The sequence below is a fragment of the Cynocephalus volans genome, chromosome 11 (assembly GCF_027409185.1).
Source record: "Cynocephalus volans isolate mCynVol1 chromosome 11, mCynVol1.pri, whole genome shotgun sequence".
Lineage (NCBI taxonomy): Eukaryota > Metazoa > Chordata > Mammalia > Dermoptera > Cynocephalidae > Cynocephalus > Cynocephalus volans.
This window is the reverse complement of record NC_084470.1, coordinates 25,708,827-25,780,915: the sequence shown is the minus strand read 5'-3', so window position 1 is coordinate 25,780,915 and position 72,089 is coordinate 25,708,827. Positions and strand designations below refer to the sequence as shown.

Genomic DNA, 72,089 nt, shown 5'->3' with positions numbered 1-72,089 from the left:
AGTATTTCATTAAACCACATTTTGTTTGTCCATTTACTGACTGACAGACATTTAGGCTGTTGCTAATTTTTGGCTATTAGTACTAATTTGTCTAAGAACATTAATCTGCAAGTCTTTGTGTGGATATACATTTTCATTTCTCTTAAGTAGATATCTAAAAATGGAATTGCTTTCATTTCTTTTGAGTAGATATCTAAAAGTGAAATTGCAGGGTGATGTGGTAAATGTATGGTTAATTTTTTTTTAAACTGCCAAACTGTTTTCCAAAGAGGCTGCACTGTTTTATATCCCCCCCAACAATGAATGAGAATTCAGTTTCTCCATATACTCACCAACATTTGCCATTGTCTGTCTTTTTTATCATAGCCATTCTAGTGGGTGTGAAATAGCATGTGGTGGTTTAAATTTGCATTTCCCTAATGACTAATGATGTTGAACATCTTTTCATATGCTTATTAGCCATTGATATAGGTTTTTTGGTGAAACGTCTATTCAAATCATGTACCCATTTTTTCATCAGGTTGTTTGCTTTTTATTATTGAGGAGTAAGTATCCTTTGTATATTCTAACCAAAATAGATTATGTAGTTCTAAATCCGTGTCTCAATGTGTTCTGGAAAGACCATACAGAGTACAATCTCTGTGCACCTCAAAAACATTGAAGCTGCACTATATCATTTCTGCGGTGATGAGCAGATTCAGTAGAATTGAAGTTTGAGAGATCTGCAATCATTGTATCTTTGTGTGTGTGTGAGGACTTATTCCTCACAGCTGGAATTAGTGAACACAGACTGCCTTTTAAAAGAAGCCTGTTGTTATCACATTTTGGTGGTTTTAAACATGGCATCATATTCTTTCACTCTCCTCCTGTCAAGAGTAGGGTCTAGCTATTCTGCACTGGCTTGTAAGTGCTTCGAGGAATTCATACAGGACAGTGGAAATGATGCTGCGTGACTCCCAGACTAGGCTGTAAAAGGCCACGCGTGTTCTGTCTCATTTGTTGGAGCACTTGCTCTTGAAGCCCTGAACGGCCATGAAAAATGTCCAACTATTCTAAGGTTGCTGTGCTGTGGAGAAGCCCAAGGCACATGGATAGATTACGTGTAGGCAGTCCAGTGGACAGTCCCAACCCAGGCACCATGTATGTGAGTGAAGAAGTTTCCGGGTGATTCTAGACTCCAGCCATTCAGATCTTCCCAGCTAAGGCCCAAGACATCATGGACCATGAAAAAGAGTCAAGTTATTCCTGCTGACCCACAGAATCTGTGGACATAATAACATTGTCGTTGTTTCACACCACCGCATGGAAGCTAACTGTTCATTCAGCAGTCTTATGACCACGAGGGACAGGAGCCCCAGCAGGATTAGTCAAATAAAGTGAGGTTTATAAGAAGGATCTTCTCATGAACTCAGAGAACGTTAGAAAACCTCTAGGAACTGCAGTCACACTTTCCACCTTCCAGGGAGATCTCCCTGTTCCCATATACGTTCCCGCCCCATTCCCTCTCACAGCAGATGGGATTTCTTAGTGTAGTCATCAGTCAGTACAGGACCCCATTGGCTTCCTCACCCTGGTCCCCAGCGACATCATCCTGCTACTTCCCAGCTTTATGTCCCACTGCCAATGGATAGCCAGTCTGATGTCTCTCTGTTCAAATTCTCAAGTGAGAAAATCTGATTAGTTGAGTTTATTTATTTGAACCAGACCACTCAAGCTATGGGTAAGCCAGTAGTGGCTACCTTTGGATGACGGATGCAATCCTGGTGAGGGGATGTTGGGAAAATATAGAAAAATGGTCACGGCCTCTCAGATGTTCCTTGCTAATGTAATTGCATGTGGAACCAGGTATTTTGGGTTATGAACTTAAGTATAAGAGACTAATGGCTCTGATAGGCGGCGCTTCTTAGGACGCTCCAGGAAGCCACGAGGGCGGCTGCTCCTAGCTCTGAATAAAGCCTATTAATTTTTCACCCACAGCTCCCAGGACCTTTTCCTATTGCCTAGCTTGTAGGCCTGCGTGTGGAGGGTTTGTGACTCAGTCTGTACAACGGGCTCGAGGGGTCTGTAAGCCCTAGCCCTAGCTTTACAGAGGACATGGGCCAAGGACATATAACACATAGGGATGCTCCTTTAGGAACTGTGAGCAAGGAAGGAACATGAAATCTATGTATTTCATGAATACGAAAAATCACCATATGGTAATGTAATGAAGACTATAGGAGAAATGTATACAACATATGAGGGTACTTCAAAAAGCTTATGGAAAGATTCATACTGTCTTTCAATTCTGTTCCCCACAAACTTTGTGTAGTACCCTCGTACCATGAAATGGGAAAAGGAGAGCTATTGATTTTGCTGGAGAAGTCAGAAAAGCCATCCTAGAGTTGATGGCATTTAAACTTAGTCTTAAAGGATAAGTAGGACTTATCAATTTTTCAGGCAAAGGTGATAATCAAGGCACAGAACTGCCTGGCATATTGAGGAAGTGGCAAGTGCTATCACGGGACCAGGTTGCCAGAGGGCTTGGGGACGTGAGAGTAAAAAGTTAGGATGACATGCTGGGAATGCCCCTGTTCATGGTAATACTATCAGAGGAGGAGAAAACTTTGAGTGAATCAATGTGAAAAGTTAGGCAAGATTTAGATTTATTTTCTAAGTTAGTAGCTCTCAAATTTCAGTGTGCATCAGCATCACCCGAATGGTTTGTTACAAAAGAGACTGCTGGGTCCCACCTGAGCTTCTGATTTAGTGGTCTAAAGCAGACCCCGAGAATCTGCATTTCTGACAATTCCCCGGTGATGCTGCTGCCACACTTCCAGAGCACTGCTCACTGGAGTTATCCTTTACAGCTCATGCTAGCCTGAGGCCAGGATTTAGAACCCACAAATTGATGTCTAGTTCTGACGTAGGTTCACATCTCCTAAAGGCCTGGAATTTTCCTCCACTTCTACATCAGTAGCTTGCCTAATATAAGTTGATGAATGGCCAGGCTGTGAATGTTTAACAGCAAGTGAATAGTTGCCATAGTGATTCTGTCTTATTCTAGGGACATATTTATACAAGACTTGGGATTAGAATTGAAAATGGAATCTATCACTTGTTGACTAAAATGAGTGATCACGATGGTCTCTCCTGATCTGGCTGCCATGGTGAGGGCTTGCCTGTTGACTGGATTTTAATTAGTGGGTAATATACCAATTTTAAATCCACCACAGGTCAGAGGAAGTTGTCCATCAACTACATGGTGGACCATAGGTCAGCGGTGGTGATTTTCCTTTATGCTCTGACAGGTTGAATGTGTTCACCATTTGCAGTCCTCCCTACACCTGACAACTCCATTTGCCACCATTCCTAAATGGAGACCTCGAGAGGCCATATGTGTCACTGAAGTAGCCCTGGAAAATTATACTTCTGTGCACAATTTGAGGTTTGAGCAGGCACTGCTGAAGAGAGTCTTGGGAATTGTTTCAGTCCACAGCTGGCTTTTCCCAAACAGGCAGATTAAAGTATAAAGGCCCATTATTGCTACCTGTTCAGAGGCAGGTCATCACAGGTGCTGCATGGCAAGGGGAGGGAGTTTCACTGGACGTGGAGTCACAAGTCTTAGATTCTAGTCCTCGTTGTATATTGACAGTGTGACATCAAGTAAGTCACTTCATTTTTCTGAACCTCAGTTTTTTCATCTCAAAAATATCAATCTTAGTACTCACGTAAGAGTCCCAAAGTTGGGAATGATCTAGATAATATATATGAAAGTACTTTTTAAACTGTAAAACTCCATACAATTTTAAGGTATTTTGAATATATTTGAATGTTAGCCACCTGCATCCTGTTTGAAATAAAGTGAGGGCTGGAGAAATCAATTAATATTAGACAGACAGATAGATAGATAGATAGATAGACAGACAGATAGATAGACAGATGATAGATAGTTAAATAAATGTCCCAGATCAATAGCAGGATTCTGTGTGTGCTAATGCCAGGCACTTACTAGGTCAAGGTCTCATAGCTAGTTGCATATAGTCGGCATTTGTTAAGACTGACATCATGTGCTATTTTAAAAAGAATTCAATGCTTTTCTACTAAGCACATGATGAAAATGTTAAGTACATAGACTGTAAGTGGCAATGCCTTTACTAATTTATTTGCTTATTAAACATTTCATAGACATCTATTATGTATGAGCCAGACACCATGATCAGCCCCATGGATACAGAAATGTCACCTCCTGTTATTCTCGTCACTGCAGTATATTTGTTCCTTCTTGACACTCACTACATTTTGTAATAATTTAATTTTTTTGTTTGCTCACTTATTTCCTGGCTCTACTACTAGACTATAAGCTCCATAAAGACCGGGATCAAGTGAGCCTTGTTATACTTTTGTCCCCAGGCCAACTATGATTGAATAAATTAATGTTTGATAAGAAAGATACATCCTTGCCCTCAAAGACCTCTAGTCTGGAAAACATGTGATTACATTACAATGTGATAAGTGGTTTAGCAGCTGAATGTTGAAGGAGTTGTAGGATACAGAAGAAAGAGAATGTGGCTAATTCTGCCAGTTGGAGTCAGAGGAGATTTCACTGAAGAGCAGATATTTGAGATGGAGCTTGCAGGATAATTAGGAGTTGAGAAGTAGACAGGGGTGTCATGGGCTGACATTCCAGACAGAGGAAATGTGGTATGTTGAAGCCATGGCTGTATGATAGAACATGGCATGTGGGAGGAACCACGAGTAGTTGAAATGATAGGGCAGAAGAGCCACTAGAAGGGGTGGCTTAAGATGGGGCTGGAAAAGTACACTGGGACCAGAGTGCAAAGGGCCTGGAATTCTGTGCCATGAGTTTGAACCTCACCCAACATTGATCGAGAGCCATTAGAAGCATGAGAACAACATCATTAGACCATAGAACAATGTCCCCAGTGGCCAGTAGAAGGAGAAGAGGGTGTCAAAGACCAGTGAGAAGAGAATTGCAGTCATCCAGGCAAGAAATGATGAGGTCTAAGACCAAAGCATGAACCTGGGAATTAGGAGAAGGGGACAGATTTGAGAGGTATTTAGAAAGCAAAATCAATGAGACCTGATGACTGATAGAATATGATGGGCTTGTGTGAGAAGACTGAGGATTTACTTTATTATGTACCACATAAGTATTTGTTAAATATGGTTCTAAGTACTTTACAGGCATTGATTCATTTAACCTTAGCAGCCCCATGAGCCTTACTATTAGCCCAACTTTATATATGGGGAAATCAAGGTACAAAGATGCTAAGTATATTACTTGCTCAACATTACACAGCTATTATGTGGTAGGGCAAGGATTTGAACACAGATAGTCTGGCTCCAGGGTCCATGGTCCTAAACACCAAATAAGCAATCTCACAATGGCCTTGTCTCCAAGGACACAGTTATCCAGGAGCAATTGCACGTACTCACAGGAATAGTTCAGTTCCTAAAAGCCTTGAATGATTTTGTCCTTCCTTTGTCTTCCAAACACTAAAAAAATACTCTCCTTTTCCCAATATTAATGATTTCCATGACAATCTGAATGGAATCAAATGGGTCTGAAAAGAGAGACCATTAAAAACAGAAACCAAAGGACAGAGTTGGAGCCTATTAACACAGCTCCGTGATGTGTGGTGATAATGATGAAAGCCTGTAATACCATCTTCTTTGCTTTCCAGAAACCTACTTAACATATACAGTGAGCTATTGTTTTCCTGTAGTTCTCAGGAGAAGCTTCTTATAAAATTCAATGTACGTTATGCATCTTGATGAATCTAAAAGTTAAGCCAAATAGACATGGAGCCAGCCTTCAAATCTATATGCTACTGGAAGAGAAAAGACAACTTTCTAAGGAAGAACCTAAAAATGACTTTTTCAGTCTCTTATCCATGTAGTTCCCTTTAAACCTTGCCCAATTCCTCTAAGCCAGGAGCAGGGGTTATGGCCCTGAACAAGGGGGATAGAGGCAAAGCCACCAGAAAGTACAACAGTCAGGGGAGATGGTTCCCATGTGGGTGGTGGCAGCAGCGTCATTGAAGAAATTTTGGAGTCCTCATTGGGTGCCTTCAGAGTACTGTCCCACTGATAGAACCTGGATCTTGGTGCATTCTCTGTTCTGTGGTGCTGGCAGAATTTTAAAGTAAATCTTAAAATCTTTAAAGTAAATTTTAAGTGAATAGAAATTATGTATCAGCCCTTTTGGGAACTACTAGTACAACAACTGCTTATGTTGGGCAATTCTAAAAATGAAAATTCATAATTATCTTATAAAAACATGAATGCTTTAGTTGAAAATTAATTTTTGTTTGCTAATGAGAGTAAAGCAGAATTTGGCAAAATGTAGTTTGACATGCCATTAAGCAACAACCACAACATACTCTCTACAGCTTGGAGTCACTTTTGTTCAATTATGTTGGGAAGGACTGACTTGACTTTGTAAAATTTGCATTTGCTGATATCACTGACAAGGGATGACAAATGTATTTCACCCACATTTTTCTAGGACCTGTTATTTTTCATGCTCAGTGTAATTGACAAATGATTATATTTTTCCACGTAAAACACATTTTGTGCTTTTGTGATGGAGAGCCCTTGCCTTATTGTCAATTTTGTTCTAATTGAATGTCAAAGGCAACACATGCAGTTCAGAAAGGAAAAAATGAATATTAATTTTTCTAGTTGTGATGAAATACACGTTTACTCAAAACTTACTATGACAACCATTTTTAAGTGTACAGTTCAGTGGTATTAAGTATATTCACATTGTATAACCATCATCATCTTTAGAACTTTGACTTTTAAATATACAAACATCAATAAACAAGTCATATATATTACTATCCACCCATCTATATTAAAAGGGCCCTCAGGGAAGAATGTAAGTTGTTCAGCAGCCTCCCTATATTAGAAGGCCTCACCAACCCCATTCTGGCACAGAGTAGGCAGGTTATAAATTTATTGAATGAATGAATGAAGAAATGAATACATTCTTATTGACATCTTAATCCCTTCCTGCTGGGAAAGTAAAGATGATTCCCCTAGAAAGTGTCCGGTCCTATTTGGTCCTAGTGAAAGTCTCCCTAGTCTTTAGCACTCAGAGTCCTCTGGGACAGACCACCTGAGGTCTCAGTCACCTATCAACATGCAACTTTGGGTCCCTTGTTAATGGAGGTCTTGCATATTTTTTTCCATGCTTGCTTTGGTCTGTGGTCCATAGAAATAAAAATATCAGAAATAGAAAGAGACTTGTATTTCCTCTCTGTCGGCCTGAGATCTCTGCTATTTTTAGCCAGAACCGGCCCTGCTTCATTTATCAGTTAACTCTGGTTTTGAAATTGGCCTTCTGTATTCCCCTGGGCAGTAGCTCAGCCTGCCTACTTCCAGATGAGCGAGGATGTAAGAACTCAGTGAAAATAACAATCATCATGCCATATATTGAGCACTCACTGTGTGCCAGGCATTGTGATACATCTTACATGCGTTATTTCAAATAATCCCCCCAATCACCCTCCAAGACAAGGGTGAGGTTTCTATTTACAACTGTTATGTGTCTGCCTGTGCCATACATGCCATCTCACTTTATCATTAAAGCCACCTTGTTATATTTCTCTTTTCACTAATGAAGAGACTGAGATTCAAAGAGGTTGGAAATCTTTGCTGGTTACTTAACTATAAGTAACAAAGCGGGATTCAAATTCAGGCCTGCCTGACTCCAAAGTCTATATTATTTCTCCCAACCCTCTTTAGGCTTCCCCTTTGCTTCACAGTATTTGATTCCTGCTTGTACAGCTGATCTTTTGCAGGCTTGGTTTTTTATGTTTTTATATATCTTGACTCTTTCTTGCCATCCACAGTCATGAAGACGATGAATCAGATATTTAGAGTTCTGGGTCTTTGATTTGCTTCTGGGACACACAATCTTGTCAAGACTTGTAGCTATTAAAAAAAAAAACTATAATTACAAGAAGCCTTCTATCAAGACCAGGTATTGGCCAAATGGACTTGAACATATAAATCGACCTTCACTGACACCATCTGAGGTGAGTTGGGGAAGGCTGACAGCAAGAAGGCTGACTGCAAGGTAGATTGATACTCAGACTCTCCCTGAAGCATTCTTTCATCCTATATGAGAAAAAGGAGACCAAACAGCGCATAGCTGTGGTTGTTTCATCACATTAAAAAATTAGTATTAATTTTTAGTAACTGGCTTTTGCAAGCCTTTATATTTGAGGTTTTAATACTTTACCAAAATAATTCCACTCTGTTTTTCCTTGATTTTCCCCCCTCATTACAAAAGTAATGTGCTTTCATTGTAGAAAAATTGTAAAACATGGGAGAACAAAGAAAGAAAATAAAAATGCCCCTTTATTGATCTACTTTCTTGATGTCCTAGGAGAAAAGACCCTGAACTCACCATTCCATTATGTAATGTACTACACACTAGCTCTCTCCTTCTGGTTTGAGCATAACATATAGATTTCTGAAAATTCAAGCCAAGAATGTGTTGCTTTGTATTGCTTCACCCCCCACGGATTTGTCACCCCTCTTCTCCTGGGTGATGGAAATGCAAAGGGTTACTCAAAGCCCATCTCTTCAGAGCAGTGAGAAGCCCCGAAGTGGTTAACTTCCCTGGGACCCTCCAGCAAGAAGGATCCCTTCCTTGGGAAATTAACACTAAATTGGGGTTCTCTTCCTGCATTTATTTTCCAGACCACGAAGTTACAGGAAGAGAACAAGGTGGGGTTATAGTTTAACAATATAGGCTGGTAACTTTCAGTGAAACAAGCCAGATGACATTCCAGTAGACAATTAAGTGATCTTATAGCAATGTCTCAGTATCTTTACATAACAATCAGTAACTAGTCTGTCCTTGAGCCAGCAACCTTGCTGTGCCACAAATCTTTATTTCACACCAAAGACTTATAGCCTGAGGAAAATTTCCTGTCCTTGCAAGGTCAGTATTTGAAACTGCAAGGCTTTGGAAAACCAGGCCCTGTGAAGTACATATGCTTTATAGCATATTCCACAAGAATGAACTCATGTTAAACAAAGACCTGAATATACTTGTTAATATACTTGTCTTAGGAAAGCTAAGACCTCTTGAGACTTTGCAACTAATTTCTAGTTTCTGATTTTCTTTCTCTGTGTCTTAAGGACAATTGATCACAGACAGCATTAGTAGGCCTCTTGTTAAAGTTTTGTATTTGTATTCATCTTTAAAACCTGATTTTGAAATTACATTGAATTTCATAGACTAGAATGTGTCAGTTCTGGTTAATTTGCAGAATACACATTTCTGCCCTAGTAGAATAGAGCTACCTGCATGGCATGTTTTCAATTATTTCTAGGATTGAAATGCTTCACTTTTGGGAGAATGAGATGGCATGTATGAAAGCATCCAGCAGAAAATCTTGCCCCTCGTAGGTGCTAAGCACATATCAAATGCTGATAATATGGGAAAATATTTGCAAACCATACATCTGACAAGGAATTAATACCCAGAATATTCAAGGAAGTCAAACACTTCACAGTAAAAAACCAAAGAATCCAACTTAAAAATGGGCAAAGGAGCTGAATAGACATTTTTCAGAGGAAGACATACAAATGGCCATAGGTACATGAAAAAATGCTCAACATCATTAATCATCAGGGAAATGGAAATCAAAACCACATTGAGATATCATTTCACCCCAGCTAGACTGGCCATTATCAAAAAGACTGAGAATAACAAATGCTGGTGAAGATATGGAGAAAGGAGAACGCTCTTACACTGTTGGTGGGACTGTAAATTAGTGCAGCCATTATGGAAAACAGTATGGAGTTTTCTCAAAGAACTACAGATAGAACTTCCATATGACCCAGCAATCCCACTTCTAGGTATGTACCCAAAGGAATGGAAATCATCATGTCAAAGAGATACCAGCACTCCCATGTTCAATGCAGCTCTATTTACAATAACCAAGATGTGGAACCAACCTAAATGTCCACCAACAGATGACTGGATAAGGAAAATGTGGTATATATACACAATGGAATACTACTCACCCGTAAAAAAAGAATGAAATTCTGCCATTTGCAGCAATATGGATCAGCCTGGAGAAAATGGTGTTAAGTGAAATAAGCCAGGAACAGAGAGAGAAATACTGCATGTCCTCATTCATAAGTGAGAGCTAAGAAACAAAGAAAGAAAGACTATAGGAGTCCCTAGGAGCCAGATCTTGTACTTACTAGTGTCTCCTGCATACTGGAATGGAGACCCAAAGAATTTGTGAAACCATGAAGGATGGACTACCTTGATCACCCTTCTCCAAAGTAAGTACATAGCACTCCAGCTCTGTGGGATAGAGCAGGTATTAGAAAAAAAGGCACATGGCAAAAATAAGTTTGGGAAATTTGGAGTGAGACAATATTAAGCCAAGAATTTCTTACAATTTTTCATTCACTTATATTGAATTGTGAAAGCATAAGCGGCAGTGATGTTACATACATTTCCCAAACTTACTTGACAATGCAGCCCCTTTCCCTCCCACTCAGTCAAGAAGACCCACAAGGGCGAGAGCGTGGCCTACTCAAGACACTGAAAGAAGTTCAGTACGTCCGAGTGTAGACTGCAGAGATCAGCCTGAATACAGAAGTGAGGCTGAGCAGGAGACCAAGTCAGCTCTTGGGAAGCCTTGTAAAATGTGTTGTGAAATTGAGGCTTCATCTTAAAGTCAGGGAGAAGCCACTGAAAAACCAGACTGTGTGACCCTCAAATAACACAGCTATTGAAGAAAGAGAAAATCACATTTGGGAGAGAAATGGTGGAGAGCGTTGATATTGCAAAAAAGTAGATCAGCAGACAGAACCACTAAAAACCTTACGTTTTATTTTACTATGAAACTCATTTCACTGATTATAATTCTATTATAATTTATGCCATTATATCATAATCAATATTTTACTCTACAAGAAATGTATGCAGAAAAGTAACAAGTACTGTTTATATATCCTTATAATAATTATTTTGTACTGTAATAAAATCAGTATCTTAAAAAGTCCTGTAAATAACTTTTTGAAAAGCCCTTATAGAAGATAAATATTTATAATTAGAATACATATGTTACTATCCAACATCATTTCACTTACAGTTTTTTAAAAGTGGGCATTGGTGTTCTCCATTTTGAGAATGCAAATTAAGAGAACATTGCTGATTTTAAAATGCTTCTCCCTTTATGAGGAAAAAAATCTCTTCAAAAAATCCTTGATGCTTTGTGTAGATGTACGACATTTTCCGTATCCACTCATCTGATGATGGACATTTGGGCTGGTTCCAACTCTTGGCTATTGTAAAGAGTGCTGCGATGAACATTGGGGAACAGGTATACCTTCAACTTGATGATTTCCATTCCTCTGGGTATATTCCCAGCAGTGGGATAGCTGGGTCGTATGGTAGATCTATCTGCAATTGTTTGAGGAACCTCCATACCATTTTCCATAGAGGCTGCACCATTTTGCAGTCCCGCCAACAATGTATGAGAGTTTCTTTTTCTCCGCAACCTCGCCAGCATTTATCGTTCAGAGTCTTTTGGATTTTAGCCATCCTAACTGGGGTTAGATGGTATCTCAATGTGGTTTTGATTTGCATTTCCCGGATGCTGAGTGATGTTGAGCATTTTTTCATATGTCTGTTGGCCATTTGGATATCTTCCTTAGAGAAATGCCTACTTAGCTCTTTTGCCCATTTAATTGGGTTGCTTGTTTTTTTCTTGTAAAGTTGTTTGAGTTCCTTATATATTCTGGATATTACTCAGCTCTAAAAACGAATGAAATACTGCCATTTGCAACAATATGGATGGACCTTGAGAGAATTATATTAAGTGAAACAAGTCAGGCACAGAAAGAGAAATACCACATGTTCTCACTTATTGGTTGGAGCTAAAAATTAATATAAAAATTCACACACACACACACACACACACACACACACAAAAAAAAAAAAAAAAAAAACATCGGGGGTGGAGGGGAAGAAGATAAAACAACCACAATTACTTGAAGTTGATACGACAAGCAAACAGAAAGGACATTGTTGGGGGGGAGGGAGGAGCTGGAGGAGGGAGGGAGGTTTTGGTAAGGGGCAACAATAATCAACCACAATGTATATCGACAAAATAAAAGTTAAAAAAAAAATCCTTGATGCTTTGATAATTAATTAATTTGGAGAGGAGGGTAGCAGAGAAACTTTAAAGGGTCAACTGAAGATTAGTGAGACATTTATATAAAACATCGTTAAGTGATGGCAATGAGAGAAAATTGATTAAATTGACTAATTTTTTACTCTGCACAACTTTTCAGGATCATATCTGTTCTATAAAGAATACGCTTGCTCTGTGGGTTCCTGTGAATGTTTATTTTAAATAAACTGTCAGTAATATAATTTTGGTTGAAACATAGCCTCCTTGCTACTTACCACATGGCAGCATGGTTTCCAGTGACAGGCACGGATGTTTCAGTGCTTCCACTTATATTCCCCCTTGTCATGAGATGTCCCTTTCTTCATTTTGCTTGTCCTTTAAAACTGAACTACCTTGTCTTCCTCTCATGCTCTGTCAGAGGTGAATCAGCTCATGAGTCCCGTCTCTCTTCACAGGGCTTTTGCCCTTTGCAATTCATTTTGTCTGGTTACCTTGTAACCTCACCTCTCCTACCGGCTCCAGAAAAGTTTGGATTTTGTAGATTACCCAGCTTTTTCCTCATTACTAGGGTGAGAGTGACACTTCTATATCCTAAGAGGAAGCCTGGGTTCTGCAGCTCATGTTAATACATTTTGTATCACAACCAGTGCATACATTCAATACATGTAACTAACGCAAAAGTTTCAGAAAATAATACTTTTTCTATTCTGTTGTATTCTTCTGCTTTTATTTTCTATGATATGCTATTCTATTTTAGTAAAAAAAAATGCCAGTTGTGACCCACTAAATTGATTTTACAATCAACTAATTGGGTCATGAACTACAGTTTCAAAAATACTGGTCTGATATGGGAGGCAGATGGATAAATGTATCATTACAATATAATGTATTAATTTCTACAACAGAGTGTGTACTTTACCTATATAGAATACATATTATAGAAACAGGGTTTTTATTTGAAAGCAATAGAACCCAACTTTGGCTAACATAAGCAACAAAATTTAATAGGGTATCACACAAATCACAGATTCGATAGGAAGATTAAGGAATCTCCACATTTTTAATGTGGAAGATTTAATTGAGGCTAGGTAGCTGAGAGCATGTCCAAGTTCATGCCATAAGAACATGCTGGTTAGGACATTGTTATTGGCAAAGCCTGCCACCTGATTTGATTTTTTGAGCTTGATGAGCAAAATTTTGTCACATGCTTGGCATGTTTTTTGTTGTTATTGTTGTTGTTTTGGCTCTTGTTTTGTAGAATGCTGTCTGCCCTTACCCAAGTTGCTGATTGCTGATTAAAGGCATAAGGAAGAGCAGATCTCTCCCTGTGGGACACACCAACCTAACCTTAGAGGGTTCTCATCAGCAACTGGGAGGAAGATGCTCTATGACAATGCGACACCCTGACATTTGGTTGAAGGACATTTTATAGTTCTATAGAACACCCAAGGGTACTATTGTGCCACAAAGAGATTTAAGTGGTTTTCTTCAGACAAAAGGTAGAAAAGGGGATTTTAGACCAAGTTTAGGCTTTGGTACAAACTAAAAAGCAACAATGAGGAAGAGAGGAAAGAATCCTAAACGATGTGACTCAGGGATTCATCCTTTTAAATTGTGTCTCAATGTGGCTGATTCTCTAAAAGGAAATCATGCTTCATAGTTTGAATATCATGAAATTTTATCAAATACTCATGCACATTTTTATGGATGAAGAAAGTCATTTTTAATAGTATATTTTAATGATGGAATTAAATAGTGACACTGACTCCAAAATTCAATAGCCTTAGGTTATCACAAGAAAGATGATAAAATATTCATTTCTTTGTAATTAGTTTGAGATAGAGGTAAAATGAAAAAAGGCCTGTAGCTTTGAAGTACTGGTTTGAGAAAGATGTTCCCTACAAAAGTGGGAGAGTAAACATCACTGTGCTTAATAAAGACCACAAGGTCATGAAACATGGCTACTATGCTAATCTGCTTTCCAAATTTCAATTTGTCTGCAAGCACATATTGCCAATTAGTGCCCACTCTGTTCAATCACATATTTTATTACTATCTGATATACCCTTTGTTTATTTTAGTTTCCACATAGCCTGCAGTTCAAAAGCAGAAATTCTATGAAACCTAAACTATCTTACCCCTCCCCCCAACTAATAATTATGGAGTGTTTGAGATTATGGCTCTGTTGTTTACATCTGCCATAAAAGTTAAGTTCTTAATCTTTTCTGAGTCATGAACCCTTCTGAGAATTTGATAAAAAAATATGAAAGCCATCTCTAGAGAAAAGTCCCTCCACACATTTGCAGATACACCCTAAAATTTCATTTAATACCCCGTAGTGTGTGGACTCCTTAAAGCATGGCTTTGGAGTCAAAACTGACAGCCACTGATTCAAACGGTGGATGGTTATTTCCAACTTGGAGTGGATACAGGAAGTTTAGTGGAGATTCAATATGAGGGAGAAATTAAATGTTTTTGTTTTTCTAGATTTAAATGTTCACAGGTTGGTTTTAAAATGAATTTCCAGAATACTAAACATATGCATATCCAAAAATAATTTTAAAAGGATCATTTCTTGGTACTGTATTTCTGAAGGAAAAATTGGTAATATATGTCAAGAGTCTTAACAATGTTCATAGATTTTTGACTCGGTCATTCCAATTTTAGAAATCTAATCTAAGGAAATATTCAGAGATGTAGACAAAGATCTATGCCCCAGGAAGCTCATCACAGTGTTATTTATGATAGCAAGAATTTGGAAACAAGATGTTTAGGAGGAAAAAATGGGTAATTAAATTAATTGTATTCATGCAATAAATTATTTGAAGCCATGGAAAATTGTTTTTTATAAAAATACTTAGTGGCATAGGCAACTACTTAAAATCTAACATCAAGTTAAAACAGATAGGAATAATTTATATAATCTGAATTAGGGAATTAAAAATTGGAATGGGTTTTAAAGTCTTTGTGTGAATGTTGGGATTATGGGTTATTTTTAAATGTTCTTTATATTTTTGTGTCTTCCAAATATTTTTACATTGAATTGGTTTATTTCACTAATGAATAAACCAATAATCATTGTATGGCTACTAAGTGCTAGGTACTATGCTATACAGATATCTAAGTAATGTTTACTCTTAGAAAAAATAAAACAAATGAAACCCCCATGTTTCATGTATAACAGCCATAAGATATCTAGAATTTTTCTAGCCGTGATTCCTGTGTGGTTTATTTTCCCTTTACAATGTAACCTTTTATAGGTAGAGGATTCTATTTAACCCACATTTATTGAGTACAGTATTTCTTTGTATTGGGTGCTGAACTAGTCCACCATTTCTAAAGTCTGCAGCACTGTTCAAAGTCCTGTAGAGTGCTTTTAAAGTTCTTGTTGAATTAAATTCTAATGCCAAAAAGAAATATATCTGGGTATCAATCCTAGCACTTCCTTTTAATAATTGTGAGACAGTGGATGCCTTACTTCTATAAGCATGTTTCCTCTTTTTTTTAAATGGAGCTAATAGTACCTACCTCAAAGTGCCAATGACAAAAGTAAATGAAATACTTCATATTAAACATCTGTCATAGATCAAGCAAGTAATTGACCTTAATAAGTGTTTCTTTTCTATTCCTTATTGAACCATATGTAATTGCTGATATTCAACCGTTTTTTTACTGAAAAAATGACAATTCTATATTGTTAAATCTAATGATTAGTGATTGACTATGATATATAGTAGTACCCTTGATGAATTATATGGAAAATTTATAGATGTGGACTGGGACACAAAGGGAGGGCTTGATGCAATTATGATGAAATAACTCAATGAAATTCTGAGAACTAAAGATGCTTTCTTAATTTTAATAGGGATAACATTCCTACTAGTCATATTTTAAAAGCAAAAGGACCAATAAAATCTAGGAGACCACATATACAACAGAGGGTTGAGGGAGGTCTTATTAACTAAACTGGAAACTCAGATGTTCTATTAAAAAAAAAGAGAAAAGAGAGAAAAAAAATGAGGAAAATTGGCTCATTAAAAAAAAAGAGAAGCCTGGCCAGTTAGCTCAGTTGCTTAGAGGATGGTGCTGATAACCCCAAGGTCCAGGGTTTGATCCCTGGACAGGCCAGCCCCCACCACCCCCACTCCCCCCCAAAAAAAATCTTAGCAGGAAGAAAAAGAGAAAAAGTCATATCTATTTGACCATATAAAACTTTTCAATATCATATTAAAATATCATAAATAATATTGATTGATTGCCTATCTTTTATCACTACAATATGAGGTCCAAGAGAGAAGAGATTTTTGTCTATTTTGTTCACTGTCGAATCCTCAGTACATAAAATAATGTCTGACACATAGCAGTTATAATGACAAAAAAATGCTATAACTAAAGGCAACCAACAAATAATAGATGAGAACAGACAAAGGGTTAATATTTCTAATGCAAAAGAGTTATGAAAAATTAACAAGAAGGGGACATGAAACTCAACAGGAAAATGGGAGGATCCAAATGTCCAAGGAGTATGTGAAAATGTTCTCAAATTAATACGTAGCATTACCACTTCAGACTGGCAAAAATTAAAAAGAGTGACAACCTCTATTGTTCATAGGGATGTAGGGGAAAGGGTGCTGCCATACAAGGCTGGTGAAAAGGTGACTGCCTCAGGTCCTATTGGAATGCAATTTGATGCTATGTGTTAAAATTTAAAACAAATATACATTTTTACCCACAGATGCTTCTTCTGGGTATCTGTTTCATAGAAATGAAAGCACAGGTGCATAAGCATATATATGAGGATGTTTATTGCAGCACTATTTTAGAGGCACAAAAGAAAACAAGCAGAAAGTGTGATTGCCCATCAACAAGGGAATGGCTGAATAAATCACATCACACTGCAGTATAAAATGTTACATAGTCATTAGAAAGTTATTGCTAAGAAAAAACAAGATTCAAAATTATGTGTATGTTCCAATTTTTGCAAAGTAATGACAAAACTTCTCTATGTATCTATTCATATCCATATATATGTAATGAAAATGTATGTACATTATGTGTAATCATTTATTTATATATACACGAGCATAAAGAAGAGCATGAAGGTATATACAGTAGGTTGTTAATGTGGGTAACTTTGTGTCTATGAGGAGCGAATGTAGATTGACAGGGAAGTACATGGAAAAGGAAAAGCTGAACCAAAACAGAATACTGCATTTAAAAAAAAAGTATGTATGACACAATCACACCCACTGAATTTATGTGAAGTTATATACAATTGTTTATATGTACAAATATTTTAAAAGAAAAAAGCAAACAGAACAAAGGAAGGGAGTTTCACGGAGCCATGGCCATCTCGGTGCCATGTCTTGGTGGGCCATAAAGAACACTGTAATATAACAATGGAAATGGAAAATAATGTAAGGCAAGACCGCCAAGCCCATTTTCAGGCAGGATGAAGGATGCATTTCTACCATTAGATAAATCAAAACAAGTTAAGTAAACCCAAAGAACCTGTCCCGGAGACCACAAAAAAGCCAACAGGGAATTAGTATAGCAAAATATGAAAATGAAAAATAATAAAAACCACCACTGTGAAGCACATTTGTTAGAAGCCAGACTCAAGCCTCTAGTCAAACTTCATGACACAGAGAAGCCCTAAAGCGAAGCGGAAGACTTGAACTGTACCTTACGCTGCCTGATTCCTCAAGTATGTTCAAGCCTTAAAAGTCCATGATTTTAGAATGCAGCGGGGATGATCTAACATTTATTATTCATACAATCATAGAATTTTGGAGTTAGACAGGCCTTGGAGGATTTTCTACCAGTTGGTCCAAAGGCTGACTTTTAAAGATTTTTTAATTGATTTTTTATTGCATTTTTAAAAGACACAACATAAAATTTACCATTTTAACCATTTTTAAGGGTAATTTTTATTATTATGTACAGAAAGCTCAACAGTGTACCTTTAACCCAGTTGAGTGGCAAGTTGTTTGGCCTTTGCCTTTTCCAGCTTGGCAACATGAGCCACAGGTTCTGGGCCCAGGACATTGTCTCGCTAGTGATAGCAGATCTCATCAGACCTGTCATTGTAATTGGTCCGGATAGCTTCCACCAGCTTAGCCAGAGCTCCTTTGTCTTTCGAGTTAACCAGTGTGACGATGACAGGGGGCAGGTCTTCCTGTGGACGAGTCATCCCTATCTGGCCTGCCCCTTGATAATGCAGCAGGGAGCCCCTATCTCATGGCACAGGGCAGGCTGGAAAACAATCAGCTCAATCCATGTCATGTGCAGTCACCACCAGCTGAGCTTTCTTCTCCATCAAAGTGGTGATAGTATTAACCCCTGCTATAAGGACAAGTGGACTGTTAGTAGGGACATCCCCCTTGTTGGCAGCTTTCTTAGCCCAGGTTAACCGTCTCTGCTTCTTCTCCTAGTCTGTACTTGCGGGCCAGCATAAGCAGGTGAGTAGCTGTTTGTTAGTAGCTGTTTGTCGGCCCAAGGCCTGGGTGAACTGGTTAATTGCAGTAGGCACTTTCAACTGCTTATAGAGAATAGCCCTTTGCCGTAGCAGCTGGAAGTAGTGGGACCATTTGACAATGCAGGTGAGGTCCCTTTTGGGCTGGATGTCCTGTCCAATGCCAGAATTCTTAGGCCTTTTCTCAGAGGATTTACTACCTGCTTGGATCCTGTTTTTTTACAACAGCAGGGGCTAGGGTCACCTTCTTCCCCTCAGCCTTCTTTCCTCTGGGAAAGACCTGGAGACTCAGAAACTTAGGATTTCAAATTCCAACATCTCCAAGTTTGTAAACTTGATCAGACAAATGTGTGTGCATATGCCTTAATCTCCTAGAAGAATATGCAACGAAGGATAATATATCTGGTCTGGGTCTCAGAGAAACTTAAGAGAACAATAAATGAATCCCTGCTTTTCAGTTCATTCAGCAAATGTTTAATGAATGACTAAATGCCAGGAACTGTGATAGACACTAGGATGCAACAATGAACTAAACAGGACAGGGTCCTTGCTCTCACGAGTTTACTGCCTGGGCAGGTGCAATACATAGTCTTTAATCCAGAAATAAAACTGTTGAGTATGTCTTTCAAACTGAATTAGAGGAGAGAAAGAAAGAAAACAATACAATGAATATGAACAACAGAAAACAACCTAAAAATGGTCACACTTACCCGAAGTCATGTTCTCACTGAATCTACAGGATGAGTAAAAGCTAACTGGACGTGTTTGTGGAATAAAATTTGTAAAAAAAAAAAAAAAATGATAGTTTGACAGTTCTTTAGGGAAGCTTTATTGAAAAGATAACTTTTGTAGAGAAGATAGCATTGTTTAGGTTCAGCAAATATACTACCATTCTGCTGTCAAGTTCACCATTTCTCAGCCACAGTGGACATGACCAATCAATTCCAACACTTTTCTGATACAGCTTCTCAATAGAGGTTCCAGGCAGCCCTTGCCAATCAATCAGATTTGGCACTAAAAACAAAATGTATTTGCCATCTTGGGTATAGCGAAAAGATCTCTGGCCTCAAATTTAAAAATCCTGAATTGTAGCTACAGGACTTCAATAATATAAGGAGACCGGCCAACATTTGGACCATTTACCTCAGTCCCCAAAATAGATGACAACAAACACGGCTGCCTTTCCTGTAAACTACATGAAAAGGTGTGTGGGGTGAGGTCTCGTGTTCCACTTTTCAGTTTTATGGACAGGAGAGTGAACCCAGAAGACATGTCCTTGGGTAGCACCAGAATTTGTGAATATGCCTGAGAATTACACAAGCATTTTGCTGAGACTTGCAAAACTGAAACTAAGAGGAATGCCAGTATAGAAGGTATTAAATTTCAAGCCAGAAGGTCTGATATTAAAACTTTACAGAGATGTTGAATGTACATAACTTATAATTTGTGATGGCTCTTGCCTCTGCTGGTCACAGAGCCAAGGCAATGTTCTCCGAACAATAAAGAACCAATTATGCTACAAACTCTGATTGATTTGGAACATGGCTGCTTTCTAGAACTTCTATTTATTTTGTATTTTAAGATGCATATTGATATCATTTTTATAGTTTTTCTCTTAAGCCCCACTTTCTATAAGAACAAGTGCATGCCAACTGAAGTTTTGCCAGTCACGATACTCTAGCAGCTGGCAAAGAATTACTGGATTTCAAAAGGTTTTTTCTTTTTTTGATTTTTCGTCTCAACACATGCCAATATCTTTAACGCTGACTGTTACACCATTGCAAAAGCTGTCTTGGGTATCCCACGTTCTGTTGAGAACCACCCTAGTACCTGATCACTCTATACCTTTATTACTGTCAGCACAGTCCTGGTGAGATGGACCATGAACTCGAGTAGACCTGCCCTCACTTTGTCTAGCTGATGAAACAGACGCTTGATTCTGGATGAAATTTTCGTGCTTTTCACTTCTGTAATCTTATGATGGATAAATGGCATTATGCTAATAATAATGATTGCCTTTAGCATTTGATTACATATCTTACCCAGCTACACATTTTCTTCGACTGCAGTCTTTCATATCAGTGCCAAATTGCATGAGAGCTACAAAGATTTCAATTTAATAGGTGGAAAGAATGTTAATTTTAATCCCGCTATGTCAGTGTGGTGGCAAATGAGTCAAAAGGACACAAGGAACTCTGGATATTAGCACAATTTCTTTTACTCCAAAGAAAAATGAAAGCTGTATCTTCTGCTTATTGTCATTTTCATCTCCCTCTCCTCCCTCAAGCTCTCGGTTTCAGAGATTTAAGAGAAGTGGGCAGGCAAAATTTAGAGAGTGGTGCTCATCAGTGTTTACGATGAGAATATAAGACCCCTTTTGCTGCATGTATCAAAAGTGCCAAGACACAAAGGCACTGTGGACCTACTCCTGTGGGCTAAGCACCTGGGAAGCTGAGTTTGTATATCCAGGGACTGGTGAGAGAGATGCTTAGTGCCCCATGATCTGATTGTTCCTGCCCCACCTGCCCTTCCTCTCGGGTGTTTGCCATTGTGTTATCACTCTCCTACACAGTTCTCTCTTCTTCTTTGTTGATTGCTACTTCTTTCTGCTGACAGCTGATCAAACCTTAGGAAAGCCAAAGCATGCACCTCCGGGGTGTTCTCAGATCCTTCTGATGCAGTATTGGAGTGCAAGACCTATGCAACTGAGACCCCAGTCAGCTGTAGACCTTTGACCGGCGGCCCTCCAGAGTCCCCACAGATGTCTTTTTATACACTCTCCCATTTCCCTTACATTTCAAGTTTGTAATGTATAAAGGTCCCCAGGGAGGAGCAGTCACAGTCACGGCTCCCTTGCTCTACAGGACACTGTTCTGACCCCTGCTGGGAGTACATAGTATCTTTAGGAGCATTCCTTTGGGTGGTTGGTAGGATTTGAATGTTTGAAAATGAGTGGTTTTAGAAAGTATGGCTTTAACCAAGAGACAAAATAGTTTTAGTGGTTTTTTGTTCCTGTTACAGCCTTATCTTGCCATAAGGTGTTATGCATGTTTTTGTCTCTCTCACCTTCACCTCTGATTGTCACATCGCCTCTCCATAAGCAATGCAGCTGTGAACGCTTTCAAGTGTTGCTTTCCCCACATGACCTAGGATTCATGAACCCTCCACCCAGTGGCAGAGCCCAGGAGTGCTGTGTCACCTCACTTCATGTGAGCCTCTCGGACAGGACCTGCTCAATGTCTCCATGTCAGTACAAGCTGCTATGGATTTGGGTCCAATTTATATCGCAAACTGCATATAACTGGAAAGATTCAGCAGGAAGGATCCATGGCTTCTATTAACCTTGTAAAATGTTTATTTAACTGGTAAAATTAGAATGGTTTATGTGAAAGAACATGGACTTCGGAGTTAGAACTGAGTTCCAATAGTGACTCGACCGTGACTTACAGTTGCATTGTCTGTAAAAAGATGACAATAAAAGAGAATTATCTATATTGCAAAAGTTTTGTGAGAGCGAAGTGAGATAATGTATATAATACACTAAGCACAGTGCCTAGCACATCATAAGTGGCCAGTAAATAGTCACTATTATTACTTTTATTGTTGTCGTTCTTGCAGCAGATGTTATGGGCTGCCTGCCCCAAATCCATTACTCCATTCTTGCTGGAAATGCCCCCATTTTTCTGTGTCCCCCTGCAGAATGCCAATGATAGGTTTAGGGTGGGCAGCTGGCCCAGTTCTGGCCAGTGACACATGGAGGGAATTCTGCTCGGGGTGATAGAAAAGTTTGACTGAAAGACTTGCATGGAAGGAACACCCCTGTTTCTTTAGTTGGATGTTGTGTGTCTAGATGTGACAATCAGAACAAGTCAGGGGAAAACAGGCAATAAGCTTTTCTCTTCCTCTTTTACTTTCACAGATAGCTAAAGGGGTACGTAGCAATAGACCTGGCCCTGTGGGACAGCATAGCCATGTCTCTGTCTTCCTTGTTTGTTGAAAAGGTATCATCTGTGAGCACATGACTGCAGTGCCATCAGCCAGAAAGCAGTAAGGTCTCAGGACTTGATGTTAGTTTCAGAGAAAGTGGGAGCTCCCTGTCCAACCTAGAGCGTCAGTCCTGTGCTCCAACCAGCTGGAGCAGGGCTGTGTTCTGGGTCATGGGCATGTGCACCAGCAAACCAAGTACAACGTGGGTTCTTCGTGGCTCTTCCTCAGACTTGGAACTCCCTGAGCAAAGGTGTTTTAGGTCCTTGGTTGTAAGAGCAGCATGAAAACACCAACTCCCCCATCTCCTTTTTATCAGCCTAGACACAAATAATTTATTTATTTAGCCTGATTAGGAAAATGAGCTATGTTATACAGATAGGTTTCCATATAACTGAAGTTGAGGCCTCTGTTCCAGACTTTAATTTTAACATATTTGTGGAATATTGAAAAATGTGGTTCTTGTTTCTTGGCATTTTCTCAAAAGCTAAATACATTTTAAACTTTTTCCTGATGACTTAGAGTCTTCTTTATGACCTAGCTGTGGTGTCCACGTGTGTGTCTGCGGCCCTTCGTACTGCCTGTAACATGGTGACTCTGAGAGGTTGGAGAGCTCACAGTGCATGTTCATGAAGTCTGCACGGTTTTGTCCTGTGTGAAAGGAGCACTGGGCTGGGAGTCAGGATGCCTGTTGTCAATAAATTTATATCCTCTTGGTGCAGAAAGTGCCAGGCTTATCAGAAGGCAGGAGCTAGACAGAATAGGGGTGGGGAGACTGTCATTGGAATCTCCCTATGGTGGGGATTCAGGGAACCAGGAAGAAGACTTCCCAGGAGAGCTCTGGAAGGGCTAAGATAGAACAGAGATATGTGACCCTCTAAGACCAGGTTGCTAGAGTAAACAGAGGAGTGAGGAGAAAGTGCCAGGCTCTCTGTGACATTTCTTCTCCTTGTCCCCCACGTGCTCCCCTCGTCTTCCTTTGAACCTTCTGACAGGTGAGCTTTGAGCCTCTTCTCAGTCCTGGGGTTCAGTTTCCACCCCGAGCTTCTGCACTGCCCTGACCTTATTGACACCTACTTCCCCTTCCCCACCTCTCATCTCCTGGGTCCTCCACTTGGGTTCAAGCCAGGCAAATGCAAGGCTGCTAAATGCCACTTGGTTATATACAGGATAAATACTCAGATTCCACAGAAGAAGTTGTCAGTTTGCAAATTTTAAAGGAGGAGAACCTAAATCTATAAACCAATAAGATAAATTCCCCAACTTATTAGTAGGCTGATTTAAAGGAATCCATCCTATTAATCGAAAATGTCATTTTTAAAATTGCATGTCACCACGGTATTAGTACTTTGTGAAATCAGTGATTCCAACCAGCAATTTTTAAATAAAATAGAATAGAAAATATCAGGGTGCATCACACATAGTAAGAAAAAGTATTGTTGCATGAAAAGTTTGATTCCATTGAATATACACAAAGATGTGAGTATATGGACAGGTTTACAAGGTTAAATGTATTTCTTACTGTAGATGGTAGGCAAAATGTTTGAAAATTATTGAATTCTAATGATTGTGCTTGGCAGTCAACTTAGGACCATATCTGAGCCTCCCCTGGTCCTGGGAAGGTATCTAAAGTATCTGGGAAAATGTGCCCTCCTGGTAGGACTTACTGCTGCACAGGAGCTAAGGTGAGTCTTTGGGCTCATGCATGAAGTCCTCCACCTCTTCCAGTGAAATACTTACCTATAATGTTAGATATGTCTACAAGTCAATTTTGGACTGGACAAAGGCCTCTCCCTCATTTTTCATTGGTAAATGAAATAATTAGGGAAATAACTAACCTTACTTTGAAAACGGATGGATCCGCCTGTATCATTTCTCATTTCTGTAAATGTTGCTGTGAGCTGTAAGTGTGGCTTCTCCTGGCCTCAGGAGGGTCATCTGCTGTCCATCTGTCTCTAACCTGGGCCATGTTACAGCTTGAAAGATAATGGCCTTGTGAAGGTTAACTTTATGTGTCAAGTTGACTGGCCACAGGGTGCCCAGATTAAACATTGCTTCTGGGTGTTTCTGTGAGGGTATTTCTGCATGAGATTAGCGTTTGAATCCATGGATTCAGTAAAGTAGGTGACTCTCCCCAATGTGGGTAGACATTATTAAATGCTTTAGGAGCAGAGGAAGGAGGAATTCATCCTCTTTTTCCTGCCTCAGTGCTTCAGCTGGGACATCTCTTCTGATCGCCTTCAGCCCTCAGAATAAGACTTATAACCTTGGCTCCCCTGGTTCTCAGGCCTTCGGACTGAGACTGAATTACACTATCAGCCTTTTTAGATCTCCAGCTTGCAGATGGCAGATCATGGGACTTCTCAGCCTCCATAATCACATGAGCCAATTCCTCATAATAAATCTCTTATATAGATATGGATATAGATATATAGATATATATCTCCTACTGTGTGATGGTTAATTCTAGGTATCAACTTGGTTAAATTAAGGAATGCTGAGAAACCAGGTAAAGCTATCTTCTTAGGTGTATCTATGAGGGTGTTTCCAGGAGATATTGGCATGAGAGCCTGAATAGACTGGGTGGGAAGAACCCACCACCCTCAGTGTAGGTGGGAACCATCCAATCTGCTGGGGGTCCAGAGAGAACAAAAGACAGAAAAAAGGCAAAGCTCTCTCTCTATCTGCTAGAGCTGGGATACACTCTTCTCTCCCGTCTGTGGATATCAGAGCTTGAAACTCTTCAGCTTTTGGGTTCCAGAACTTAACACTGAGGACACCATCAGCTTCCCTGGTTTCGAGGCCTTTGGACTTGGACTGAGCCACGCTACCAGCATCCAGTTTGCAGATGGCCTATTGTGGGACTTCTCTTCACAATTGTATGAGTTAATTCCCCTAATAAATCCCTCTCATACATTTGTAACATATCCTATTGATTCTGTCTCTCTGGAGAACCCTGACTTATACAGGCCTCAAGAACTTCTCTCATCTATGCTGATGGCTGGCATGGTTAAATTTGGTTTTAAAAAGCTCCCAAATATTCAGGAATATCTGTCATGTCCTCACCACAGAGAGAAGCTCCACACCTCATAGCTAGTGTGTATCATCTCTACCAACACCAGTTCTACCTGCTCTTTTACACCTTTTCCCTTCCCTGTCCTTATAGCCAAGCTAAAAAATCTGTACTTACTGAGAATCATAGGCATAACTTCTGAACTTAGATATATCCATGTCTCCTCAGGCCTCCTGATTATCCATCCCAGGCCCAGTGGGTCATCCATCACCAAGACCCTAATGGTTTTCAGGCTCTCAAGATGACTTCTACCTGCCATTTCAGCTAGCATACGGCATTCTTCATGGAACCCACACAGCGAACATTCAGATATTTTAGACGCTCCAAAATCTAACATATAAGTTTTACTTTGGCTATTATGTTTATAGATTTTCAGAAATTTACTGTTCAAGATGCCCCAATATTACAACTTTTTGGGGGCAAAGCATTTGATTCTGAGATACGCTTAAAGCATAGATTTTAGTTTTCTGTAAATGAAGATCCACATTTATTTATTTATTTATCTGTTGGTGGCTGGCCAGTATGAGGATCTGAACCCCCAATCTTGATGTTATAACACAATACTTCATAAATGAAGATCCACTTTTAAACTACAGCCTTCTGCAGCTTTTGACATGCAAGTCATAGATTCCTGCCTCTTTCAGGACACCAAAGATTGGAATGTGTCTCCATAGAAGTAGATGGCCAATAAACGAAGTGCAACCGATCAAGCTCAGACCTATGTGAGACCACACCACATGCTAATCCAGGCTACCAGGGAAAAATCAGGAAACAACCAACAGGGTTGGTTTTATGGTCAATTGCTGTAGGTGGTAAGACCTGGTGTGCAGATTTTTGCAGGCAGCACCTACATAGACTGGGACACATTTTACGTGCTTAATAACTGAGAGTTGTTGGTGTTTTCATTTCCTTTTGTTATTCTCATCACTCCTTACCAGGCACACTGCAGGCATATGCTTCTTGTTACAAAAGGGAATTATGAGCATGGATGGTTCAGTACAAAATCTTGTTCATGTGAGCCCTAAATAGTTCAATCTATGCTTCCTGCTGTTGGGTCATCAATCCATTATTTAAAAATTTGCAGCACATATTACCTCAAGAGGAAGGAATGGTGTTGTCAATGGTGCTCAGATATTGAAGACCTCCTATGTCCACCTTCTGTTCCCCATGGTCCTGAGTGACTTCAATTCTCCTGTGGACATTCAGCATATTTACTGTATTGGAGCACAGGCTTGTATCTCAGTGAACTGACTGCATTTCGGCAGCTTCTCCTGAAACTAAGTTTTCTCACAAACTTTTCAATAAACATTCCAGCAATAGTCCTATTTATTTCTCTCCTTATCAAATACTCAGACTTCTTGAAAGAATGGTTTCTACATTCACAACTTCTAGTTCCCTCACCTCCTATGTTAGTTAGGGCACAGGCTAACTAAGCTTGTGTGATGAGATCCAAAAATACAAGGGCTTATATGATTCAGAACTTCTTATTTATTTATTTATTTATTTGTATTGAAATGTAATAGATTGTACGTATCTGTGGGGTACAGGGTTGATTATCAATACCTGTGTGCAATAAGGGATGCTCAAGTCAGGATAATTAGTACCTTCAACATGAATTTAGAACTTCTTTCCATCACGTAGCATTCCAGAGGTGAGTCTGCTGTTGTCCATACAGGAACACAGGTTCCTTCTACCCTGGGGCTTCACCATGCCCTGGAGTGCTGTCCTCATCTCATTGATGAGGACACGGATGACCCCAAGGATTTGACCTGAACAGCTGAAAGAATGGAGTTACCATTATCTGAAATGGGAAGAGGACAGAGGAGAGAAGCTCACTTTTAGTTAGGTTAAGTTTGACATGTTTATGACATGTCTAAGTGGAAATATGTCAGTAGTAGGCAAGCAGTTAGGAGTTCAAAGGAGAAGTCCCGGCTCTAGATATGATTTGAGGAGTCATCCATCACAGGAGTTGATGAGATCAACAAGGGAATGAGTGTGCATAAAAGAGAAAAGGATTAAGGACTGAGCCTTGGGTCACTCAAAAATTTGGAGGTTGGGAACATGACGAGGAATCAGCCAGAGAACGAAAGGGGGCAAGTAGTAAGGAAGAGGAAAATCAAGGGAGCGTGCTGTCTCTGGAGCCCAGAGAAGAACACATGTCAAGGAGGAGGGTAAGTTAATTTTCTTGCCAAATGCTGCTTCTGAGCCAAGTAAGGTGTCTTAGTACATTTTTGTTGCTTACTAGAGGATATCTGAAACTGGGTAATTTCTAAAGAAACAAAATTTATTTCTTGCAGTTCTGGAGGCTGGGAAGTTCAAGGTGGAGGGGCCACATCTGGGGAGGGCCTTCTTGCTGGTGGGGACTCTCTGCAGAGTCTTGCAGCAGCATAGGGCATCCCATGGTGAGGGGGCTGATCCTGCTAGTGTGCTAGCTCAGGTCTCTCTTCCTCCTCCCATGATAGTCGTTAATACATTCATCCACTCATGAGGACAGAGCCAATCACCTCTTAAAGGTCCCACCTCTTAATACTGTCACATGAGTTTCAGAGGGGATGAACATTCAAACCGTAGTGTAAGGTAGGGACTGAGATACAAAGATTGGATTTAGCTTTAAGTGGTAGACAATATATTTTCAAAGCAGAGGTGAAACCAATAAGGGTATTTGGCTTAGTGTTGAATAGGGAAAATGCACGAAAGTCTGGGAGTAATTGTGCCGCAAGAAACATCCTCTCCAGTTTCATGGGTCAGAGAGTCACTGTGAGAGGATTCATTGCAACAAGTGTGTACAAGCATTCACTCCTGGTGATTCACTTTAACGAAGTGGAACAATGGTGTAAATTAGCCAAATCAGCTTTCAAATTGCTACACATGCTTATGTTTGTATTAAAATGAGCTCACTTATCTGAACACATATATCAGCATGGCATTGTGGGCCTGCGGCCAGCAGGCCAGCAGGATGCCCAGAAACAGTAGCAACAGGACATCGAAACCCACCAGAAAAAGCCCACAAGGCAAAAGATAAAGGGGCTGTTACCATCTAGCTGGTATCAGACAGGCTGCTCTGCGGCAAACAGGTCACCAATTAAAGGGACAGAAGCCTCCAGCTCTGGGTAAAGTTCAGTCACTAGATGTATGAACTTAGACACATTGTTTTTCCTTTTTGGAGTAAAATGAGGGAGTTGGACAAGATAACCTTTCAGATTCCTTCCACCGCTTACACTGCAAAACTAAAGTATTCCAAACTCGCAAAAGAATTCACCTTGTTGATAATTAGTTTTGCCCCAGATGCATGCATTACTAAAGGTGTCAATGATTTTATCCTTGTAAATCACTTTCTTAAAGAAAGCCATGTACTTATTAACTCAGAGGCCGCATGTGCACACAACTGTACAGATTTGGAGGCCTAATAATGTGGGGACATTTGCTGTATCTAACCTACACGCTCAGAAGGACTTATCCCCCATATGCCTTGCCAGGGCAAGGCAGCAGGGTGGTTGTTGCTAGGAAGTGAAACATTCTGTTACCCTGCACAATAGAAAAAAAAAAAAAGAAAATGACAGCAGATGTGTGGGATCAGCTCTGTGGATCTGACAGTGATGACCCTCCTAATGCATGCGAGCATGCATCTTCCTTTTTGCCTTTGTGTTTTTTTACACATCCTTCCAAATTAATTCTTGGTGTGCTTTGTGGATGAATGTCGTTGGACTTCTGTGCTGGGCTCCGTGTCTATTGTTGGGATTGCATACAACATAGAGGAATCATCGTGGGGTTTTTTTGAGCAAAGTTTATTAGAATTCATACAAAGTCGCTCCAGCACATCATTCTATGGTGGAGACTGAGAGAGCCTACAAAAGATATATTCTTGAAAAATAAACGAGGATATATATTTATATTCTCCTAATTTATTTTTATCTTTTAGAGATAAATTGGAAACTGGTTATGAGAAAAATAAAATATTTTGTACCCGGTGGGTACAATGACTTTTGATCTAGCACAATAGCAATTTTTGCATTATAGCCTCTAATAGTCTACAAAGCACCTGCCATGTATCATGTTGTGTTGCCTCTACAATAAACTTATGTTATTTGTAGACCAGAAACAAAATATTAGAGCAGTTAATTTGAGTCTGCCAGTCTTGAGACATCTTCCTCCCTCAGGAATCTTTATGATGACAACATAAACTTCAGGACACCAAAGATTGGAGATTGATCAAAAGATTTTCCTGTCAAATGGCCGGAAATCAACCATATTGCTTTTCACTCTTTGCCTGAGGGTGGGTTTATCCAATCACCTAAAGAGTTCCTAACTGCAGACCTGCATTTTTCTGCAAATATTGGGTGGAGTGTGGGGAGGAGTACAGAGCTATTCCCTGGGAGGGCCTGAGCAGGCCACTCCTGAGAGAGGAGCAAGTCTCCATTCCTTTCTTTGTTTCACTAGGAGCAAATATGCTGGGTATCTGGGGACATCCAGTCGCTACTCTTTTATGTACCTTAGGACAATGCAGGGCAGATTTTTTCCTGATCTTTAAAAGAAACATAATTTCTAAACAAAGAAGGCCTTTAAATGAGAGATTTATAGGTGATACCTGGTCCTCTTTCCTGCAGCAGATCTTGTGGGAACAAGCACATATATGGGTCTACACGACCTTCCTAGATGACAGTCACAGCCTGCTAATTTATCTCCTGTCTAAACAGAAAAAGAAATGATCATACGATCGTGTGGATCTCAGGTCCCATGTAGGGGATTTTCCTCCATGTCCTCAAAGACAGGGATTGACTCTCCAAATTCACACACAGACAAGAAGTAAACTCAAGATTCAAATACTGACTTCTTGATTCTGAGGTTAACTCTCTTATATATCCACAAACCACAATTATAAATTCACTAGCCCAATTTTTAGGCAACCAGTACCATTTGGCACCATTTAAACTTTGGATGTAACCAGTCTCAAGGTGAGCTCAACCTCTGGACTTCCCAGTTAAATAATCCAATAACCTGCCTTCTTTGCTGGAGCTACTTTGAAATTGTTATTTTTTTTTAATTTTAACATTTACTTGTACATATTTGTGGGGTACACTGTGTTGTTTCAGAACATACATATACTGCACAATAATTCACTAGGGTAGATAGCATAGTTTTTTTATCTGTTAGTCCACTATTTCTCCTCTCCCTCTCCCACCTCCTCTCCAGACCTCTGGTAACAATTAGACATTGGTTTCTTGTCACTTGTCAGTGAATTTTCTAAATGATACATAAGGCTTCCAAGTCTGCAGGCAAGTATGTGTGCCTATAAAGTAATGATAAGTAGCATGTACTGATGGTGAACTAGGTGCCAAGTGCTGTGCTGAGTACTTTGCATACATATTCATTTACCTTCAAAATAATCAAGTAGGTATTACTGTCCTCATTTTCAAGATGAAGAAACTGAGGTTCAGATGGGTTAAGTTTATTCCCCAAGATCATATATCTAGGAAGATTCAGACCCTGGCAGTCAGATGCCACAGTCCCCACTCATAACTGCACTGCCATACAGACCCCTGTCCATGAGTGTACCTGTGTATCTTCCCTGTGGTGTTAAGAGGTAGGCTAATGGGGAGGAGGCTGACACTTCTGGCTTGTTAGTCATTTTCTGCAGAGCAGACCTTGATCTCGGGATGCCCAGCTACAGAGCATGTGGAGAACTTCTTCCAGGAAGAAGTCAGTGAGTTGAGACTGAATCACTGGACCATGGATTATACCGAGGGAGTTTGGAATGTGGTGAATCATAGCATCTGTCATTGAACAGGACGTCTGACTGAAATAAGAAAAGGATTTCTGGAAGTAGAATCCAGCCCAGGGAAGGCAAAAAGGATGAAACTGACAGGTGTGTCAGCCCGGTCCCCTTGCCCCCATCCCATCCTCCAGGTGTTTAAGTTCGGTTATATGTGATTTATTTTATACAGTCTTCTGTTGCTAGACACTTAGGATGCTTACCATGTTTTGCTATTATTAGCAATGTCACAAAGAACATACTTTATAAATCCTTCAATTATTTCCTAAGGATAACTTCCTTGGAGAGATTTATTGTATGAAAATAGACACGTCTTAACTATTGGCCAGATAATCCTTCAGAAAACTTATCAGGTAACTCCTCCACTAACTGACTATGTAAATACATGTTTTGTATGCATCGGCAGTATTTATCAGCCTTTTTAAAAATTTTTTTAACTTCTCAATATACATTGTAGTTGATTTTCATGACCCTTTACCTGCTCCTCCTTCCCTTCCCTCTCCCCCCCATCATATCTGTTCACTTGTCTTAGAAAGTTCAAGGAATTATTGTGATTGTTGTGTCTTCTTCCCCCCCACCCTTTATTTGTTTGTGTGTTTATTTATTCATTTATTTTTAGCTCCAACAAATAAGTGAGAACGTGGTATTTCTCTTTCTGTGCCTGACCTGTTTCACTTAATATAATTTTCTCCAAGTCCATCCATGTTTTTGCAAGTGGTAGTATTTCTTTCTTTTTTTATAGCAGAGTAGAATTCCATTGTGTAGATATACCACAGTTTCCTTATCCACTCATCTGATGATGGACATTTGGGCTGGTTCCAACTCTTGGGCAAAGGAGCTGAAAAGGCATTTCTCAAAGGAAGATATATGAATGGCCAACAGACACATGAAAAAATGCTCAACATCACTCAGCATTCGGGAAATGCAAATCAAGACCACTTTGAGATATCATCTCACTCTAGTCAGAATGGCTAATATCCAAAAGACTGAGAATGATAAGTGCTGGAGAGGTTGCCGAGATAAAGGAACTCTCATACACCGTTGGTGGGGCTACAAAATGGTGCAGCCTTTATGGAAAATGGTATGGAGGTCCTCAAACAATTGCAAATAGATCTACCATATGACCCAGCTATTCCACTGCTGGGAATATACCCAGATGAATGGAAATCATCATGCCAAAGGGATACCTGTACTCCAATTTATTGCAGCACTACTTATCAGCCTTTTTAATCTTTGAAAATATGACTCTGAAAACATCTGATTTTAATTTGCTTTTTTTTTTTTTTTGGCTAGTGTAATCATTCCTAAATCAGCAATTGGGCCATTGGACATTTTGAAACATTTTTTCTCATTTATTGTCCTGCAATTAGTATATTAATACATACTCTTTGATTGCAAAGACAGAAACCCAACAAATGAGAGGACTTATTGGATCTAGGAGTGCATTTGCTTTTGGGTAAGTCTAGATCCAGGACCTCAAGTTGTATAATAATATTCTCTCTCTCTCTCTCTGGTGTTTCTTCTTGGTCAGACTCTTCTTATGTGGCAGCAAAAATGACTCTAGGCTTACCTTGTCTTTGCAGCAAAAAAAAGGGGGAGGGAGGGTGATGGTGGTGGTGTTCCTTTTATTTTATAGCATATGCAGTAGTTAAATCACCTGAAAAAGACTGACTCATGCCAATGACTGAACATGCCAACCCCTGGAATAATCAATGTGTCCAAGGGGTGAGGAACTCTAATTGGTCACATGCCCATTCTTAATAGAGGGAAGATAGAACCATGCTATTGATAGTTCCATCAGGTAGTAAAGGATATTTTCCCAAAGGCAAATTATGCGAAGGAGAGGGAAAGGACACTAGACTGGAAAAACAAAAGATGACTACTAAAATATTCTTTTCTATTTAAAACTGAGATGTTCATCTTTTTATTGATTTGGAAAAGCTCTTTACATATTAAGAGTATTAACCTTTGAACTGTATTATCTCAACTATGTTTTTTTTTTCACCATTTTTCACTTTGTTTATGGTGTACTTTTTTCCTCTTATGGAAATTTAAAATTTTTTATGGAAGTCCCATGATTCAGTGAGCTTTCTCAGAGCTGCTATTTGGGGAAATTCTTGCCAATGTCTCAGGGCCACTCCTCACCTCACTCTACAGGCCTGAATAGCTAAATATACTAAAGCTTTGGCTCCTCACCTACCTCAAAGAGTTTTCAAGTGTTGATTGATTTCTTTGTCTGAAAAGTTGGTAACAGTAGTACCACAAGGGTATATGGTTATAGCAGAATGTCCCTATTTTTTTTGAAATGCATGTTATAGCATCAGAATGTCTATGATTTATTTTGAACTGCTTTGAAATGGTCCATCTAAAAATATAAATAATAAGAGAGAAATGGATAGGGTAAATGGGTTAGAGTCTTAACAATTTTAAATGCAGGTGGTGGGTAAATGAGTATTCATTATACTAATATTTCTACTTTTTTTATCTTGAATTTTTTTCTATTTAAAAAGTTTGAAAAGAGAGTGAGCAAGAAAAAGGAGCACTGGACAGTGGTGAAGAAAGTGAGTTCTTTACTGTACCTGTCCTCTTCTCTATCAGCTCCACTCACGGCCCGTCCCAGTGACCAGGTGGGGGTTTGGGTTCTGGATGCAACACTGTGGAATATGTTCTGCAGTTATTACCCCTGGTAGAGCCATTACTGCTGAAAATGGATTGGGGGTGTTGGTGCCATGGAGGAGCTGTGAATGTCCTTGAAGCCTTACTTCCAGATGATCCTTGGAACGCCATGTAAGGGGGTGGCCTAGCTGCCTGATGACTCAAGCATGGACTTTGACTTCTAGTTTCTTGTGAGAGCTAGAGTCACATTTTTCATAGGTCTCAATTTTGTTCTGAATATTTAGGTCAAATAAAAGCCAGCTTTTTATTACAAGGAAAAAAATAACTTGCCCCAGAGCTTGCTAACATCGGTTCAGAAAAAAATGTGAACTCCTTGGCAGGGTTAGCCCTGTTCAAAAGAAGTAGGAAAAACTGGAGTCATCTTTGAAGAATACTAGCCTAGAGAAAGAGTCATCAGAAATCTGGAGCCTGGAGGAAAACTGTGAAAAGTTTAAGGATGAAATAACTTCTCAAGAGTAAGACTTGAATGAAGATACCTCTGGATGCACAGAACAAGAGTAGTTAGTGGCTGAAACTACTGGAATGATCTACTCACTAGAAGATGAATCAGGAGTCGCCACATCACAAGCAGCTTTTCCAACAGAGCATCAAGCCAAGAGCCAGCCCCCAGGTGGTCCCTCAGCAGCAGGTGGACTTTCACATTGAAAACAGCCTTCCTCTCTCTTTTCCTCAGGTCTCTCCTGTGCTACTGGACTACGTTCACCGATCTCTTCCTCCAATCTGAATTCACTTTTGCTGGTGGATCCAAGGGGACAATTTCTGCCAAGAAGACCTTTTTCTCCTCTTCTCTTTCTCCCCTTCCTCCTCTGGATTCTACACCCCACCCCCCACCCCGACCTTCACATCCTGAAAATAGAAGTGAGTTTGTTCAAGATTAACTCAGCCTTCAAACAAACCAAATACTGTGCTTCCAGAACCATACCCCAAAACCTGGGGCCTCCTTTTGTCTCTTTCTTAAAAAAACAGTTTTAGAATTATTTATCTTTTATTGCTGTTCCCAGAAACTGACGCTACATAAGAGACTATGCTTTTGCTCACATTGAAACTTGATGGGACTGTGATTCTCAATATTTTAAAAATAATATTTACATATAATGCATGAGTAACATTTTTATTTATTTTATGCTTTAGTTAGTATAAAGACTAACCTCAATAACAATAGGAGTAATATATGTATACTTCAAAAACAGGAGTTGTTTTAAACTGCAAAGACAGCATTTGTTTGCCCAGAGCTGTACTTCTTATAGTTATAAAGCAAGTGTATTTATTAACTAAATAAGTAGTGATTAGTGATAGGTCTCCAAGAAGATATAGGCACTCTCAAGTTCGTCGCAGCGTTATTCACAACAGCCAAAATATGGAAACGGCCTAAATGTCCATCAATGGATGAACGGGTAAACAAAATGTGGTATATATACATACATTTTTAGCCTTGAAAAAGAAGGAAATCTTGCCGTATATAACAACATGGGTGAACCTGGAGGACATTATGCTAAATGTAATTAGTCGGCCACAGGAGGACAGATACTGCCTGACTCCACTTATATGAGGTATCCGAAATAGCCAAACTCATAGACACAGAAAATAGAATGGTGGTTGCTAGGGGCTAGGGTGAGAGGAATGGGAAGGTGTTGTTCAACAGGCATGAAGTTTCAATTATGCACAGTAAGTAAGTTCTAGATGTTTGCAATACAACATTGTGCCTATAGTTAAGAATACTGTATGATGCACTTAAAAATTTAAGAGGGTATATCTCATGTTAAGTGTTCTTACTATGATAATAAAGATGTAAGTAAGTACAAAAGTAAATAGCAATTTATTTTAAAGGTTTTTGTGTGATGAAATTTATGGAAAATTAATGTTTGTTTTTTGGCTTTTCTTCCATGCTTATAAACTTTTCTACCGCCACATTGTAAAATCTTTCTTATAAATTATGTCCTAGAGCATTTATAATTTTACATTGTAATCCATATTGAAGTCATTTTTTGTGTTAGTTAAGGGAACACAAGCTACCATAACAGAGAAATCTCCAACTTCAGCGCCTCAATGCACTAAAAGTGTATTTGTCACTTACATCAAAATCCAATGCAGGTGTTAGCTGGGCAGCCTTCCACATGGAACTATGAGGACCCAGATTTCCATCTTGAATCTATAACCTCCTTTAGGTCAATGTAGTCTTCTTCAATGATCTCAAGGGAAGAATGTGACAAAATATTTAGAGAAAGTTTATGAGCCATGCAAGTGGCACCATGGAAGTGGCGTGCATCACTCCTGCCCACATCCCATGGTTAGGGTTCAGTCCATAGACACAGAAAACTGCAGGGGAGTCTGGGAATTTAGGTGTTGTAACAAGAGAGAAAGAAACAGGCTTTGGGGAACACAGAGAAGTCTCAGCCACGATTTTGCACAACTTTGTCATAAAATGAGAAGTATGCATTCTTACCATTTGAAAATTTGGGGACATGTTGAATAAATCATTCTCCACCTCCACCATTGTCATCTATTAGCTTTAGCTGGACATTTGTACCTTTCACTCTAGCTCTTTGATTGTTTTGGCATTTTTGTATTGTTTTGTTTTCTTTTTCATGTAATGTGAAGTATGAATCCAACTTTACTTTTCTCTATATGGTGAACTCACTTTCCCCAACACCATCTACCTAAATAATATAAATAAATTGTAATTTAAAAATTCGTTTAAAAATGGAGAGGCCAACACACATCAAGTTCCCACATATACAAGGCCTCTCTATGCTCTTCCAGTGGTCTATTTGTCTGTTTTTTTTGTGTGTGTGTGTTTGTTTTTATTATCACACTGTTTTTATGACAACAACCCTTGTCCTCCAGAGCCAGGTCTGGAGAAAGTTGCTGGCCACCCATGTTACTTCATCATCCTCTCTGGATTGCTAAATTTCTAGGCTAAATCTTAAATTTTGACATCATTCTCAATAGAGGTAGCATAAGGCAAGCTAGATATAACCATGTGGTTTTCAGGCTATGTAGTGAGTGTACAAAATACAAGAAAAAGATGGGAATGTGGGTGCCCTTACTGAGTCATGACCACGACAGCCAGGAGAAAGGTTTGCATAGCCAGCGGAACAGGATAACATCTCCCTTGTCAATTTCCAAAATTCAGCATTCTCAGCAATACACAATTTCCTTCATAATCTGGCTCCAGTCTATTTCTTTACTCTTGCTGCCAGAGGCAGCACTGTGGTCATTATCTCCGTTCCCTTATTTCACCTTTGTGAATGCCAAGCACTTAAATAATTTACCCCAGATCATTCAGCCAGTTTTAGGAGAAGCTGAGACCAGAACTCAAATGTCCCCTACTTTATAGGTTCTACTGAGTTTTCCACCACCATCTACATGGGTCCTGCATGGGAAGTTTGTCCCCATACATCTCAACTCACTGTTCCTGAACACTTGAGAAATACTGCTATAGCTATCAGAGATACCAGGACTGTGGAGTGGGGCCTGTGACTCTTTTCCTTCTTCCCTCTGAGGGATTCCTGATTCTAGGAAAGCAGTGAACGAACACATGCAAAATTCCTTCACCTCCACTTCCTTCACTTGGTTGTGGAGGTGAAGACAATGGCCAGCTGAACATGAAAGACTACCTGGAATAGCTCCGACAATGCACATCAAAAATACAGTGGGAGGTCTTATTTCCACATGAGTTAACATGAGGAGCTTAATCCCTTCAATTCCCCTGTTTTATCACCATTCTTCTACATATGTCTTGAGAAAATGGGTACAGAAGTGGAATGATTTATACTCGGGAACCACAGGACTGGCATCCTGGTCAAGAACATGGTGTCTTCTTTTTTTTTTTTTTTTTTTTTTTGTCTTTTTCGTGACCAGCACTCAGCCAGTGAGTGCACCGGCCAGTCCTATATAGGATCCGAACCCGCGGCGGGAGCGTCGCTGCGCTCCCAGCGCCGCACTCTCCCGAGTGCGCCACGGGCTCGGCCCAGAACATGGTGTCTTCTATGGAACAGCATCTGTGCATGGTTATGGATAGTCTGGAACTCCTAGGGAGGGTAAGACTGAGGAGCTGTGGGGTTTATTTGATGTCTCTACCCTCATGCCTTTTAGAAATTCTAGAAGAGTTTCTGTCCAATCATTTGAAAAAAGTGGTACAAATAGAAGTCTAAGAAATACATTGTCCATTTATATCCCCTCCGAGAATCTTAAGTAGCTCTGGATAAAAATTAAATCTCACCCCTGGTGTTAGATGGGCTAGGATAAGAAGCCAGGCATGAGAAATGGAAGCAGAGTGACGGTGAATGTCCAAAGCCAGGTAAAGATTAAATTCCTAAGTCCTTTTTCTCTCTGGTATTATTTTCATTAAGATCAACAACCTTGTCTTCATAACTACTTTCTAGAAAATAAAAGCTGTTTGTGGGAAAATGCCCTCAGAATGGAGAGTTCCCACATTGCTTCTGAGTCCACCCATATTTCTCAAAGTGTTTTCTAACCTTCTCAGGTGAGAAGGGAGATGGTTTGGGGCCAGCAACAGTTGCTGACATTCAGTTGCTATTCTCTGCAGAGACTTACATTTAGCATCTTTCAACTAAGAGCCTTAAAACTCCTTCTAGGCAGAAATTTGCTGGGTGCTGGCCTGTGGTAGCTTTGACCTGCCTGAGGGCGATGCTGAGAAGTGACACAGAGGCGCATGTGGGTCAGCAATCTGAAGCTGTCCAGAGATGTGCGTCACAAGCATCTGACGCTATTTTTAGGATTTTCAGCCTTCTAACTATCGTTCCACATGTGATAGCCATCTCTGTGTCTGTGCATTTCCCTCTGATATGAATGAAAATTCTAAAATAAAATCCATTTTCTTTTGTACTTACTGCTTTTCTGCTGCTGAAAAAAAATAAAAATAAAAGTTATACAGATTCATTTTTAATAATTCCCTTAAAAGAGAGGTCAAGGATGCTTTTCTGAGCAGTTCCTTGAGAGCCAGCTTGAGAACTGATTTATCTGTCTTGGGTGGTGCCAGGAATGTAGAGGCTGCTCAGTCAAGTTTTGCAGAGTGAATGTTGTCCCTATTCCAGAATATCCATGACAGGAATAGAGTCCCCCATCTGTCTAAAGTGGTTTGGATGCCATTCAACAGATAGACAGTTTATCCCTAGGGTCAGACACCCCACCCTTTTTTTTCCTTCTATACCAATTAGCACCTCCCTCTGATTCTGAGGAACGTCATGGTATAGCAGAGAGATCATAAACTTCTGAGCCAGAAAATTGGAGTTTGACTCCTGAAATTACCACTCATTATCTATGGGAGCTTAGGAGAATTACTTAATTTTTCTGAACTTCCCTTTTTCGTCATAAGAAAGAGTTGCTGTAAGAAAGAAGTGACGGAATGTACAGTGTGTAGATGATAGGGGCTTTATAAATTATATTTTTCCCCTCTCTCTAGCCGAAATTTAAGAAGTGATGAATGACGATGTCAGAGGGGGAGGTCAGTGTAAGTGGTGGGATAAATAAAACTCAGCTGACATAATCTACACGATCATCTATTTAAACATTCATTCATTCATTCAGCACACATTGAGTGCTGTCGTGGTGCTGTGCTGAGAGGTGGGAATAAGAGATGAGAAGGACTTGGACCCTGATACTCTGCACCCACCCCCATCCTTGAAGAAAGTGAGGGCAGATGCCTCTCGGCAATGCAGTAGGACAAGCTCAGAGGCGTCAGTGCTGAGCAGATTTAAAGCCAAAGTAGCACTGAGGACTGAGAACATCTGTGCTGGTCAGTGTCGTCAGAGCCTGGGCTCCAGGCCCCTCTGTCCCCTGGTGATGACACAGGGCCACTGTTTTGCTGACTGACACACATAACATAAAAGTGGCTTCATGCTGCCTTGGCTTATTGAGTGGATCATGGAAAAGGCTGAGACTTCCTTCTCTTTTGCACATCTCTTTCAAAAGCTTTTGAGGGCAGATAAGATGACCTCAGACTAAAGCTGGAGGAGGCCTGCTGGGTCTGCATGAAATATATTTGTCTTTTTTGGCAGGCTGGGATTTGGTGGGGGGGGGGGCATGTGGTTTTGCCTGTGACATGGCAAATGTTTACTTTTGAGTGAATTCACAGAAAAAAATGTGTGCCCTTTTAGGGTATTGTAATTGATAGCATTCTTTAAGCTGTTTTTAAAGCTATAATTTTGGCTTCAAACTAATTCAAATGTAAGAAAAAGTAAATCATATCATGAATTGTTCGTAAGGGCAAAGCCTTCAGGATGAATGAATCGTTACTTAGTACTCATCACTTTCTTTTTTATTTACCTTGATCTTCAATACAATCTGCTATGGTTTGAATGTGTCCACCCGAAAAGCATGTATTAGAAACTTAATCCCCAATGCAACAGTGTTGGGAGGTGGGGACTAATAGGTCAGGAGGGCTCCACCCTAATGAATGGATTAATGCTTGAAGCTGTGAGTTTGGTCTCTTGCCCTCTTGCACATGCTCTGTCTCACCATGTGCTGCCTTCCACCACGTTCTGATGCAACAAAAAAAACCTCACCAGATGCCAGCCCCTCAATCTTGGACTTCCCAGCCTCTAGAACTGTAAGAATAAATCTCTGTTTTTTATAAATGACCCAGTCTCAGGGATTTTGTTACAGAAGCACAAAATAAGACACAACTGCACAAGGTAGGTTTGACAGTCTTCATTTTGCATGTAAATTAAACCTGGATTTAAGAGGTAAATACTTTGTCCAAAGACGCATGGCTAGTAAATGGCAAACCCAGGTCTGTATGACTCCAAAGCCCACAGTCTACATGGTGCTTTCTGCCATGGCATCAGTGCTATATAAGATGAATAAAATAAGTGTAATATATATGATATGATTTACAATATGAATATGTATAAAGTGCCATAGAAACCCAACCCTGGGAAAAAATCGTTCTCCTAGGGAGGCCATAAAATGCTTCACAAGTCAACCATCTCATTTTTCAGGCAAGAAAATGACACTCAGAGAGGTTGTGACTTGCCCAAGCTGGAGAAGTGGAAAAGTTAAGACAGAACCAAATGCTTAAGTTGTTCCTTTCCTACAAATAAGAACATGCTGTTTCATTATGCCACAAAGTGTTAACACTACATAGCAGCTAAAAATAATTTATAGGATAACTAGAAAGTAAAAAGACCAAAGTTTAGCAGTGCTGGGAAGTCAATTGGTCCCCAAGCCATTCAGTTTACCCAGGTCTACTTGCTCCCAAGTGTTATTCTTCCCCCACCTCCTAAGCCTTGGGTCAAACGTCAAATTAGAAGTTGAACATGGCTGTGCTTAGATGATGTTCAAAAAGAGTTTATCTGTTTCTATCTCCAAGATCAGGGAGAGAAAGTCTGAGAAGCAGATGGAATGGCAGTGTGGGGGGATGTCCAGAGGTGAAAGGCTAGTTGTCAGATGTTAATCCAGAAGCTTTCTGCACCGTCTGATGTGTCCGAGTGTTGCCATTATCTGTTGATGCATAACAAAACTACTCCAAAATCTAGTAGCATAAAGACAAACATTTTTTTTAATGATCATGGATTGTGTGGGTCAAGAATTCAGGTGAGGCACAGCAGGGATGATTTATCTCCATTCCATGGTGCCTGAAGCCTCCACTGGAATAACTCAAAGGGACAGTGGCTGACTAGACATCTCTGTCTCCTCCTGACCTCTCCAATGGCTGGCTTGGGCTTCCTTATAGCCTGGCAGTCTCAGCACAGTGGAACTTCTTACTTGGAAGCTCAGGGTTCTGAAAGACTAAGGCAAAAACTGCCAGTCCTTTGAAAAGCTAGTCCCAGATCTCATTTGACATAATCTGTTTGTCACAACTGCCATGGGCTAGCCCAGATTCAGGATGATGGTAGATAGACCCCAGCCTTAAATGGGAGGAGTGTTAAGGAGTTTGGGGCTATCTTTAATCCACTACATTATGCCATGACTGTCCCATTCACTGCTCTGATAAAAAGCCAGGCTTGGCCAGTCTAGCAAGAAGAAATAATAGGAATACCAAGACCTCATAAGCCAAGGAATTCAGGAAAGCTCAAGACAACCAAGAAAAGGAAAAGGAGGTAAGACAAGTTGTGTGGCACTTTTATCTCTCCCTGTGGCCAGAGAAGCAGGCTCCAGTAGCCTGGGGGCAGCCCTGCAACAGAAAGGATGCAGTTTTAGGGAGTAAAAGCTATACAAGAAATCAGTGTGCAAGAAAACAATAAAAAGATTGGAAAGGACAGGAGCAAATCACTGTAGCAAAGTGATGACGGTGTATACAAATCACTCAGCACAGTGTGTATTCCACGGTGGCCCTGCAGTAAATAGTAACAGTTCTTGTTTTTTTTGATGTTGTTCTTGGTAACAGAAATTGCTTTATATTCCTCCATACTCTGGAGGAAAGGATACAGGTAAATAAGATAAAATACAGTTTTCCTCAAATCCAAGGCTCCTTTTAGCTTTGTTAAAGTCCCATAGGCCCCATCATCTCTGTCTGCATCATCAGCGTCACATCACAGTTTTGATGGAAGGAAAGTCACTTTTCAAAATTCAAAGCCAGGGGTAAGAGAATAGCTTTCTGGTTAGTCTTCTCCGCTACCAGCCCACAGTGCTTGTCAGTGGAGTGTATATCAGCCCAGCTGGCTCTCCTTGGCCCAAATTGCCTCTGCAGTTTAATCATCAGACGTAGGAGAGGGGGATTGGCTCCAGAATCTGATCCCTCCCTGGAATCACTCGATCTCTCCCTGGGCACTCACTGCCCAGCATTTACTTTGGCCCAGTCAACAATATTTCAGAAACATAAAGCCAGTGTGTTCAAACAGTCTCATCTCTTTTTTTTTTCTCTTTGGAACACTTTAGAACCTTGGCCCAAGTTTACCTGGCAGAGAAATTTTCTCAGTATGGCTGTTCTAATGGTCTCAGCCTTAACCAGGATAAATCTCTAAGTTCCCCTTGTCCCATGGGTTCCATGAAGGATGGTGCTATGGATTGAATGGTGTCCCCTCCAGAAAAGGATATGTTGAAGCCTGAAACTCAGTACCTCGGAATGTGACTCTATTTGAAAATAGGGTCTTTACAGAGGTAATCAAGTTAAAATGAGGTCATTGGGATGGACCCTAATCCAGTATGACTGGTGTCCTTATAATAAAGGAAAATTTGGACACAGAGACAGACTTGCAGAGGGGAAGATAATATAAAGACACGTGGGGAGAGCGCTCGGTGATGCAAGGCAGAGGTGGGACTGATGCCTCTACAAGCACCTGCAAGGACTGCAGAGAACTGCCAGAAGCTAGGAAGAGGCAAGGAAGGATTTCTCCTCTAGAATCGCCCCCCTGACCCCTTTGGACGTCTGTCCTCCAGAACTACACGACAGCAATTTTCTATTGTTTTAAATCACTCGGTTTATGGTACTTTGTTATGGCAGCCCTAGCAAACTAATATAGCTGGGATCTCTGAGAACTCTGAAAACTGGATGAAGGCTCTTTGAAAACTACTTCCCAAGTTCTCTGGACCTTAGTATCCTCATCTGGTAAATATGATGAATGGATTAACAGCCATAGCTGATTGTGTTTTCCAACAATGCTCAAAACAAGTGCTCCCATCCCACATGCTTCTCTTCAGTTCATCATACTGACACCCATTAAGCCCTCATCTTAAATATGAGTGGGCCTGTATGGCAACCAAATGAAAGAGGCAGAATTGGCACTGAATGACTTCTGAGGCTAAGACATAAAATCTCCCACCTTATCTATTGGGACATTTGCTGTAGAGCCCTGAGCTCCATGCAAGAACCCGGACTCTCCTGAGGCTGCCTTGCTGGGAGGAAGCTCCAACCACACAGAGAGGCCACAAGTAGGTACTCCAGTTGACGGCCCAGCTGAGGTCCAGCAGACAGCGAGCATCAGCCACCACACAGGTCAGTGAAGATGTCCCAGATTGTTCCAGATCCCACCCACAAAATCTCCCCCGCTCATAGAGTCTTCTTAGCTGAGATTCTGGACATCTTCAAGCAAAGCCATTTCCACTGTGTTTTTCCCAAATTTCTGACCCACAGAACCTATGAACATAATAAAGTGGTGATTGTTGTATGCCAGTAAGTCTGGGGATAATTAGTTGTGCAGAAATAATAATTGGAACATCAACTCTCCAAGGTGTCTGTCATGTCTTACTACTTACAGTTTCAGAACCGGTCCAGAATATTCTAAGAGCGTGAAGAGACTTTGAGGAGAGCAGATCTGCCTGTCAACCCCTTGAGAGCACTGGGAGAGCCCTGCTGTCCCCCTCGACACCTCTCCCCTTGCCAGGGATGAGGAGCCAATATAGGCTTTCCTGACACCTTCAATCAAATCGTATAGCATCTCCACAAAGTTGGTATGACCCTGTTCTTCACAAGCATTTCCAAATATCTCTTAGCCCCAATTCTATTCAATCCACAAATTTGCAGCAACTTTCATTACAGCTGCGCTTCCTCTGCGCTCACTTCCTGCTTCCTTAGAAACACTACCATGTCACTCATGTGGGATCAAATTCATTCATTTGACAAAATTATTGCATGCCAGCTATGCACAGCTATTGTGCTAGGCTTTGGGGAATATCAGGAAGGCATATAGAGATGAATCAGCTACTGATCCTGTGTTCTTCAAGGAATTTATATTTGAATCAGAGAGTTAAGGCATAGCCAAAGAACTCCCATTCAAGGTAGAAGGTGATATGTGCCGTAAAAGAAAGCAGGCAAAGTACTGAGAGTGCTGTGCAGAGAGAGGGACTCCCTGGCGTGGTGTGACAGTTGTTAAGTTACTGCCTTTCAGCTGCAAGCCCACTCTTCCCTGCTCCGCCTTCTGAGGCTGAGGCTGGGACTCTGCCAACACTTCTGCTTTGTCAGCTGGTCCCTGTTAGGTGCTGCCAATAGGGGGCGCTAGAGGCAGATGACAAGGCTGGAAAAGGAAAAAGGGATTTGCTTCCGTGGGTTGCTATCTGTTCCTGTAGCAGCAGCTAAATCCAGTTTGTGATCTAGACAACATCACAGAACCAGCCTCATTGTCACCTCTCAGACACCAGAACCAGCTGTGCCCATACCTCAGGGGTCTGGAGCCCAGCCCCAAAGGGCTCTTCTCTAAATCCCTAAGTTTTGATAATTCCAACCTCTTCCCTTTGTCCCCTCAGCCCTAGAGGTGGTAGCTGCCTACTGCAGTTGCTATGTCTTTGAAACCGTAGTATTCCCTTGTTACCCTTTCAGTCACCTAGTTAATGATTGTTTATATTAAATTCTCCCTGTTCAAAAGAATTGGTGTGATGTTGGCAAGGATGTGGAGAAACTGGAAATTTTTGCACTGTTGGGAATGTAAAATGGTTTAGCCACTATGAAAAAGAGTATGATGGTTCCACAAAAAATTAAAAATAGAACTACCTTATGACCCAGCAATTTCATTTCTGGGTATATATCAAAAAGAATTTAAAGCAACATCTCAAAGAGATATTTGCACACCCATGTTCATAACAGCATTATGCACAATAGCCAAGAGGTGGGAGCAACCCAACTCTCCATTGATGGATGAACAGATAAAATGTGGTTAGACACACAATGAAATATTATTTGGCCTTAAAGAGAGAGGAAATTCTGACACATGCTACAACATGGATGATCCTTAAGGACATTATGCTGTGAAATAAGCCAGTCACAAAAAGGCAAATATTTCATGATTCTATTTATGTATCTAGTAATAGTCAAACTTACAGAGACAGAAAGTAGATTGGTGGTTTCCAGAGTCTACAGCAGGGAAAAATGGGGGGCTATTGTTTAATGGGTATATATATTTCAGTTTTGCAAATGAAGAAGTTCTGAAGATTGGTTGTACAACAATGTGAATAAACTTCATATTACTCAACTGTAAACTTAAAAATGGTTAAGATGGTAAATTTTATGTGATGTATACAAGAGTACTTCAAAACGTTCATGGAAAGATTCGTTTTAACTTTTAGTTCCATTTTTCCACAAACTTTTTGAAGTACGCTTCAAAATTAAAGTACGCTTCCACAATTAAAAAGAAAACTAGTATGATTTCTCTCTCCTGAATGGACCCTGAGTAGTGTGGCAATTAAAGAAATTTCTGTATTAGTCATGGAAAGGTGGGGAGAGACAGTGAATAATTGAACATCTAACTTAGATCCTGGTGTCTTCACACAATAAAAAGTTAATTGTTTGATCCTGCCATAGTTCAATGTGGCCAAAGCGGTGGCTCTGCTCCGTGGGACTATTCAGGGAATCAGGCTCCTTCCCTCATGTGAATTCTGCTCAACACATGGCCTCTAAGGTCACCACAGGAGGAAAAGAGGGTGCTGAGAGAACGGCTCAGAAGATCCACAGCCAGGCTGGACATGCAGACATCACATTGGCCAGATTATCCACTCACCAGAACTCAGTCACATGACCCAAATTTAACCACACAGGAAGCTGGGAAGTTTGTTTTCCTGAGAACACAGAAAGAAAATGAAATGAATTGGGCAAACATACAGCATTGTTGCTACGACTTTACAGGGAAAGTGTAGTATTTGGGTTGAGCCTTGAAAGATGAATCTTGTCCTGTCTTCTTTGTCACTGTACTTCTTGCCTTTACTCAAGGGCCTCATATAGAGTAGTTTCTTGATAAGCATGTATTGGATGGATAAATGGATGGAAGAATCGAAACACCGCTTTCTATAACCACTGAATTACAAAGGAACTAGAAAAAGAGAGCTGATCCATTTTCTAACAGAACTACTGTCTGCTGTTTTCTTTTAGGCCCTGAAACATAAGACTATACTGATTGCCACCATATGAGTTTTCTTTTCTTTCGGCATGAAAAAAATAAACACAGAGTAGCTGGTGAGTGGTTTGCTTCCACAGTTCAGAGAGAAAATGAATGGGCTTCACAACCTGGCCTCAGAGGACACCTAATATTACTTCCACTACTCTGTTGTCAAAGCCAAGAATCATGGCCCCCAAATGGAACATACAGTCTGGTAGACAATGTTGAGTGTGCACATGAAGTCCCTTGCTCCTCACACTGATGTGTGAATCCTCGGTCCTATGTGATTTCTGGCACAGGTGCTGGATATGTGGACAGTAGGTTGTGCCTACCTTGAGACAGGCCCAGCTTGACTCACTGAGCCCATGGAAGCTTGCCCATGTATGAAGGCATTTGTTCTTTTCTTTTCTTGGCTTGAGGAGATATTAATAAAAATAAAGCCAATAAAAGTAAAATGATTGTAATTGATGCTAATCAAGGAAAGAAGCAGATTGCTGAGTGCATCTGTTCATCTGGCTTTTTGAATAGTTAGCAGGGGGTTTATTATTGGTATGTGGGAGACAGTGAACTCAGGGCCATATCCATTCCTAATGGACTTACCTACGGATAACTAAACAGTTTCTGTCCCTAAACTGTGGGCCCAGTAGCTTTTGTATAGCAATGTGATTGGTGTCATCTTGGTGAGAAGATTGTTCTTGATTCTCTGTGCTACAAGTACCCCTACTCGGAGTCTGTGTTTTGGTTTCCTATTGCTGTGTAACAAACATGCTAAACTCGGTGACTTAAACAACAAACATTATGCTCATAGATTCTGTGGGTCCTGAATTCAGAAGGGCACTATGAAAATGCTTGTCTCTTCATGACGTCCAAGGCCTTAGCTGAAAAGACTTAAATGGCTCAGGGCTGGAATCATCTGGAAGATTCTTCACTCTCATGCCTGGGGCCTGGGCTGGAATCACTGGGATTGCCAATTGGACCACCCTGACCTGTCCATGTTGTTGGATTTCTTACAGCATGAAAGCCAGTTTCTGAGAAGGAGACAGGCATTCCAAAGACCAAGAAGAAAATCAATGGCCTTTATGACCTGACCTCAGAGGTCATCTAATATTATTCCACTGCTCTGTTGGTCAAAGCAGTCATAAGCCCACCAGGTTTCAAGGAGAGGAGACATAAGACTTCAAGATGGGTGGTGTAGCAAAGGATTTTCAGCCGTTTTTTTTAAAAAACAACCAAACTTAGATTCCCTCATGTTTACAGCAGCCAATTTCTCTTGACCCTAACTTCAAAATATACCCCAGTTCAATCACTTCTTACCACTTCCATTGTGTTCACACTGCTCCCAACATTCTTCCCCCAAGATCATTGCAACAGCCTGCTAACAAGAATCCCTGCTTCCACCTCACCTCCCTAAAGACTATTTTAAACAGAGCTACCACAGTGATCCTATTTATTCATTAGTCATATCGTGACATTCCTTGCCCCAAACCCTCGGTGGCTTCTGATTGCTCTCAGAGTAGAAAAATAAGTTCTCATGGTGGCACAGCAGGCTCTGCACAACCTGGCTTCCTGTTACTTCTTTGCCCTCCTCTCCTACCCTCTTCCTGTGCTCCCTCTGCCCCAGGCACACTGGCCTCTCTGCTGTTCCTTGAACATGCTAAGCATTGTCCCATCTCGGGGCCTTTGCCTTTGCTGTTCCCAATGCCAAGAATGCTTTTCTGTCAGATGGTATTTTACTGCATGGTTTACTCCTTTACCTCCTCCAGGAACTGAATTACAGGTCACCTCAGTGAAACCACTGCTCACATATTTTGAAAGAACACCTCCCCTCACCCCACCTTATCTTCCAGCATTCGCTTCTGTGCTTTGTTTTTTCCATAACACCAATCACCACCTAATACACAATATATTTTCTTATTTGTCTTATTTCTTGATGTCTCCCCCCTTATAATGTAAGCTATACGAGAACAAGAATTTTTGTCTTTTTTATTCACTTTTGTAACTCTAGAACATTGAACAATAGTTGGCACATAATAGATGTTCGTTGATATTTGGTAAGTAAATGAAGTTTGAATTAATGAGAGAATGAATGAATGAATGAATGAGAAAGGTAAACTCCATCACACTGTGCTCAAAACTATTCTGGTATGATAAATTGTTTCAAAAAGACTCATAAAGAAGAAGGATTTGACTCCATTGAGAAAGCGTAAGTGGCCTGCCTTCCTTTGATAGGAATAATGTCCCAACTTATCATAAGTTAGCTGGTGTTTCTTCTCCTTAGATATCTGTGTCGGAAAGGTGATATTGAAGTATTGCTGTGAAGCGTAAAGAGATTTAGACCTGCACTTCCATTAATTGGTTGTGTGAGTAAAGGTAACCAATTTAGTCTCCCTGGTCTATAAATTGAGAGAAACTATACTTGAACTAGATGATCTATTCCTAAGGCCCCTTGTAGTCCTGACATTTAATACTTTGTCTTTGCTCACCAGATCATTCTCCATTGAATTCCAGGAGAAATCTAATGATGGGATTCCATTCCCTGGGGGTAAAGAGGAGAAATCAGGGAGAGAAGGTAAGCCAAGGGTTTGGTGTAACCCTGAGCAAAATAAAACATGCACTGCACTGGAATGTTTCATGAAGGGAGGAGTATTGGACGTTAGTTTCCAACCTTTGATGGAATCAGAATATTGATCACCCTTGTGGGGGTGCTGTTTGAGTATGACTGAAAGGGGCATGAGGGAGACTTCTAGGATACTAGAAATGCTACCTTTTGATCTCAGTTGTGGTTATTTGGGTGTGTTCTGTGAAGTTTCATGTGTTCTTTAGGTATACTTTTATATGTGCACGTTACATTTAAATTAAAAAGTTTAACAAAAAATTCTAACCCAGAGCAGAATTTATGTGTGTGTATATGTATATGTATATATAGATATATATATATATGTAAAAAACCATATGTGTGTGTATATATATAGAAAAAGCCTTTTCTGTTGATAATTATTAATGAGAATTTGGACATTTTACCTTAATAATGACCTGGATAAAAAGAGAGATAAAACAGAGGATTTATGTGGGAAGAGCTGGAAGGCGGAGTTCTCAGCTTCATGGCTGAGACAAAATTGTGATGACAAGCCTCAAAGTGGTTGAAGTTTGATGTAGAGGAGCTTTTAAATATGGACTCCTTGATATTCCTAAGCCTCCCTAAACTCTCTGGTCCAGGCAGAGGGGCACACCTGGGATGCTCCTAGAATTCCCAATAAACTACGAGACTCATCCTTCTTCTAGTCACTCCCAGCATCATTTCCAATCCACCTCTAGTGGTGCTTTCACAGTTTATTTCTGTGACTCTTTTGATCTGCCAAAAGCCTTCAGGACCCTAAAAGGCCATTTAAAAAATAAGGGAGAAAGATGTACAAAGGATATCCCAGGAGAGAGGCCACAGGCCTTTCAGAAGTCTCACAAGTTGAAAATTACAGCTAGTCTTTTGAACTGATCATCTGGGCAGGATTTGGTGAATAAGAGCAAGGTATTTGAAGAAGATGGTTTTATATCCCTCTGCAACACTCTGAAAAAAATGAAAAAGTCATTTTCAGCTCGGGTCTGACATTCTACACCTCATTTATTATCCATAACAGAGCAAAATTCCTTTTACAAAGTTCCCAGGTGCAGAAGCTAGTTGCAGTAGCTCCCCCACGCCTTTCTTTTACTATTGAAACCTGGGGCCGCACAGTGTGCTGCTTATATCAATAATCGAACAGTGGTTGGTCTGCTTCATGGATAGAAAGAGCTATTCTTCCATGCACAAATTCATTCACATTATTCAGTAAGATGCCTTACCCTAACTCTCATAGCTCATTTTTGGTGCCGCTGCCTTTAAGAGGGGGTGTTGGTTAGATATTGTATCAGCTATCTACTGCTGTGTAACAAACCACTCCAAAACATAATGGCTCAAAACAATAGCAGTCATTTACTTTGCTCCCAGATCTGAAATTTAGGCAGAGCTTGGCAGGAACAGCTCATCTCTGCTTTATGCAGCATGGGTAGGGCAGCCTGATAGGAGGCTGGATGTTCTACTTCCAACATGGCCCACCCACATGACAGGCAGGTGATGCTGTGCATCAGGGAGGGACTCAGCCAGGGCTCTGTGGGTCAGGGAACTCTGTTCCTCTCCACAAGGCCTCTGCACAAGCTGCTTGGGCTTTGCTCTTGGGTTTCCAAGAGAGAGTGTCCCAAAAGAACAAGATAGAAGTGCATGACATTTTTATGACATAGACTTGGAATTCAGAATGTCACTTCTGCCATACTCTATAGGTTGAAGTAGTCAAGGGCCTCTCACATTTGAGGAGAGAGGAGGGGGAATAGTGAGAGGCGAGTTCATGGAAAGAAAATTACAGCTAGACAAGAAAAATAAGTCCTACTGGTGTACAGTCCTCCAAGGAATCTATAACTAACACTGATTAACTGCACATTATCAAACGACTAGCAGAGAGCAGATCAAATGTGCACATAGCAAAGAAACGATTAAGTTTTGCAATGATTAATATGCTAATTACCCTGAATAGATAATCACACATTGTCTACATGTATTGAAATATAGCTCTGTACCCCATAAATATGTACAATCAATATGTTTCAGTTAAAAAAATTTTAACAAAAGGCTTGCCCAGATTCAAGAGATGACATAGATTCCATCTCTTGATGAAAGAATGCCGAATTATAAAAGAGTATGTAGGATGGGAGATATTGCTGCAAGATGCTCGATAGAACAAATGTGTGTGTATGTGTGTGTGTGAGATGCACATGCTGGAGTAGAGCCTTTGGTTCCCTTTCCTCATATATTCGTAAGGGAATCTCCACGCCAATTATCAGAAGAAGGAAGTATCACAAGACTACTTCTGATGTCTCACTCTACATTCGCTCATCCTTTCCTCCCAAGGAACAAAGTATGGCTAACTGCCACGACCACTGCATTGAAATGCAGACAAGGCTGAGTTTCTCTCCCTTGTTTTTTCTCCCTTGAAAGAAAGCCTGAGGCAAAATCTGTACAGTGGGTAGTTGGAGCTTGTGCTTTTTGCCTTCGTATGGAAAGAAGACTGAGTGGGGTCTGAGTCAGCAGCTCACCATCTTCCAAATTCTCCACCAGTATCTGGGTGGGTAAGTTAGGGACCCTAGATCAAAAGGGGGAGGGAGAGATGAGGACTTACCCTGTTCTTTAATCCAATTTATGAGTAATGAGGCAGATATTATTCAAGCCTCAGCTGGCTCCTTGCTATTATTTACCAATTGATTAAGAACCCAGATCACATAAAGGATGTAATTAGCATCCAAAACTTCCAACATATATATAACTAGAGTTCAATCTATGACTTAAAATTATTCTCCCATATAAAGGCAATAGATTTTGGAATAGGCTACAGGCAAAGATTGCAGTGCTTGAGCTGGATGTTGAAGAGGCAGGAGGGCATGTTAGGAAGATGATCTCAGAGATTACTAGAGATCTTGAGGAAACTGATCAGTTTGAGCCTCTCTCCTAGTCCCATTCTATCTGTTGGCAAGGAGACCCAGACACCTGCAGGCTGCTGCCACTCCTTCCCAGGAATGCCAACAGGCTGCTTGAGCTAGATGCCCAGAGCACCAGCCCCACCTGCCATTGCCTCACCTGTCATGGGACTATCTGCTCTCTTGCCCCATAGTCTAGGATTGAAGCTCCCAGGAAATTCAGCCTGCTTCTCTGGCTCCCTTTTACCCAGGGCATTTGGGCATCAAAGTTATTTCCAACTTCTCCTGCTGAGGTTGTAGCCCTTGGAGGGAGCCTGTTCTATACCAGTTGGCATTCCTTCGTTCATTCAGTCATCACTCTATATTGAGTGCCCACTGTGCTAGAAACTGGGTATAGGATTGTGAATAAAACAGACCAGGTCCTTGACTTCAAAGAGCTTAAAAATCAAATGGAGGAAGCAGACAATACACGATAAACAGAGAAAAAAAATCCAAATAATATATAACTACAAACTATGGTAAGTGCTTTGAAAGAACTAAGCAGAGTGCAGAGAGAGAGGATAAAGCGGGTAAGCCATCAACTTAAATAAGCCCAGCATCTTGTCTTATTCCAGCTGACATTTTGGGGGCCTATAACCCTACTTTGTCCTGCCCTATACTGAATAAGAACAATAATAAAAATAGCAACAATAACAACAGCTACAATAATAATCAATACTTAATACATATAGCACTATGTTCTAGGCACTTTTGTAAGTGATTTTTATGTGTCAACTTATTTAACATGGTATTGGTCGATGACCCAAGTTGTACCAGAATTTAAGGTCTGCTGTTACCCATCTCTCTCCAACTCCATGCATTACTGTCTCAGTCCTCTCCCCCCAGCCCCCACATCCACAGACCCACCCACCCCATCAGCTTCTCCTTGAAACATGACCTCTTTCTGGATGAGGAATCGAGCAATGTATCTGTCTGGTCTGTAGCTGTGATTGCTAACCTTGCCTTAGGACTCTTCTTCTGCCCCTGTGTGTGTCCCACACAGTCCCCTCGTTCCTTGTTGCCTTCTGCTTGCTTGGAGTTCCCAGCATAGTGCACAGATGCAACATTGATCAGCCCTATCAGGAAACCAATTTTATCAATACCCAGATGGCAAGGAAGATACCTACTGTAAAGATATGGAAAATAAAATGTGGTCTGGTGATTTGAGAATACTAACTTTTCTAACATTTTTAGCAGCTGAATCCTTTCATAAATAAAATAGTATTTGGAAATTCCAATATATAAGACAGTTAAAGAGTGAGTGGGAGACCCATGATCTCCCACTCACTCTTAAACTCAACTTTAGAGGACCAAGACAGCTGGATGGAACACCATGGCTCTGTAGAACTCAATTTTAAACACTGCATTAAGCAATAAGGAGCAATTATAAGCAACTGAGTAGAAGATTGACATTTTTATAAGTTTGGTTTTAGGAAGTCAGTTTGGCAATAATATACAGAAATAATTGAATGAGAAAAAATAGAGTCAGAAACTATAGCAGATTGTTGCTGGTCTTGTGATTTGAGGTGATAATGATGTCTTTTATTTGAATAGTATGTTCTGATAATTATAAACTTATCAATGTACATTATCTCACTCACCCTCACAACACTGTCATGTAACACAGAAGGGGACTGGCATTACCTACATTACCTATTTTTTCATAAGAACCGTAGGAAAATATGTAAACTAATAATTATAGTTCAGATTGTAAGACAAAATCCTTCTCTTACTTCCAAGATGATAGCTTTCAGGTATGGACCTGAAGAAACGGGACACAGGACAGATATCTTTCAATAGGGAAAGAAGAAGAATTGATCAAAAGCAGTGTTTTCCAAGAGGTGTTCTTGGGATGTTTATGGGTATATTCGTGGGTGTGATGTGAAGAAACTGGAACCATCTTCAAATGTGGTTGGGAAACACCAGGTTCAACTATTTTTCTTTTTTTTAACTGTAGTGCTATTCAGAGGTTTAATAAACCAATGTGCATTAGCTATCCCTAAGTGGGACATAAAACATAAAGAATCTATCGTACTTCTCTGACATGGGACTCTGTCTTCAGGGGCATGTCACAGGATTTGGTAAGGTTCTAGGAAATCAAGTGTGCTTGGTCACTGTTGTGCCTACTCAGCTCTGCTGTTGTAGCATGCTAGCGGACATAGACAATGGGGTATAAAAAATGATCATGGCTGTTGTGTTCCAATAAAACCTCAGGATCACTAATTTGAATTTCATATCATTTTCACGTGTCATAAAATATCATCTTTCTTTTGATTGTTTTTCAACTTTTTAAAGCGTAAAAACCATTCTTAGCTCTCAGGCTGTCCAAAAATAGCCAGCAGGCTGCATTCTAGAACTTAGGGCACTGCAGAGGAAGGACTGGCCTCAGGGTGGGAGGAAGGCAGAGAGAGGCATGAGGTGGGAGACATTCGTGGTTTGAAAAGAGTGGAGGTGGTGGTGAGGTCTGCCCTCAGAATTCTGCCCAGGGCTTGGCCCTGCTGTAAAGGGTAACTTTGTGACAACTTCAGTTCATCTCAGCTTCCCACTTAGCCTGGGGACCACATAACTCCCAGTCAAAATCAATGACCCACACAACAGTTGCCAGATGGTTCATTGATTCTCTTGTCTGAAGAAACTGTGTTAACCTTCGTTTGCCATCTTGCTCCGTGGGGAGCCCTAATTTCTCACTTCTGGATACCAGCCAATTGTATTTTGACTTTCTCTTAAATACCCTGAGATTATCACACTGTATGTACCACTCATTTTATCTCAAGGCAATGTTTTAAATGAAGTGCGTCCTTTGTTAGCCCATAACTTCCATTGCTTCCAATGGAATAGGTGCAAAAACTCGAAATACGTGAATCACCTACTCTTTTTACTCTCTTACCATTTTTCCACCTATGCCTCATTTGCCAAAGTACAGGCTTAACAGGGTTGAGGGTGGGAAAGGCAGAGAAACATTTTACTCCCTGAACTTGCTTCTCCCTCTACCCAAAGGCAAATAGTTTAAATGGTATTCTCCCTGAAAGTTTAGTAGGCATTTGTGGTTTTTATAAATATTTTTTCTTTTTACAAAAGCAACAGATGTTCATGGAAAAGACTTTCAAAGAGACAGAGTAGGAAAAAAAAAAAAAAAAGAAATGAACGAAAAGAAAAGCCACCTTAACCCACCATGTAGCATAACAGCAGCTGGTATGCTGTTTATCTTCAAAGTCTTATAATGCACATGTATTGAAAAGTTAGTTCATTCTGTAGATACTGCTTCAAAATAGAATTTTTTCACCAAAGGTAGTGATTTTCCAGTGATGGCTTAAATGCAATTTGGCCTAAATAGATACTTCCCAATGTTTGTTCCACAGAACACTATTTCTGTGGGCAGTTAATAGACATTTGGAAAAAATGGGAGGGAAGTTATGGTCAGATACACTTGGGAAGTGGGAAATACTGGGTTAAATATGGTTAAACAGGCCTCTTGATCACAGGGTTACTAAGTATCTTTAATATGCTGGTGAGTGTCATAAATCTTCAGGATGACGACTAGAATATGTAGCATTTTCCAATTTGCTGAACCACAAAAACTTTTTTCTCCTCTAAGAATCTCAAAACTTTTGTTCCACCACATACTCTGGGAAATACTGGCCAACATCATTAGGAGCTAAAATTCAACCCTCGATTTTTCATGACATTTAAGGTACACGTTTCCGATTCCCAAAGAACTTTTTAAAGTTTTGCTGCAAATATAGTACTTGGAAATATAACTGAATTTCTCTGTAGTTACTTTTAATACCATTTTGCTTAAATTATTATAATTTAATGGATAACATTTAACTTTAAGAAAAACAGTGGTAATATATTATTGGTTGAAAATAGGTGATCCATTTAGGAAAAATAATCAGTGTGGACATTCTTTGATACTAGAGTAAGGTTTTAACATTTTTCAATAAAGCTTGCTTAACATTGTTTAGTTCTTTTCAGCAAAAGGTCTATTCTGTGTAGCACTGATGTCCACAGTAGTCCACAGTTGGAATATTCTGTCCATTTGACAAATTCTAATCTCAAAGTTGCTGCTGACTCATTGGTGGTACGTAGTGGCCCATCTAACAACAGAATTTTATTTTCATTTTGTTTAGAACTGCCTCAAAGTCCTAGCTTCATAGGTATATACTTGGAATTATTTTTATATAATGTCATGAGATCTTTGGGCAAAAGAGTGGACAGGCCAAGCTTCAGAAGGCTAGCCATTTATAGCCCCCCTCCTAAGATACTTCTACCAAGTCAAAGGTGGTCAAAGCTGATTAGCTCAGGGAAGAGAATCTGACAGAGAGGAAAGGAAAGCAGGGGAGAGGAGCAAAGGGAGGGGAGGGGAATCTATCTACAGGGGATAGTGATCACCTGAAGAAATCAGACCTGGAGAGCTGTACTATAATTCAGAGAGTCAGTAAGTTGATAAGAGTGGACTCTCAGAGCAAAATGGAAGTAGAGAGAGTAGCAGAGTCACACAAGCAGGTACACACTAAGGTAAAACTACAGAAACCCATGTTTGGAGGCCCTCTGACCTCCAAGGCCCCCAGTCCATGAGTCCCCACTGCCATGTCACCAAAAGGCTGTTTTCCCTGAAGGCTGGCCACAGGGTTGAAATTCTTGTTTTGCTAATTTCCTCAGGTATTTTCATAATGAACTCACCTTGAGCAATACTGAGTAAGACTATTCCTCACAATGAAGAGATCCTAGCTCACACAGGTGGAAAACACAGCTGGAAAGATGGTGACTGCTCGTTCTTACTGGGGCCTTAATAAAACACCTGTCCCATTTGCCCAGGGGGGAAGGAGATGCCTCCTGATCTCTGCATCTCATCAGCTGGAAGTACTTTGGACATTATTCTAGAGCTTCAGATGTTTAGCCTAAGGGTTGCTATAGGTGGATGGGCTTCAGCATATCTGTGAATGCTCTGAAAGTGTGGGTAAAATTTTTTTGCCTATGTACATTTTTCTGGGGTGCAGTACCATTCATAAATTTCTCCAGACCCTCAAAGATGTCTATGACTGAAAAATGGCTGTAGATAGAAAAGAAAATCTAGACCAATTTTTTTGTTTGTTTTTGTTCTGTTTCATTTTGTTTTGTTTGAGCCACGAGATTTTTCTATAGGTCAGATATCTTGGCTCTATATGAAAGTATTAGAAGTTTTTGTAATTTCTCTGAATCCATTTTGCATAGCTAAGTTTTATTTACCTTGGATCTTTCCTAGCTTGACATTACTCCTTTGATCTAAAAAGAAATGGAATAGAAGTGTCACTGTTTCTATTTGATGCATAAATAATCAGCACTGGAAAAATGCTCCGAGTCAAAATTTCATTTTAAATTGTAAAGTGACAGCATTTTCTGGCCTCATAGTGTCTCATGATAGGGCTTTCATGTTGCAAGCATACCCACCTGTAAGACCATCCACGTGTCTGTGCTTGCTTCTCCTTCCCTCTCGCTCACTCTCTTGCTCTTTCTTCACCCACCAAATAAAATTCCAAAGACATATAGGAAGAAAAGGGGAGAGGTAGCAAAGTCACTTTAATAATGTATAAAGGAACGAAATCCTTGAAAATGCCAAAAACCCAGCAGAAACTAAAAAACAAAACTATCTTGTGATAGTGTTGAAATCTACGCATAAGGAGAAAGGAGAGAGCTAGTGAAGTCATTTTTAAAAATGAATACAAAAATGAAAATCCTTGAAAATGCCAAAAACTCACAAGCTGGGGGAAAAAAACACTCTTTCATGAATGTGTTAAAATCTACCCATAAAAGTAGACATTTTAATTGAAATAAAAATTTTTTGGCCTTGAAATAATAAATCCATATGCTGAGACAGCAAAGCAGACAAAGAAGGTTATGACCCCAAAGTAACGATGAGGAAAACGAAACAGGGAGCAATGCAGCTGGTGGGTAGCCAGGAAGGTGCAGTCCTAGAGCGTCCTGGACTCTGAGTGTTCCTGTCTCAAGCTTACAGTTCGATCAATGACCAATGTACTCTTCATGCTTGGTGTCCATTAGATGGAGGACAGATAGTCACGGAGGAAATGATTTGAGATGAATGGTCCACTTAAAAGGAAACGGGCACACAGGAGAGTTCATGGTCTCACAGGTTGGTCCCTGCGATAGTCTCAAAACATAAATCCTCAGAAAGCTTTCCAGTGATGGCTCCCAAAATTATTTCAATTTCTCTTCTTTTGGATCAAAGACAGTGATAATTTTCATTTTTTACAAGATTTCCATGTTCTAATTCTTGCCTATTAACTTTTGTTTGAAAAATTTAATCACTTTGTTTAGAAAAGGGGAGTCAATAGATATATTCAAGGTGAATTTTTAAAGTAGGCAATGGTTCAACTTAAAAACACACTCACATAGATACACGGCAATGGATTTATTGTTAAATTCCCTTGGCAATATGCAGGGCAAAATAATCTTGTCAAAAACCCGCAATATATTATTCCCATTTTTCCTTCTTTTTAAAAATTTTGAAAAGTAACAAACATATTGAAATGTGCATAAAACATCAAAATACGGCTTAACAAATTTTAGGAAAATGCATTCAGGTTACACCATCTAGGACAGGCAAGAGAAGCAGCCTCTTGTGTGTCCCTCCTTATCATGAACCCTTCTTTCCCTGGGGATCACCCATTCTAACCGTTCTGCCATTCACATCTGGCTTTTCTTTACAGTCTTACTTCCTCAGTACACATTACTAAACAACATAGTTTAATTCGTGCTATTTTGAATCATGCAGTGTATACCCTGGTGTGTCTGATTTAACATTTTTATACAATAGATGTCTTTCAGATTCATCCATGTTATGGCAGTTTGTTAATTTTCATTGTTGTGTGGTCTTCCATTGTGAGACTGTACCACAGTTTGTTTGTCTACTTTCCTGTTCATGTGCATTGAGTTGTTTCCAGTGAGAGGCTATTACAAAGAATGCTGCTATGAATGTTCTTACACAAGTCTTTTAGTGCACATGAATGTGCATTTCTATAGGAAAGATACCTGGGAATGGAATTGCTGGGTCATTAAGGTTTGTGTACAAGGGTACTTCAAAAAGTTCATGGAAAGCTTTGTATGATCTCTTCATTCTATTTTTCCATCAACTTTTTGAAGTACCCTCATACCTTTAGCTTTATTAAACACTGCCAAACTTCTTCCAAAGTAGTCATATCATGCGGAGGCTTTTCTATTTTTAATTATTATAATGGTGTACCTAAGTCATGTGTTTAAGGACTGCACCTGGTTTTCCTGGCAAGAATAGGTTGGTAAATTGGTTTGGGAAGAACTCTGTTTGCCAACTTTTGTATCCTGGATTAAATTCCCCCAGTGATACACTACTTCAGACATTATTTCTCTTGCCCTTGCCCTGATAATATAGTCATCTTTCTTTTAAAATCAACTTCTTTTTCCATTTTTAAAATTTAATTTAATTTTATTTTATCAATATGCAATGTAGTTGATTTTTGTGTCTTTTTACCGAATCCTCCCTCCCTGCTCTCCTGCTCCCCCCTCCTGCCCATCAACCTCATATCTGTTCACTTGTCTTAACAACTTCAAGGAATTGTGATTGTTGTATTTATTTATTTATTTTTAGTTCCCACAAATAAGTGAGAACATGTGATATTTCTCTTTCTGTGCCTGACTTATATCACTTAATATAATTTTTTCTAAGTCCGTCCATGTTGCTGCGAATGGTAGTTTTTTGATCAACTTTTGACCTGTATCAATATAGCTATGTGCCAGTCACAATCAGGGGACGTAGAAGAAAGCCAATATCAGGAAGATAAATTGCAGAGGACATAATTTCCCCGGGTTTAAAGCATCTATACTAAAATTTCTGTGATGTGTAGTACAATCTGGCTTTTTTGTTCTTTATTTTTTAAGGCTATTTAAGTGATGCCAATGTAACAGAATGACTTTACACAGTTAAATGCCAAACTGGGATTTAAAATACCAACGTTTCCTTCTTTAGAGTTGGATCCCTCCAGGATATTATGAGGATGCAAGCATCTTCATGGCAGTCTGTCACCTTGTGGCTCCAGAAATTGAAAGCTCATCATGTTCATAGATCAGGACCATTTCTACTTATTAATATTTTTAGTGTCTGCCTTATAAGTCAGGCACAAAATGAAGGGCTTTTAAAAATAGACTTCTGAGTCTATTCAGGCTCAGTACATCCTGCTAAATGAGTTGTTGATATCAACATCTTCTTCCCCCTTTCTGGCCACTCTGTGAATACGGGATGCACCTGTGTTTGATCCAGGACCATCAAAGGTCTCCAGAGGTTTAACCATTACTGGCCTTTGCTTCTGCAAAACTCTTGTGATGATCATCATGCTGTTCTTTTATCCAAAAACAGGCTTCAGTAATTCAAAATTAGGAGCCAGAGTCTGGCTTGCAGCTATATTTTGGTTCAGCTTACCTAAGCACTGGGCAATGAGGAGCTCTCAAAATGAGGTAAATCATGTGTATGCTTGAATTGAAGTTAAAGATGTTCTGGTCAGTGGCTATTGTGTTAATTGTATAATATTAAGACTTTGGGGGAATACACAGACAACAATATATTTTGCAAGTTTGTCATTGCTGTAGTTTGAATGTTTGTTCCCTCCAACACTCAAGTTGGAACTTAATTGCCATTGTAACAGTATTAAGGCCCTCTAGTCCTAATCATTTTAAGAGGTGATTTCACTTTAAAAGGTTATTAGGGTGGAATTAATGCCATTATAAAAGGGTGTGTTTGGAGCCTCTTTTGCCTCTTTGCCCTTTTGCCTTCTTTTATGTGAGGACAAAGCAATCCCTTGCTCTGGATGGTGGAGCATTCATGGCACTATCTTTGAATCAGAATGACCAGTTTCGCTGGTGCCTCGATCTTGGACTTCCCAGCCTCCAGAACTGTGAGCCAATAAACTCTGTTTTTTATAAATTACTCAGTATGTGGCATTCTGTTATAGCAGTACAAAACAGATGAAGACAGTCATTTTATATTTATATAAAATAAATTATACAGTCCTGACCTAAGAGATATTAAAATCTAATTCAGGAGATTATACACATATATGTAAATAACTAAAGAGAAAGCAGTAGGATATACAGCACAGCATAACAGGACTTTAGAAATTTAGAGAAGGACTAAGTGCACGGAGTCAGGGACTGAAGTGAGTTGAACAAGGTAGGGAAAGAGCGGGCTCAGGAGAAGCACCTATGAAATGTGATAATGGCACATAAGGACGGCAGAGAGGCTGGCCTGATATGGCTGGATTATGTTTGGAAGCTAGGAGAAATTGCTACATAGGTGTGGAGACCCATCCATGGAGGGTTTTACATGCCAGATGGCGTAGTGGCAAGAAGGTGTAACTGAGCTTTTTTTTTTTTTTTTTTTTTTTGCACGTATAATATGTTTATTTTTACTTATTTATTTACTTTAATGTACAAATTAAAAATATATATATTTATGGTATACAACATGATGTTTTGAAATATGCACACATTGTGGAATGGCTAAATCAAGCTAATTAACATATGCATTACCTCACATGCTTATTGTTTTTATGGTGAGGACACTTAAAATCTATTCCCTAGCTATTTTCAATACAATACATTAATTTTAACTATAGTCACCATGTTATACAGTAGATCTCTTGAACTTATTCCTTCTTTCCAACCAAATTTTTGTACCCTTTGACCAACATCTCCCCAACTTCCCCCCTCCCAAGTCCCTAGCAACTACCATTCCACTCTCTGCTTTACCTTTTTTAGATTTCCCATGTAAGTGAGATCATGTGTATTTGTCTTTCTGTGTCTGGCTTATTCCACTTAACATAATGCCCTTCAGTTTTATCCATGTTGTCGCAAATGGCAGGATTTTTCTTTCTTTCTTTTTTTTTTTTTTTGAAAGCTAAATGGTATTCCATTGTATATCTACCACATTTTCTTTATCCATTCATCTGTTGATGGCCATTTAGGTTGATTCCATATCTTGGCTATTGTGAATAATGCTGCAATGAACGCTGGATTGCAGAAATCTCTTCAATACACTGATTTTATTTCCTTTGGATATATACTCAGAAGTGAGATTGCTGGATGATATGGTCCACTAAGCATTCTTAAACATGACAGAATAATGACGGGAGTGGCTTCTAGAAATACTAACCCATCACAATTATTATCATCGGACAGACAAGCAAGGGGGAATATTCTGGCCTCATTGAAAGAGAGCTATCTGAGGACTTATGTTGCCACACGCAGTCGAGCAGATGGTGCATCATGATATAAATGGTACCCAGTAGAGCTGTGCGTGTACAACCTGAAAGTTGTTTTGTTTGGGGACTGAGACAACTGGATGGCTAAAGAGCTATTTCATCTACCATGGGAAATCCTACTACTTGAGTTTTACAAAATGCTCCCCAAATCAACAAAACTATGTGCATTAGGATTTAAACTATATATACACTAACATTAATATCTTAAAACTATATTGTTTTATGTCCACACAAACATTTTTATAAGAATGCTCACAGCAGCATTATTCTGAATAGCCCAAGACTGGAAACTACCCAAAAGTCCATCATCAGGGGAACGGGTGAGAAACCGAAGCACGTGCATACAGTGGGACAGTATATGCTGTGGAAAGGAATGAAGTGATGGCTGCAGCCTGGGTCTGCTTCACAGACATTACACTGAGCAAAAGTAGCCACGTGAAAAGAGTACATCCGTGTGATTTCATTCATCAGAAAGGAAAGGCACACTCATCTGTGGAGACAGAAAGCAGACCAGAAGTTGCCTGGAGGCCAGGGGCAGGAGGGACTGGAAAGGCGCATGAGGAAAGTTTTGGGAGTGACAGAAAATTCTTTATTTTGATTTTGATGGTTTCAGGAGTGTATACAGCTCTAAAAACTCATCAAATTGTATACTTTAAATATTACAGTTTATTGTGCATAAACCATGTTACAATAAATCCAAGTAAAGAGAAAAGCTAAACTTTCAAATATTCTTTCAAAAATTATTTTGTTAGAGTTGACTTATTAATTAGTGGTGACTTTTTAGTTTTTAGTTCTTCAATGATTTTTAAGAGATTTCTATGTTCTAATTCTCGGCTATTAACAACTTGTACTTGAAAATGTAATCTACTTCCTTTAGACAATGAGAGAAAATAGATATTAGTATGAACCAGGAAATCAAAAGCAATTGAAAAAGTTATTAAAGAATTTAAAAAATTATTTTCCACTCATATTACCTAATTTTGTATTTTAAAATGCAAATACATTTAGAAATCTTGTAAAAAGTTATCGCGATTGCTTTATCTCATCTTTCCCTGATATCATGGAAAATTCAAATTGAATCAATAAACTGGATCATTTCCTCGGTTAGTTTTTCTCCTATTAAGTATTTGCTGAGTTGACAGAAAAATCCAGACTGGTTTAGCCCTAGCAAACAAAATGAAAGCTTGTGACACACTTGTCACAGAAACCAGGGAAGCTGAAGAATGACAGACAAACTCTAAAGGCCCTCCTTCACATGGGTGGCAGTGGCTTTTCTTCTTTATGAAAATCTTTTCCTTTTCTCCACTGAAGGATGAGCCAATTACAGTCACAGCTCAACAGGAAGGGGGTCTTACACCTTTGATCATAAAGAGATTAATCACCCTTCTGCTAGTGACTTTCTTTGGTTTGCTCATATCAATTATTAATTTGTAAAGTGTGAATTTATCATTACTTACTGAATGCTAGCTGCACAATTGGTGTATCGTGGAGCAGAGGAAGAGGATGTTAGCTGTGCAAGGAGGCTGTTACTTCATCATCATGAATATCCCAGACCCCTGTTTGAAGAAAAAGACAGCTTAGAAAATGTCTTATACATCCAGCTGGTACCATTCAGGACTGGATGGAGCCTTAAGCCTCTTAAACAAACTATTTGTAGTATCCACTATAATACATTTAGAGCAGTGGTTCTCAACCTTGGATGCACTTGTAAATCATCTGAGGAGATTTTTAAAAACATCAAGGCCAGATCCTACCCCTAGAGAGTCTGACTTAATTGGTCTGGGAAGAGGCCCAGTCATAGGCATTTTTAAAAAGCACTCCAGGTGTTTCAAATGTGCAGCCAGGATGGAGAACTACCGATTTACAGTTAGGATAGCTGTTTTTTAAGTGCTTTAAATAAATGCAATATATAGAAATTTTTATAGTCCACATTAATTCAAAATACATTTGGTCCAAAGATTTTTTTTAACTCTGAAAATTATAATTAAATAAATTAAAATTAAAACAAGAGCAAGGTACCATTTTTCCCCACTGGCAAAATTTAAAAGATTGATAATATCTAGTAATGATGAGAATGCATGGAAATGGTAATGCTGATACAACACACACAGGAGTAAAAATTGGTGCCAGTTTCTTGGAGGGTAATTCAGTTACAATTTCACGTATCATACCAATTGGTCTAGCAATTTCACTGCTAGGAATTTACAGATGCTCTGCAATGTATAATGGGGATTACATCCCAGTAAACTCATGGTAAGTTGAAAATGCATTTAATACCCTGATAAACCAACTGTAAATGGGACCATTATAAGTTGGGGACTGTCTGTACTTGAAAATTTTCATCAGTATATAGGTTTGGGAATATTCATTGTAAAATTATTTGTAATAGTGAAAAAATGGAGAAAACCAAAAGGTCAGGAGACCAGTTATGTAAATTTTGATACATTAATAAGGTGAAATACTATGGAGACATTAAAAAATAATTGCTCCTACATATGCTGATAGCAAAAGATCTCTGAGATATAGTATTAGGTGAAAAGAGGGAAAAAAAAAACAAGGTGCAGAAAATTATGTAGAATATAATCTCTTTTGTGTAAATTTAAATAAATGCAATTTTAAATAAATGCTCACAGATGCATGTTTTTTCCTTGAAGGAAATGTGGTGATCTTTGAGAAAATGGACTTTAGGAGACATGGTAAACTTTTATTTTTGTTTTGTACCTTTCTGTACAGTTTTAATTTTCTAACCAATTACAAATATCTTGGAATTATCCAGGTGGTGGGATAATGTTCCATTTTTTCCTTTATAATGTGCACTTTTTAAAGTGAGGGAACCAATAAAAAAGGTTAAAAGAAAGTAGAAAAATAAGATGAAAATACAAGTAAATTTGGAATACAAAAAACATGTCTTAAGGTCTGTGTGACTGCTGAAGTTGGGCCACACATTTGGCTCTGATCTCTAGAGCAGCCAATAACGTAAGGGAAACATCATCAAACGAATTACACAATTCATGCTGTCTGTAAGATAAAAATGCCTCTGTAGGGGAAGCCCAACAATTCAGAAAACTTGAGTACAGTTTCTTTGGTGGATCCTCAAAAAGAGAATACTGTATATGACATGGGGAAAAACACCTTCAAGAGTTATCCATAAGAAGGTCAGGAATTTTGATCCATTTTACAGATGAGAAAACAAGAGCAGAAGCCTTGGTTACTGGCCCTTTCTGTTGAGATAGCAGTGTTCTTAGCTGCAGCAAATGATCTCTTCAGCTAGTGTTGCTACTGATCACAGATATCATAGATCGAAGCTGGCAGTGCCGAGCTGTGGTGACAGACATCCTCCTTGCACTGCTCCCTTAAGCCCGACACCTTTACTGCCACCTTCCCCAGAAAACAGATCACCCTTGTTCTCACACAAACCGAAGTCTCCGGCGTTGCATTTGACTAGTGGAGCTGAAGTCATGTGACTGCTGTAGCTGTAAAGAGAATTGGGAAAACAGAACAGTTCTCATAATATGGTATGTTTCTCCCAGTGTAAGGGCAGGATATTCACAAGATGCAAGTTGGCCAGAAGAAGGACCCACCAAGATTCCAAGCAGAGTGTGAATGAGGGTCCAGACCCAGGTTTGGAGCCACCCAACACCACTCAGTGGCTATGTTTATGCTTTGCTTTATACCTCTTGCTTTGCTTTCAGGAAGTTAGACTTATATATTGCCTTAATTCTAACATCTTTACTAGTTTCAAAACAGACCATACAAACATGTCAACTAATAGGGGTTTTGAACACACCTTCTTCCTAGAGTTCCAGATGCTGACAAGTCTTAAAACAAATAAACACTAAAATTAAAATTCAATGCATAGTAAAATCTGGAAACAGCCCAAATACCTTTCATCTGAGGAATGGGTAAACAAACTATGGTACAATATAGAGGAATGAGCTATTAATACATGCATCAACATAGAAGAACATCAAAAACATTATGCTAAGTGAAATAAGCCAGACTCAAAAGGGTGCATGCTATATGGTTTCATTTTTGTGACATTCTTGCAAAGGCAAACCTAAAGTGACAAGAAACATATTGATGGTTGCCTGGCCCTGAGAGTTGGGGAAGGGCTTGACTACAGTGGGGTAAAGGAGAATTTGGGGGATGACAGAACCGTTCTATATCTCGATTTTGGTGGTGGTTACATCTTTGTGAACACTTGTCAAAACTCTCAGAACTGTATACCTAAAAGGGTAAATTTTACTGGATGTAAATTATACCTTAATTTTTTAAAAAAGAAAAATTCAATGAATAATGCCTGCATTCATTTATTCAAAAAATATTTATTGATCACCTACTATGTGCCAGACACTCTTAAATGGCCATCTATTTAAGCAAACTAACCCCAATAATATATATAATGCATTGGAAATCATCTTAATGGCTCTACTGATTTCTTAAACTTGATTTGCAGCCAACCATGACGCATAGAGAGCTTTAGCAGTGACGGGAAGGGTGGCAAGTAGTTTCTTTAATCCACAGCTGACAAGCTATTGAAGTCTGGTGTGAAGACATATTGCAGCCAATGGATCTGACACCCACCAAGTACCAATTTAGAAAATCCTCTTTAAGTGATAATTGGCTCTGTGACACTCACATTTTAGTGTAAGGAGGCCTAGAATTTCTGGTGGGAAGAAGTGAGGTGGTGAAGGAGGGAGGTTAGGGCAGCCTGAAGCAGTGAGGTGGAGAAAGAGCACTGGCCTGGGGGTCAGGAGATCTTGACAGCTCTACCCCTGACTTGGTCAAGGTCACTTTGCCTCTCAGGACTCAGTTTCCTTATCCACTAAATGAATAAATTGGGAAAGTGGGAAGAGCACTCGCTATACAATGCAGAGCTCTTTTACTAGTCATTTGTGTGAACTTGGACAAGTCAGTTGACATCTCTGGTTTTAGTTTTTTACTATATCAAACGAAAGATTTAATGGTTGCACAACCATGTCGATGCTACTGAACTGTATACTTAAAAAGAATTAAAATGCTAAATTTTAGTTTATTTATATTTGACTACAATGAAATTTTTTAATTAAAGAAAGAGATTTAGACAAAATGATCTTTTGGGTAATGTAGTTTGATCTTTCCTCTTACTCTTGGGATAAAGACCAAATTCCTTAACAAAGCCACCTATAGGGTATGCAGGCCCTGGGCAAATATTTTTTGTGAAACCCCTGTCTATACAAAAACTTTGCATTATCCAAAATCAGCATGTCAGAACCATTCTGGTAGCCCAATCTCACATGATCCCACACAAGAAATACTGCACTACCAGGAGGAACAATCTGCTTGCCAGACTGCCTTTCTGGGTCCAGGAACTGACCTTGGAGCCCCAAGACAACCCCATAGTATGAGTTGTGAAGCTTCAAGGGGTATCTGTGTGACCCCCACAAAGGGTAGAAGATTAGAGAGTACTCGGAAGGAGAGAAACAGTCCATGCAGGTCCCAGTCTAGGCTCTGAGTGAACAGCCCAAACAGCACTGCCATAGCCACTGGTCCAAAACACCACAAGGGAACTTAAGAAATTTTGAGGAAGGCCCTCCAAAGCACCTGAGACATAAGCCCAAGCCGGGGGTGGGGTGGGGGCCAGGGGCAAGGGGACTGGTAGGGAAGTGATAGGAACTGTCCATGTGGAAGGGTGGTTCTTCTTAAGTTGGCTTATAAACCCTGCTGATTTAGCTCAGATGTGCCAAGGTGCCTCCCATCCTTGAACTACGGCACCCACATATGGTTTCTCTACTGGGAACACGTGTTTCTCCCCCTGCCCAACACTAGGTACGCCATATAATTAACTAATCCTATTTACATGGGAGGTCTCAGCTTAGAAAACATTTTTTCCTAGAACTTTCTTCTGCCCCCAGTTCTGGTTTAGTGACCTTGATGGGCTACATTTTTAAGATGCATTTAGGATCTTGGAATCTGACTTCTCTTTCCCAAATCGATTCACCAGAATATTCAAAATAAAAGATAACAAAATCATTCAGGAATAGAATAAAAATTCTAAATCTGTTTTCTTCTTTCTGGAGACAGAGGAATGGAATGATTCTGTGTGCTGTGTTCTCAGGGGAGGGCCTGCACCCAGAGGAGGGAAGGTTGATGTTAGCCCCTGACTAAGCTATCTTAAGCCTGTTCCTTGTGGTCTTATACAGCTTTCATTCATTCATTCATTCATTCATTCATCCATCCTTTCATTCAATCATTCAGCAAACATGTATGGCTCCTTATTGTATTCAAGGCACTAAACCAGGTCGGGGTTGGGGGTGGTGGAAGTCAAATAAGATGTGATTCCTTAAAGATGCTCATAGCATATTGGACATAACCCACTCTGGGATGTAGTTAATGGTGGTATGCTGGGGACTCTTGGAGAATCCTGCAGATATGGGTGGAGGCTTTCCTAACAATTTGCCATGGTACAGTGAGTGTATCATTTATGAGCATGCGAATTCAGAAAACTGTTGTTAGGACAGCATGATGCTTCAAGGGTTAGACCATTCCATTGCACTGGGAATTGAAAGGAGAATGAAGTTTGGGATACCCCACTTTCTTACATTAGATCATGAGACTGGTTCTATGCTTGCTACTTTATAACATTTCCTGTAAGAGAAAAGAAGCCCAAATGAGAAGCAAAGAATTGTAATTGGAGGTCTTCAACAAGACACTTAAGAAAAAGTACTGAAAAGTTCATGTCTATAGCACTTGACCATAGACAAATATCCTAACATGCCCCTTCAAAGACAGGGGATGGCAGACAGTGTGGTGGTCTCTAATCTCTACCCTTTGAAATAGCTCAACATAACTGTTGAGAAGATGACTTCCAGAAACCTTACCCACAGAGATGCTGAAAAAACAGTGTGGGTGATTTCTGAGGTTAAGGGGCTTTGCTGAAAAACACTTCTGATTAATGTCTAACTCTATAACTGATTTTGGGCTGGTAAGGAAAAGAGTCTCTTCTCATATTTGCTCCAAATTTCCCTAAAAAAAGAATTCTAAAGCATTTGTTCTATGACTGATATTTCTATCTCTGTCCACATATAAAATAACCAAGATAGATTAGCCCTCTGCCCAGGAATGAACTTTTTTTTTGAGTCATTAGCTCCTTCTAGAATGAGATGAAAGCTATGGACCTTCTCTCCAGAAAATACATACAAATCCATATGCACAAAATTTCAGTGGATTGAGAGACCCACTTGAAACCTATCCATGTACCCTAGGGCATCTAGAACACATTAAAAATGTAATTTGTTGCAAAAAAGATTCTTCAGCTTTGGTTTCATTGATGAGTCTCCAAAAATACTGGACAGAAATTCTCAGACTACAGGTTTGCGGAAAAGTTCCAGGGGAGTGTTCAAAGTCAATAGCTATAGAAATGGGCACAGTGGTAATATCTAACTCTGTGACAATGTGAACACTATTCCTCCTTGTTAGGATGGCCAGATAAAATACTGGATACCCAGTAAAAAAGCAAATAAATTTTAGTATCATTGTGTTCCATGCAATTTGTACAAGTATGCTTAGGATACACTTACACTAAAATTATTTGGTGTTTACCTGAAATTTAAATGTAACTGGGCATCCTCTAGTTTGATTTGCTAAATCTGGCAACACTACTCCTGGTGAATTCTACTTCCGCAGGATTCCCTACCTTGGACTTATACTTCTGTTCTTCATGTGGTCCTTTTGACAACGATTTCTCTTCTCCCTTATCTCTAAATGTATCTTATTTTGATCCAGCACTGACGAGGACCTAATGATTGTTATCATACTGTCTCTCAGCAGCACAGGAATAATGAAATCATGTGTCTACGTATGAACATGTGTGTGAGGGAGAAAGTGCAAAAGAGAGAAGTGATGAATCACACAGAAAGAAGTTTAAGAATTATTATTTTGAGATAAACATCACTATTAGAACATGAAGTCTACCTTCAGTGACCACAGAAGGAAGTGGTAATACAACTAGTACACAATTAAAATAGAAAAGTAACTCTTAGGAACAAAATTTTTTTAAAAATTCTTGAGGTTTATAGAATCACCAACTCCTTCCCAAAGGGAGTTAACTCATTTTGAAAATGAGAAGGTTTGGGAGAACTGCTAGTGGTTAATATCATACACATCTCCTTTTTCTTTAAAACTCTGAATTCTGATTTTGGTCAAGGCAGCAATGTGTCTAGTTAAAACACACATTTGCAAGCACCTCATGCTGCTAGAGCAGCCATGTGACAAGTTCTGGCCAGTGAGACATAAATGGAAGATTGCTGGACATTTCTGGGTAATAGTTATTTTCCTGCTATAGGGGCTACCTCTTCCTCTTTCTTGCTTCTTTTTATTCCTGTCCAGAGTGCAGAAATAAGGCTGGGGTGGAAGTCATCTTGAAATCATGAAGCAACCATGAGCATGAAAGCCACATGCTAAGAATGGCAGACCAGAAAGTCAGAAGGAGTCTGAGACATTGGCAATTGTGGTGGGCGCTGTGCTATACCGCCTAATTCCCCTTTGGAACTGAAATCCTTGATCCTTACCCCTGGGACTGTTGATAGCTGATATCTCTCAGCTGAGGACAGACACCCCACCCAAGGTCATGCCCGCTTCCTGGCAGGCAGCCCATGATCAATGGCTGGTTGATGAGAGGGTATAAAGTCCTGTCCCGTTGCCTCAACACAAAAAGTCTCTGAAGGGCCATCTTCAGAGCTCCCCACGTGATTGGCTGGGGCCTTGCTGTGCCCATACCGCAGCCCAAACTCTCCCTCTTACCCAATCCTGCTGCCTTCCCTTACGCCACAGGTGTTGCTCCCAAGAGCTCTCCCCAGTGAAAGTCCTGCCTGCAGTCTCCATGGCAGAGGCTGCTTACCAGGGAACTTGACCTGCAACAAGGACCATGCACAGCCACTATACCAGCCTACCACCTCCAGACTTCTCATTACATGAAAAGATTAAAATCAATTTTAGATAAACCACAGAGCTGGATTTCTCATATGTCTAGTCCAAAGCAATGTCTGTCCAATACAGAGAGGTATTTTACATCTTTAGCTATGGCTTTAAAAGTCTGAATTAATAATTGATTCACAAGACTTAGCATGGGTTGCTCAGGACAAATGTAATATAAGTGAAACTCCTGGATTGACAAGGAAAAAAAGCATTCCCATCTGATACCTGCTTTGGAATAAGAGGATGAAGAAAAGCCGTTTCATAAAGCCACAGGAAAGGGCAAGGCTTTGGCATTTCTTACTGGAAGAGTAATGAAGGATGAACTCCAAGGACACTTGGCTGGATTGAAACACAAATACTGGCTCTACAAAAGCTGGCAGCCCTCT

General features: G+C 39.8%; 1 pseudogene; it reads right to left on the bottom strand.

Annotated features, from left to right (window-relative positions):
- Positions 1–18,147: 18,147 nt before the first annotated feature.
- LOC134390043 (large ribosomal subunit protein eL8-like) lies at positions 18,148–71,503 on the bottom strand (annotated as a pseudogene).
- Between the last annotated feature and the right edge of the window lie 586 nt (positions 71,504–72,089).